General features: G+C 46.7%; 3 protein-coding genes, 1 long non-coding RNA gene, 1 other non-coding gene and 1 pseudogene across 34 annotated transcripts; 3 read left to right on the top strand and 3 right to left on the bottom strand.

Annotated features, from left to right (window-relative positions):
* Nucleotides 1–7,034: 7,034 nt before the first annotated feature.
* Nucleotides 7,035–23,796, top strand: ZMYM3 (zinc finger MYM-type containing 3). Of its 23 annotated transcripts, none has more exons than XM_086389992.1 (25): nucleotides 7,035–7,174; nucleotides 10,289–10,974; nucleotides 11,911–11,954; nucleotides 12,270–12,342; nucleotides 12,775–13,069; nucleotides 13,304–13,481; nucleotides 13,837–14,055; nucleotides 14,346–14,496; nucleotides 14,720–14,835; nucleotides 15,001–15,087; nucleotides 15,215–15,365; nucleotides 15,577–15,749; nucleotides 15,950–16,115; nucleotides 16,799–16,902; nucleotides 16,977–17,142; nucleotides 17,417–17,529; nucleotides 17,673–17,847; nucleotides 18,032–18,178; nucleotides 18,669–18,772; nucleotides 19,248–19,416; nucleotides 19,689–19,840; nucleotides 20,423–20,537; nucleotides 21,073–21,327; nucleotides 22,105–22,222; nucleotides 22,333–23,796. In XM_086389992.1, the coding sequence occupies exons 2-25, from the start codon at nucleotides 10,308–10,310 to the stop codon at nucleotides 22,523–22,525; spliced, it is 4,131 nt and encodes a 1,376-aa protein (XP_086246118.1). In that variant the 5' UTR covers nucleotides 7,035–7,174; nucleotides 10,289–10,307; the 3' UTR covers nucleotides 22,526–23,796. The 23 variants fall into 23 exon arrangements, with proteins under 23 accessions (XP_086246118.1, XP_086246131.1, XP_086246136.1 ...); XM_086390005.1 differs by lacking the exon at nucleotides 7,035–7,174 and adding an exon at nucleotides 8,276–8,493 and having other exon boundaries at nucleotides 12,811–13,069; XM_086389991.1 differs by lacking the exon at nucleotides 7,035–7,174 and adding an exon at nucleotides 8,349–8,493.
* A 1,042-nt stretch (nucleotides 23,797–24,838) lies between these two features.
* On the bottom strand, nucleotides 24,839–25,888 carry LOC147340588 (large ribosomal subunit protein eL33 pseudogene; annotated as a pseudogene).
* Nucleotides 25,889–35,710: 9,822 nt separating this feature from the next.
* GJB1 (gap junction protein beta 1) lies at nucleotides 35,711–42,699 on the bottom strand. 8 transcript variants are annotated; one of them, XM_086389986.1, is made up of 3 exons: nucleotides 42,667–42,699; nucleotides 40,672–40,759; nucleotides 35,711–37,223 (listed from the first exon to the last, which is right to left on the bottom strand). In XM_086389986.1, exon 3 carries the CDS (start codon nucleotides 37,205–37,207, stop codon nucleotides 36,353–36,355), a length of 855 nt encoding a protein of 284 aa, XP_086246112.1. In that variant the 5' UTR covers nucleotides 37,208–37,223; nucleotides 40,672–40,759; nucleotides 42,667–42,699; the 3' UTR covers nucleotides 35,711–36,352. The 8 variants fall into 8 exon arrangements, with proteins under 8 accessions (XP_086246112.1, XP_086246109.1, XP_086246113.1 ...); XM_086389983.1 differs by lacking the exon at nucleotides 40,672–40,759 and adding an exon at nucleotides 38,255–38,804; XM_086389987.1 differs by lacking the exon at nucleotides 40,672–40,759 and adding an exon at nucleotides 38,456–38,804.
* Nucleotides 42,700–43,496: 797 nt separating this feature from the next.
* Nucleotides 43,497–46,907, top strand: LOC147340586 (uncharacterized). The gene is made up of 3 exons (XR_015159892.1): nucleotides 43,497–43,606; nucleotides 45,190–45,279; nucleotides 46,794–46,907. It is a non-coding gene; the product is annotated as an uncharacterized LOC147340586 (long non-coding RNA).
* A 7,460-nt stretch (nucleotides 46,908–54,367) lies between these two features.
* Nucleotides 54,368–54,440, top strand: TRNAC-ACA (transfer RNA cysteine (anticodon ACA)). Its single transcript has one exon. It is a non-coding gene; the product is annotated as a tRNA-Cys (tRNA).
* Nucleotides 54,441–58,207: 3,767 nt separating this feature from the next.
* Nucleotides 58,208–60,745, bottom strand: LOC147340584 (heterogeneous nuclear ribonucleoprotein F-like). The gene has a single exon (XM_086389978.1). The coding sequence runs from the start codon at nucleotides 59,218–59,220 to the stop codon at nucleotides 58,276–58,278; it is 945 nt and encodes a 314-aa protein (XP_086246104.1). The 5' UTR covers nucleotides 59,221–60,745; the 3' UTR covers nucleotides 58,208–58,275.
* Nucleotides 60,746–69,557: the final 8,812 nt, after the last annotated feature.

Here is a 69,557-nt window from a genome sequence, read left to right as displayed (position 1 = left end):
TCCACCTGGAGGAGGTCATGGCAACCCACTCCAGTATTCTTGCCTGGAGAATCCCATGGACAGAGGAGCCAGGCAGGCTACAGTCCCAGTGGGGTTGCCCAGAGTTGGACACACCTGAAGCGACTTAACACGCACACTGAACATAGTAATATAGGGTTTCTCAGTACTAAGGATGATCTGTCCTCCACAAATTACCAACTAGATAAACAGGTAACATCAATTTTTTAAAAAAGGTGGCACTTCCCTGGCAGTCCAGTGGGTAAGATTCCACTTCCAATTCAGGGGCCACGGGTTCCATCCCTGATCAAGAAACTAAGATCCCACATGCCACGTGGTGCAGCCAAAAAGAAAAAAGTGAATGGTCCAGTGTGTAAGACTCTGTCTTTTTTTTATTATTTTAATTGGAGGCTAATTGCTTTACAATATTGTGGTGGTTTTTGCCATACATTGACATGAATCAGCCATGGGTGTACATGTGTTCCCCATCCTGACCCTCCCCATCCCATCCCTCAAGGTCATCCCAGTGCACCAGTCCTGAGCACCCTGTCTCATGCATCGAACCTGGACTGGCCATCTATTTCACATATGGTAATATACATGTTTCAGTGCTATTATCTCAAATCATGCCACCCTCGCCTTCTCCCATAGAGTCCAAAAGTCTGTTCTTTACATCTGTGTCTCTCTTGCTGTCTCGCATATAGGGTCATCATTACCATCTTTCTAAATTCCATATATATGCATTAGTAAACTGTATTGGTGTTTTTCTTTCTGACTTACTTCGCTCTGTATAATAGGCTCCAGTTTCATCCACCTCGTTAGAACTGATTCAAATGAGTTCTTTTTAATAGCTGATTAATATTCCATTGTGTATATGTACCACAGCTTTCTTATCCTTTTGTCTGCCAATGGACATCTAGGTTGCTTCCATGTCCTGGCTATTGTAAACAGTGCTGCGATGAACATTGGGGTACACATGTCTCTTTCAATTCTGGTTTCCTCGGTGTGTATGCCCTGCAGTGGGATTGCTGGGTCGTATGGCAGTTCTATTTCCAGTTTTTTAAGGAATCTCCACACTGTTCTCCATAGTGGCTGTACTAGTTTGCATTCTCACCAACAGTGTAAGAGGGTTCCTTTTTTCAAGAATCAATATAGTGAAATGAGTATACTACCCAAAGCAATCTATAGATTCAATGCAATCCCTATCAAGCTACCAATGGTATTTTTCACAGAACTAGAACAAATAATTTCACAATTTGTATGGAAATACAAAAAACCTTGAATAGCCAAAGCAATCTTGAGAAAGAAGAACAGAACTGGAGGAATCAACCTGCCTGACTTCAGGCTATACTACAAAGCAACAGTCATCAAGAGAGTATGGTACTGGCACAAAGACAGAAATACAGATCAATGGAACAAAGTAGAAAGCCCAGAGATAAATCTACGCACCTATGAACACCTTATCTTTGACAAAGGAGGCAAGAATATACAATGGAGAAAAGACAATCTCTTTAACAAGTGGTGCTGGGAAAACTAGTCAACCACATGTAAAAAAATGAAACTAGAACACTTTCTAACACCATACACAAAAATAAACTCAAAATGGATTAAAGATCTAAACGTAAGACCAGAAACTATAAAACTCCTAGAGGAAAACATAGACAAAACACTCTGACGTAAATCATAGCAGGATCCTCTGTGACCCACCTCCCAGAGTAACGAAAATAAAAGCAAAAATAAACAAATGGGACCTAATTAAACTTAAAAGTTTTTGCACAACAAAGGAAACTATAAGCAATGTGAAGAGGCAGCCTTCAGAATGGGAGAAAATAATAGCAAATGAAGCAACTGACAAAGAATTAATCTCAAAAATATACAAGCAACTCCTGCAGCTCAATTCCAGAAAAATAAGCGACCCAATCAAAAAATGGGCCAAAGAACTAAACAGACATTTCTCCAAAGAAGACACACAGATGGCTAACAAACATATGAAAATATGCTCAACATCACTCATTATCAGAGAAATGAAAATCAAAACCACAATGAGGTACCATTTCAGGCCGGTCAGAATGGCTGAAATCAAAAAGTCTACAAGACTCTGTCTTAAGAACTATAAGTGGATGCCACCTGTATTCAACATTGTACTAGAGGTTCTAGCCAGGATAATTGGCAAGAAAAAGAAATAAAAGGTATACAAAATGGAAAGGGAAAAGTAAAACTTTCTCTACTTGGAGATGACATGATCTTATATACAGAGAATCCTATGGAATCCACTAAAAAATGTTTAGAATAATAAACAAGTTCAGCAGGGTTGCAGGATACAAGATCAATATACAAATGTCAAATATATTTCTATACACTTGCAATGAACAATTTGAAAATGAAAATAAGAAACAATCCTATTTGCAATAATATGAAAAAGAATAAAATGCTTAGGAACAAATTTAACAAAAGAAGTGCAAAACTTATACTTTGAAAGCTACAAAACATTGTTGAAAGAAATTAAAGAAGATCTAAATAAATGGACTTTGATTAATCAGATAACAAGAGTTATCAAGGATGTAGAGAAACTGGAACTCTGCTGGTGAGAATACAAAATAGTTCAGCTACTTTGGAAGATAGTTTGGCAGTTCCTCAAACAATTAAGCATAAAGTTACCATATGATCCAGAAATGGCACTCTACCTGAGAGAACTGAAAACATTTATTCACATAAAAGCTGGTAAAAATGAATGTTTATAGCAGCATTATTAATAATAGCCAAAAGGTACATCAACTGATGAACGGTTAAACAAATATGATATATCCATCCAATGGAATATTATTCAGTCATAAAAAAGTAATGAAGTTCTGATACATGCTACAACATGGATGAATCTTGAAAACATTATGCTAAGTGAAAACAGCCAGTCACAAAAACCAACATATTTATATGATTCCATTTATATGAAATGTTCAGAATAGGGGAGTCTATGGAGAAGAAAAGTAGAATAGTGCTTGGATAAGGCTTTGGGAGATGGAGAGATGGGGGAAGATTGCTAAAGGATACAAGATTTCTTTTTAAAATGATGAAAATATAAAATTGACTGATTATTAATGGTTGTACATATCCCTGAATATACTAAAATCCATTAAGTTGTACACTTTAAATGGCCAAATTGTATAGTATATAAATTCCATCTCAAAAAAGCTCTTATTTAAAAAAAAAGAAGTATAAGTTGCACCCAAAGAAGTAATATTAACCTAAGTTGATTTCTCAAGGGACAGCACCATAGCAGAAAGTCCTGTAGAGATCTTAGGACCCATATAGACCCAAGAGTGTGTGTCTCATAAAGTCAGCTGACCCTCTGTGGAGTAAATTAGGATATGTTGCTTCCCAACCTGGGAGAGATGTTTGGACAGGTCAGAGTGAATGTTAAAGAGTGGAGTGTAGGACTTCCCTGATGGTCCAGTGGTTAAGAATCTGCCTGTCAATACAGGGGACAGGGGTTTGATCCTTCCCATGTCTGGGAAGATACCACATGCTGTGGGGCAATTAAGCCTTCAAGCCCCAGAGCCCATGCTCTGCAACAAGAGAAGTCACTGCAAAGAGAAGCCCACATACCACAACTAGAGAGTGGCCCGCACTTGGGACAACTAGAGAAAGCCTGCTCATAGCAATGAAGAACCAGCACAGCCACATATAAAATAAATAAATTAATTAATATTAAAAAAGAGTGTAGTCAAATTTACATTAAGTCAAACTGCCACCATTGGACTTTCTGATTAGGAGGAATAGGTGCCCTTTTGCTACAATTCTTTCCTTCTTCTTTTTCTAAAATCTTCAAATAATTTTATTTTGTGTTTTTAACATTTCTTAACAATACAAAAAGAATTTTGCTTTCAATAGAATATTTTTTTCTTAATTTTCACTGAAGCAATGTTATTGACTCTGCTTACTTTTTAAAATTGAAGTAAAGTTGATTTACAATTTGTGTTGATTTCTCCTTACAGCAAAGTGATTCAGTTATAGATAAATATACACTCTTTTTTATATTCTTTTCTATGATGGTTTATAACAGGATATTGAATATAGTTCTCTGTGCTATACAGTATGTATGACCTTGTTGTTTATCCTAACTATGTATAATAGTTTGTATCCGCTAACCCCAAAACTCCCACTCCATCCCTTCTCCAGCTCTCTCCCCTTGGCAACCACAAGTCTGTTCTTTATGAGTTTGCTTCTGTTTCATACATAGGTTCATTTGCATCATATTTTAGATTCAACATATAAGTGGTATCACATGGTATTTGCCTTTCTCTAACTTACTTCACTTAGTATGATAATCTTTAGGTCCATCCATGGTGCTACAAAAGGCATTACTTCATTCTTTTTTATGGCTGAGTAGTATTCTTCTGTTTAAAGATGAAGATTCCTTATCTTTGACTGTCTGCCTTTTCTCCCTTCTTGTTTCACTCTTCTTTCTTTCCTTATTAATCTTATATTATAGAAATGTTACTGCAATTTGAATTCACTGAGGCTTCCCCCCTTTCTCCGTAACTCATTTGTCCAGCAATTCATCCAATAAACATACCAGAGACTACGCTAGAGGTTGGAGATAGAGAAGAGTAAGAACTGGCCCCTATTGTTGAGGAGCTCACAGTCTAGCATTTCCCCATTGTCTCCCTAAATGCATATATCCTTTTCTTCATTCCAGGGTACTTTGTGTATGTGTGTGTGTGCACGTGCTTAGTCGCTCAGTCATACCTGACTCTTTGCGACCCCATGGATTGTAGCCCACCAGGCTTCTCTGTCCATGGGATTCTCCAGGCAAGAATACTGGAGTGGGTTGCTATTTCCTTCTTCAGGGGATCTTCCTGACCCAGGAATTGAACTCTCGTTACTTCCCTGGTGGCTCAGACGGTAAAGCATCTGTCTACAATGCAGGAGGCCCAGGTTTGATCCCTGGGTTGGGAAGATCCCCTGGAGAAGGAAATGGCAATCCACTCCAGTACTATTGCCTGGAGAATCCCATGGACAGAGGAGCCTGGTAGGCTACAGTCCATGGGGTCGCAAAGAGTCGGATACGACTGAGCGACTTCACTTTCACTTTCACTCCTGCATTGCAAGCGGATTCTTTGCCATCTGCGCCACCAGGGAAGCCCAAGGGTTCTTTAGAATGGTATAGAACATTACGTAAAAATCCATATGTTTCCAGAGTAGGTTCTAAAGAGTGAACAGCACTCTAATCAAATGGCTGCCAAGTGAAAGCAAAAGTTGCTCAGTCATGTGTGACTCTTTGTGACCCCATGGAATAGTCCATGGAATTCTCCAGGCCAGAATACTGGAGTGGGTAGCTGTTCCCTTCTCCAGGGGATCTTCCCAACCTGGGATGGAACCCAGGTCTCCCAAACTGCAGGCAGATTCTTTACCAGCTGAGCCACCAGGGAAGTATCACCATTTGTTTAATCAAGTTATATGCAGCCTTGCCTGTCATGAAAAAATAATAAAAGTTTGACATCTGGCAGTAGTTAGTTAAGTAAAGCATGGCACATGCAAATGATGGAATAATCTACAGCTATTACAATTATGTTGTAGAACACACTGTACAAGATAATTCCTACTTTGAAAAAATATATATGTGAAAAGAAAACAAAGGACTGGAAGGATATACATCAAAAAGAGTAGTTGTATCTCCAGGTATGATAGGTAGGATAAAAGTGATCATTGCTTTCTTCAAACTTTCTATGCTTTTCAACATTTTTACAGTGAACATTTATATTTTTATAATCAGAAAAGTATATATATAACTAAAATGAAAGAACTCCCATTAAGACAGGGACTGAGTTTTTACCTGTTATGGTGTTTACAGAACGTTAGGACTGCTTTATAAATGGTGAATAACAAGTAATAGAACTCAGTACTATGTCATAACTGTAACAAGGCTGAAATGAGTGTTGAATTGCAGGCCACAATCTTACTCAACACCTGCTCTATTGTCCCCCATCAGCTCATTCTATGTTAGAGCCTTTCATCTGTGGCTAATACATACTCAAACCTATTAAATATGGGCACTCTTCGCTTACTCAAAGAGAAATATATATGCATATATATATATATATATGTATTTTAACAACATGAAGGCTCCAGGGTATGAAGTCCCAAATCATTCATGAAATCAGCTCTGTTTCCCTTATAATACGAACAAGAATCTATTAAACACCTGCTATATGTCAGGCAAGTGTACATCTCACTTAATCTTAGTAGCATTGCTATATGAGATATCATTAAATTCACTCCAGTCATTTTCTTTTTTATATAATTGTATTTATTTATTTTTGGCTGTGCTGGGTCTTCACTGCTGCTCAGGCTTTTCTCCAGTTGTGGCAAGCAGGGGCTACTCTCTAGTTGCAGTGCTCAGGCTTCTCATTCTGGTGGCTTCTCTTGTTGCAGAGCATGGGCTCTATAGCACTCAAGCCTAAGTAGTTGCGGCTCCTGGGCTCTAGAACACAGGCTCAACAGCTGTGGCCCACAGGTTTAGGACTTAGTTGGTCCGCAACAGGTGGGATCATCTTGGATCAGAGATTGAACCCGTGTCTCCTGCATTGGCAGGCAGATTCTCTACCACTGAGCCATCAGGGAACCCCTTTGCAGTAATTTTCTAAGCACATCTATATATAGAATTTTTCTACAAAGTTAGCATCATATTTTAACTCCTTTTGTAAAAAATGTAATATCAGAAGTGTTTTCATGTGTCATTTGTTTTTTTAATAGACTATTTTTAGAGTAGTTCTAGGTTTGCAGCAAAATAGAGCTGAAAGTACAGAGTTCCCATATACTCCCTGCCCTCCCTGCCTCCCAGCTCCACAGCTTCCCTTAACTATCAACATTCCCCAACAGCGTGGTACATCTGTTGCAACTGATGAACCTACACTGAGGCATTTGTTGTTGTTGTTCAGTTCCTAAGTCGTGTCCAACTCTTTGCCACCCCATCAACTGCAGCACACCAGGCTTCCCTGTCCTCTACTATCTTCTAGAGTTTGATCAAGTTCATGTCCATTGAGTCGGTGATGCTATCTAACCACTGATCCTCTGCTACCCATTGGAAAAGACCCTGATGCTGGGAAAGATTAAAGGCAAAAGGAGAAAAGGGCGGCAGAAGATGACACATTAATATCATTCAAAACCCATACTTCAGGTAAGAGTTCACTTTTGTTGTGCATTCTATGACTTCTAACATGTCACAAACATGTATTCACCATTACAGAATCATGCAGAATAGTTTCACTGCCTTAAAAATCCTGTGTATCATTAGTTTTTTCAAAAATGTGTTTAATGATTACATTTATTGTATGAACATAACCAAAGTTGATTTGACCAGTCCCCTATTGTAGATTTAGATGGTTTTCTTATCTCTGTTTTAAAGATGAGAAAAATAAGACCTAGTGACTTGACAAGTGATGTATCCAAAGGCAACTGGCTAAAAAGAAGGCTGAGTTGAGATTAGAGTTCTGGTCTGTCTCCAGAACCCACACACTATACCTCTGAATACACCATCAACCCCCTTTAGATTGTCTCCCCTCAACTTGAAACCAGCACAAGGATCACAACCAGAGCAGCCAAAGATCCAAGCATGTGTTGAGAAGGGCTGGCAATACAAAAGAACAAGGTGGCCCAACTGAGATGGAACAAACTGAAAATGCAAAAAGGAGGTACAGGGACAGAGAAATAAGAAAATGAAAGATGGTTACACAGTATACTGGTTAAGATAAAGAGAAAGCTGGGTTTGGGAAACCTAAACGGGAAAATTCTTGCTTTTATCTCTGTGTATAGGAGAGAGCAAAGATAACCTCAAGGCCATGAGGGGAGCCAGGAAGGATAAGGTTTCTGAGAAAGTGAATGAGGCAAGGCAGGATAAGACTCCCAAGGACTACAAGGCTAGGAGAGGCTTAGTGTGGGAAGGAAGAAAGGCCCAGAGCAAAGAGGCAGGCCAGAGCAGGAACTGGACACCAAACCTAAACATGTGTCGGGACTCCCTTCCAGCCCGAGCCTCTTCTAGTATCTCAGGATACTAAATACTCTCCAACCCTTGGAGGTCGGAGAGGGGAAGTGGAGAGCGGGGATTGTAAAGTGCTCTAACTCTAATGAGGGCTGGGAATGGATCCTGGCACGCATTTTTTTTTTTTTTTTTTTTAAGCCAGTAGGCCTAATGCTAATACCCCCTCCCCCTCCCCTACTTCTCTAGCTTCAACCCCAGCCACACCCACATGCTAAGGACCATCCAGGAGGGGGAGTGTGTGGTGTGTGTGTGTGTGTGTGTGTGGTGTGTGTGTGTGTGTGTGTGTGTGTGGTGTGTGTGTGTGTGCGCGTGCGTGCTCGTGCCTAAGAGAGACAGAGAGACAGAGACAAAAAAGAGACTGGGGGAGAGAGTGCGCGCGGTGGGGGTGGGGGGTGGGGGACAAGGACAGAAAGGAGGGAGAAACAGAGAAAAAGGAGGAAGAAAATCTATCGGCCTCGGTGAGGAAAACTACTGAAGAGATAACTCAGGGGGCTCTTGGGGGAAGACTCAGGGAGAAGATCCCAGAACTTACCCTAAGACCATGGAAGGAGTGGGGGAGTGTCTTTGCAGGACCTGGTTTTGGGGTCACCAGGCAGTAACAGTTACTGCATAGGCGTTGTCATTGAGCCAGAGCCATTTAACCCTCCCTGAGTGGCTGCAGAGCAGGCTTAAGACACCCCACAACTCTGAGTCTCAGAATGGTTAGGAGGGCCCGAGGCTGCAGACAAGAGGAGGAGGAGGGGCACGTGAGGGCTGGGTCCCTGCCTCCCCCCACCCTCCGCTGTCACTCATTACCCCAGCAGTCGCCCAGGGGGCGGGCTCCGGAGAGGTGGGGTTGGGGGGAGGGTAATCTTGGCAGGCGCCTGCTGCATGGCGTAGGTAGGGACTGTTGAGGGGGGCGGACGCTGGGGGGTTGAACACGAGTGGGAAGCGGGGAGAGACACGAGGAGGGGGAGGGGACCGGGAACCATTTGAATGAGAGGAGGGGATCACGGGTAGAGTGGGCTCCAGGAGGTAGGGCGGGCACGGGTGTTGACGAGGGGCCAGACTCTTGAGCCAGGTAAGGGAAGCAGGTGCGTAGATTTGTTTTTTGTGGGTTAGTGTACTTGGCCCTTTGGTGGAAAAGGGGGTGCCTCCTTCCCCAGGGGCGGGCTTCCAAGCTCCGGAGGCTAGCTTTTCCTCAACTAACGGGGCCCCGGGCGGGGGCTCAAGCTCCATCTCCAGTGCCGACGTTCCACTCCGCAATTTCCAGGCGTCCATTGGGCTGGGAGTCTCGCGCCGGGGGCCGGCGCTGTCTCGCGAGCCCCCTCCTTGAGCCAGCCAATGGGGTTGGTTGCTGACGCCGCCCGCCCGCCTGGTGCATAGCGCTGGGCTCCGTGAGCGGCGCTGCCATTTAAAGGGGCCGCGACCCCTGTCCCGGCTGCTAGGGAGGGAGGTGGAGAAGGAGCGCGGGGCCGTCGCTGACTGCAGTTCTAGGCTTGTAGCGGTTACACTAACCCTGCCGCAGGTAGGGGTCGGGCCTGAATAAGCCGAACCGAACCTGCAAGCAGGAGCTCGCAGTAGCCGGGAGGGGGGTCTGAAGAGAGACCGTAGCTCCAAAATGTCTTCCTGTAAATGCCTGCGGTGGGGGGTGGGCAACAGGAGAAGAAGGACCAGGGGAGCAATAGGAAAGGGGGACTGGGCTTGAGGAAGTGGGAGACCCTGAAAGGTAACTGGGGGGAGGGGTTAGGAAAGGCAGTTGGGGGGGGCGAGGAAAGGGCTGAGGGACGACTATGCAACGCGGGGAGGGGGGGTGGGGCCAGACAGGGTGGGTAAAGACTGGGGAACTGGGGGGCTCTTGGAGAGAGGGGAGGGGAGATAGAAACTGAGACCGCGGGGGCGGGAAAGGCTCCTGGTGGCTACGGCCCTGGAAGACTCTAAGGGGGCGTTCAGCCGGAGTTGGGGGGGGAGTGAAAGGTGAAGGGGGAGGGGAACTGGGAGTTGCAATGGGGTGGCGGGGGCTAGGCGGGCGGGTGGAGCGCCTGAAGAGTGGGGGTACAGGGCCAAGGCGGGGAACGCTTCTTCCCACAGGGGGCGCTGTACTGGGGGGGGAGTGGTCATTCGCACTAAAACCTGTGCTAATGTTTGTCGATAGTGGTGGGGGCGGTTCAAGAGAAATCCAAGTGGATGGTGGGGTGTGTCCCAGAGCCTATATAAGAAGGAATTCTGGCGAAGACCACCTCTTCTGCCCTCTTTTCTACCCTTAATCTACAGCCCACATCCAGTCATCCTCATGGATCCCAGTGATTTCCCCAGTCCGTTTGACCCATTGACCCTGCCAGAGAAGCCCTTGGCTGGAGACCTTCCAGTAGACATGGAATTCGGAGAGGATCTACTGGAATCTCAGACTGCCCCAACTCGAGGATGGGCCCCCCCTGGCCCTTCTCCATCCTCGGGAGCCCTGGACCTGCTTGATACCCCTGCTGGCCTGGAGAAAGACCCTGGAGTCCTGGATGGAGCCACTGAGCTGCTGGGGCTGGGGGGGCTACTCTATAAAGCCCCCTCTCCCCCAGAGGTGGACCATGGTCCTGAGGGGACCCTTGCATGGGATGCAAGCGATCAGACCCTAGAGCCTGGACCAGGGGGCAGGACCCCTGAGGTGGTGCCACCTGACCCAGGGGCTGGGGCAAATCCCTCTTCACCTGAGGGGCTACTAGAGCCTTTGGCTCCAGATTCTCCAATAACTCTGCAATCCCCACATATTGAAGAGGAGGAGACCACCTCCATAGCTACAGGGAGAAGGGGCTCCCCTGGGCAGGAGGAGGAGCTTCCCCAAGGGCAACCACAGAGCCCAAATGGCCCCCCCAGCCCTTCAGTGGGAGAGACTCTGGGGGATGGAATCAACAGTTCTCAGACCAAACCTGGGAGCCCTAGCCCCCCTGCACACCCTTCCTTGCCAGGTAGGTTGCCTGATCAGCTGGAAAATCAAGGCTGGGGGATGGTAAGGAGGTGGCTGTGTGGGGAAGAAGTGGGGGTGGAGAGTAGGGATGTGTATGGAGGAGTTAGGGGTTTGGAAAGAAGGAATGGGGATGTGGTGAAGAAGATGAAGGAAAGTAGGGAGGGAGAAGCTCAGTGGCTCTGGAGGAAAAATAGGGGCAAGGTTTCAGGGGGTGGGTTGAGAAGACTGGATTTTGTGGGAGAGAGTCCCTTTTTCTTCTCCCGGTGGGCTTTTGGTTACCAGGGTCCTTCCTTCAGGACTTGGGGAGGACACCAGGCTTCTTGGTTCTAAGATCTTTCTGTTTTGTTCTAGATGAGAGTGGGGTTTCTGGGTTTGATGAATGATGCTAGGTTCTGGAGCCAAGTGCAGAGTGCTTTCAGAGGAATGGTAGACATGCAGGGCCTAGGATTGTGTCTCTGATAGTCAGAAACTTAAGAGGCTTGCATTTCTTCCCAGTTCTACCTAGCACAGTGCCTCTCCCAGGTTGTGACCAGGGTCTTAGGGCTTATATAACCACCTGAGTCCAGGGGAACCTCCCCATACATTATTGCTTCCTTTTCCCCTTGCTACCTTTGGGTGGTTGCATTTGTTTTTGTTGATAAACTATAAATTCTTGAAAGGGATGTTACCTGTATTTCCTTAACTCCCAACCATTGGGATAGAAAGCTGGTGGGAAGGTAGGATTGTTTTTTCATGGAGAATAGCTGCAGCCCGCCCCCCCCCCCTTAGTGCAGAGCTCGAGGTAACCCTGAGAGGGGCCTCAAGAAGCCACAGGCACGCGAGTTTTCCCTTTCAGTTTTGAGTAAGTTCTTCCCCAGGAATGGAGGCGGGGGTTGAGCCAGGGAGGGGGTGGTGAGGGCAGGCTCAAGAATTAGGCTGCTTTCTGCTTCCTTTGCAGGAGATGGCCTGACTGGGAAGGCGAGTGAGAAGCCGCCTGAGAGGGTGAGGGGGGAGGGGATTGGAAGGAGTCTGGTTCCCCCTATAGCTCTGGGAAGGGCAGACCCTTCATTTTCCCTCCCAGATGTTGTTCTGTGGAGAGTGTATGTGAGGAGAGTTAGGAGGAGGGAGGGAGCACTTGTGTCTATTGCTTCTTAAGGAGAAAGTCCAGCCTCCTTTTCTCCCCTCCTCCTAAGGGCTGGGCCCAGGGTCCCTACTCTCTCTCCCCCTCCCATCTCTGTACACCCCCCAAACCCTGTACTAGTGCAGCTGGCCCTTTAGCCTGCCCCTGGTGTCAGCTTTCCTCCCCATGTTTCCAAGGTGCAGAAGAGAAGCGAGCGCGTTAGAAGAGTAGAGCCTCCAAAACCTGAGGTTGTGGATTCCACTGAAAGCAGTGAGTAGGACTTGAAGTGTGACTGGGTGGGATGTAGCCGGCATGGATCTCCCAGCTCCTGTGGTGCTGCACACCATGCAGAATGTGAAGCACCTATCTCTGCCCTGGATTGGCATGGGAACCTGGGGCAGTGGGGGAAATTGAAAACAAGAGCAGTGAGAATGGAGTTTCCTGTTTCAACTCTGCCATCCCTGTCCCCGAATCTTCTCACTTGGATCCCTACCTTCCCCTCCCTAGGACATTACAGAGTAACTAAGGGATGGTGACACCAGTAGCTTGAGATTCCAGTGTAATAGGGGCAGAGTGGAAAGCCAAGAACCATGGGGATTGGGGATCCCAGGATCAGCTGAACTACCTGCAGGTCAGGTGATGGCTGGAGGCCTGGTCCCTTAGCCTTTTCTCCCCACGCACCACCGCCCCCCCCCCACCCAGTTCCAGTGTCAGATGAGGATTCTGATGCCATGGTAGATGATCCCAATGATGAGGACTTCGTGCCATTCCGGCCCCGGCGCTCTCCTCGCATGTCTCTACGCTCGAGTGTGGCACAGAGGGCCGGGCGCTCTTCAGTAGGCACCAAGATGACATGCGCCCACTGCCGGACACCGCTGCAGAAGGGCCAGACGGCCTACCAGCGCAAGGGGCTGCCTCAGCTCTTCTGCTCTTCATCCTGCCTCACCACTTTCTCCAAGAAGCCCTCTGGCAAAAAGACCTGCACCTTCTGCAAGAAGTACGTGAGGGTCTGGGGCTGTGGGGAGAGCAGGGATCAGGCCGGGAGTAAAGGGTGAGACAGATTCTGTTGGCAAGACCCTAGCACCATACGGGATAGAGGCAGTTCACTAATAGGAAGGGTGTCTGAGAATGTTTTTGATTCTGTGGTCATTGATCCCAGAGGAGGAAGGTGGAGGCTCATGAAATGAGGGGGTGGTATCGACTAAATGTACAAGCCTGTCCCCACCTCCAGGGAGATCTGGAACACCAAGGACTCAGTTGTGGCGCAGACCGGTTCGGGAGGTTCCTTCCATGAGTTCTGCACATCCGTCTGTCTCTCCCTGTATGAGGCCCAGCAGCAGCGCCCAATCCCCCAGTCTGGGGATCTTGCTGATGCCACTCGCTGCAGCATATGCCAGAAGACTGGAGAGGTGAGGAAGCTGGATGGGGGCTGACTTTCAGAGCCTGGCCAGCCCTGAGCCGCCCCTGCAATCCTGGGGCTGCAGGGGCCAGGCCCTGTGGATGAGGGATGTGGGGAGGGGGAAGCAGCCATCGTGAGGGAGTGGATTCAAGGCTAGAGCTTCTCCAGGATTGTGTGCAGCTGGCCGTCCTTGCCTCCCAGGACCTCAGCATCAAGTCGACATCCTGATGTGCAGGTTGGGGGGTCCCTGGGCCCGCTGTCTGCTGTAAAGGTGTAGGGTGAGGTGGGGCGGGCCATCCTTGCACCAGGGTGGGTGGTGGTGGCCAGGCCCCAGCTCAGGGTGTGTGTGTGTGTGTGTGTGGCAGGTCCTGCATGAGGTCAGCAATGGCAGCGTGGTGCACCGGCTCTGCAGCAATTCTTGCTTCTCCAAATTCCGGGCCAACAAGGGACTGAAAACCAACTGTTGTGACCAGTGCGGGGCTTACATCTACACCAAGACTGGGAGCCCTGGCCCCGAGCTCCTCTTCCACGAGGGCCAACAAAAGCGGTTCTGCAACACAACCTGCTTGGGGGCATACAAGAAGGTGGGGCCGAGGGAGTAGCGCATTAGAGGGCTGTGGAAGGGGGTGTGGTCCTTGGGTGAGAAATAAAGGTGCCTGACGGGTCGAGGGCTGGGAGAAATAAAACAAATAAAGGGGGTTTCAATTGTATCTGTTATGTTTTATTTTTGAAGCTGGCTGGTGGACACACAGGTGTTTGTTATCTCATCATCTATTCTTTTTTGTATGCCTGAAATATCTCATGTTTTAAAAATTTTAAAAATAAAAGTGAAGGGACAAATCCAGCCTCAGCCTCTCCTTCCCCATCCTCACAGAAAAACACACGGGTGTACCCATGTGTCTGGTGCAAGACCCTGTGTAAGAACTTTGAGATGCTATCCCATGTGGACCGTAATGGCAAGACCAGCTTGTTCTGTTCCCTGTGCTGTACCACTTCTTACAAAGTGAAGCAGGCAGGGCTCACTGGTAGGTGCAAAGCCCTCTTCTCTGAGACCCCTGCTGGCCTTCCTTCTACCTCCCATACTCCTTCTATAGTAACCCCTGCTGCCCAACTTCGGCCCCAACCACACTCTCCCGTGGATTTCCCGTTCCATCTCTGCACTGCCTTACACCTGCTGTGTGTTCTCTCTTTCTCTCTCTCTTTCTCTCCCTCTCCTTCTCTCTCTGTCCTTTTCTCTCTGTGCCCCAGGCCCTCCCCGACCCTGCAGCTTCTGCCGCCGCAGCCTCTCTGACCCCTGTTACTACAACAAGGTTGATCGCACAGTCTACCAATTCTGCAGCCCCAGCTGCTGGACCAAGTTCCAGGTACTCCAGACCCTGGACGAGGGATAATGGGTGTGGCAATAGAGAGGGTATGAGACCTGGGGTAGGTAGGCCTGGGCAGAGCAAAGAGCAAGCCTGACTTCCCCTCCCTCCGCCAGCCCACTGCACACATCTTGGCCCTCCCTTGTTTGTCTTCCTTCCCTCCAGCGCACGAGCCCCGAGGGGGGCATTCACCTGAGCTGTCACTACTGCCACAGCCTCTTCAGTGGCAAGCCTGAGGTCTTGGACTGGCAGGTAAGATCCCCACCCCCACCCATATTTTGCTACATGACCAGACATCTGTCTGAAGGGGTCCTTCTGCTTGGCTCTCGCTGGGTCCAGATGTCGCAGCCCTGTTCCCCCACCCCATGCCCCGTCCCAGGACCAGGTGTTCCAGTTCTGCTGTCGTGATTGCTGTGAGGACTTCAAGCGCCTCCGGGGTGTGGTGTCCCAGTGTGAGCATTGCCGGCAGGAGAAACTCCTGCATGAGAAGCTCCGATTCAGTGGGGTGGAGAAGAGCTTCTGCAGTGAAGGTAAGGAGATGGGGAAGGGCCAGAGAGTCCTGTACCTTGCAGCTGGGAAGAACAGCAGATTAAGTAAGGTAGGCTTGCAGGGTGGTCCATTCTGCTCAGGACACTCTGGAGGCTGTTAAACGTTTCAGGTGCACTGCCTTGAGAAAGTTGGGTCTCATGGCCACATGGAGATCTCATGTCTCTGGACTCTTCTCTGTTGCCCCCTTTCCAGGCTGTGTGCTGCTATACAAACAGGACTTCACTAAGAAGCTGGGATTATGCTGTATCACTTGTACCTATTGCTCCCAGACCTGCCAGCGTGGAGTCACCGAGCAGCTGGATGGCAGCACCTGGGACTTCTGCAGCGAGGACTGTAAGAGCAAGTACCTGCTGTGGTACTGCAAGGTAAGGGGGGCTGCATGTCACAAAGGAAGGAAAGGGCAGCAAGGAGCACGGGCTGTTGTGCCATCATCAGGCTGTGGGTCCATCTCCAGGGAGGAGGTTCCGACTAGCCCAGCTTCCGTAGAGTGGCATGGCTTATCCCAGGGCAAGGGACCCAGCACATTTTAGGGAGGCAGGTCTGACCACCCTGTCAACACCCTCAGGCTGCCCGGTGCCATGCCTGTAAGCGCCAGGGGAAGCTGCTGGAGACCATCCACTGGCGTGGGCAGATCCGTCATTTCTGCAACCAACAGTGTCTGCTGCGCTTCTACAGCCAGCAGAACCAACCCAACCTGGATACCCAGAGTGGGCCTGAGAGCCTCCTGAACAGTGAGTCCTGGGCAGGGGGCACAGTTTGTTAGAACTGGCCTGGACTCCTCTGACCCTGGGCCCAGCCCCTTTCTTCTTCCTCTCCTGCTTTCACCTCATCCCTGGCCAGAGCTCCTGTTTCTGTGTTGTTTTTTAGCTTCTGAACTGTGCAGGTACTAGAGGAGTCTCATTTAAAGGTTCTGAGAGCTTTTAAAAAGGGGTTCTGAGAGTTAGATCCTACTGATTTTCTATAAGGTATATATTGTAAGGAATGGGTACCTGCCCTGGTAGAGTGGGGCATATAGGGGTTGTGGTTCCTTTTCAGAGAGAAGGAAGTGTCAACACAAGCTCAACGTAAACACCTTTAGGGAGAATGAAGACTATTGTCATTTCTAGAATATCACCATGGCACCTCCACACTCCAGGGGTACTAAACTCCTGATGGCCATTTAATGGAAGGTCTCAAATTATGGGTTATTGGGGAAGCAATGTTTTTAATCCTTCTTGGCAGCCGGGAGCAAAGAATCTTTTTGGCCACTATTGCTGGGACCTAGAGAAGATTAGAGCTGGGGTGGAGTGAAGGGAAAATTCTAGACTTACCATTCACATTCGGAGTTCTGTTAACAAAGCCCTCCTGGAGCAGGGGTGAGGAAAACAGAGAGCTAGTGCCTCAGATGAGAGCATTCATTTGTTTTGATCTACAGGTCAGTCTTCTGAGGCAAAGCCCCAGACACCCTCTCAAACCAAAGTGGAGAACAGAAACACCATAAAGACCCTACAGGAAAATGGAAATCTGGGCAAGGTCAAGGCAAGAGCCAAGGGGGAAGATGGTCTCAAAGGGGTTACTGTAGCAGTGGTACTCATGTTCCTTTGTGTTTGCAGATCCCTGTGAAGACCCGACCAGCCCCTGTTGCTTCCACTCCTCCACCACCACCGCCACCACCCCCAGCAGCACCCCGCAAAAACAAAGCTGCTATGTGTAAACCACTGATGCAGAATCGGGGGGTCTCCTGCAAGGTGGAGATGAAGTCCAAAGGGAGTCAGACAGGTGAGCGAGGGTACCAAGGTGCCACAGGCTGTATTTTATGGTCTTAGGCCTCTTTCTATGCCTGGGAGCTGGACAAGGGAGTTTCTTAGATGGCTGAAGTGTCCTGCATATTGTTCTGGAGTCCCAGGGTCATCTGTCAACATTTGTTTCAAGGGCAGCTTTGTGATACTGAGCACATGTTAGAGCTTTTGGGGGTGATGAACAAGTATCAGGTCCTGGGGTGGATGTGACTCATCTGCCAGGGTCTCTGAGAAGACCCCTTTCTTGTCAATAGAAGAGTGGAAGCCACAGGTGATCGTGCTGCCCATCCCAGTGCCCATCTTTGTGCCAGTGCCTATGCATCTGTACTGCCAGAAAGTCCCGGTGCCTTTCTCAATGCCTATCCCGGTGAGTGTTCCTGCCCTTCCTGCTGGGGGCCTCTTTCACTTTTCCAGGCTGGAGGCCACCACCCCCACTCCCTCCCTCTCACTAGCTGTTCATCTCATGTGCTAGTGTGGTTCTTGGCATTTAGTTGGGATTCATGCCTCCAGGTGCCTGTGCCCATGTTCCTGCCCACTACCTTGGAGAGCACAGACAAGATTGTGGAGACCATTGAGGAGCTGAAGGTGAAGATCCCGTCCAACCCCTTGGAGGCCGATATCCTGGCTATGGCAGAGATGATCGCAGAGGCTGAGGAGTTGGACAAGGCCTCATCTGACCTTTGTGGTATGCCATGGGCAGTGGTGGTGAGGGAGACAGGGTGCTGCCAGTCTGTGTCTGCCTAAGGGGGTGGAGAATGGTGATCTTGTTGCCTGGTGGGATGGGGGAACAGTTGGGATCAGCCCCTGAAAGCCTTTGGGGGGCACCAAGGAAGAGCTGCAGAGACTGAGCCAACCTCCCTGCCACCCAGATCTTGTGAGCAACCAGAGTGCAGAGGGACTTCTGGAAGATTGTGACCTGTTTGGGCCAGCTCGGGATGATGTCCTGGCCATGGCCGTCAAGATGGCCAATGTGTTGGATGAGCCTGGACAAGACTTGGAGGCAGACTTCCCCAAGAGTGAGTAGGATTCAGGGTGTGCCCACTGCATATAGTAGCATGTGTACCGTCAGGAAAGAAATGTTGCTTGTGACCCCAAGAATGACCCTGAACAGAAGACTCTCACAGAGAGCAGTGCCAGAGATACCAGGACACTTTTTTTACACTTGAGTCTTGTTTGGTTTTTTTTTTTTTTCCTTTTTGTAGTTGTTATAAAACTAATACAATATTGTAAAGTTTAAAAATAAAATAAAAACACATAACATAAAATTTACCAACTTAACCATGTTTAAGTTTATAATTCAGTAGTGTTAGGAATCTTCCCAATGTTGTGAATTTTATGTGTACATGCCTGTGAGCATGTTCTTTGTGTATAGCTTTGTCCTGTTGACTATAATGAAGATGTCTGGGAGGCTCATCTCGAGTCAAGTGGACAAGTAGTGGGAGTGAGGTGGGAGGACTACAGGGTTGAGGTCTTAAAAAATCGATTTCTTCTTCCTTTCCCCTCTAGATCCTTTGGACATTAACCCCAGTGTGGACTTCCTCTTTGATTGTGGCCTGGTAGGGCCTGAGGACGTGTCTACTGAACAAGACCTTCCCCGAGCCATGAGGAAGGTGAGGACTGGAGCTTCTATATCCACAGAAGAGGGATGGAGGCATGAAGGGCAGTGGGGTGGGTGTGGGGCTTTCATAGCCAAATCAGAAGCCTTAGTTTCCCCTTCCCTAGCCTCCTTTCTCTACCACTGTGTGCATTGTGTTGTGTTATTCACTCAGTCATGTCCAACTCTTTGCAACCCCATGGACTGTAGCCCACCACGCTCCTCTGTCCATAGAATTCTCCAGGCAAGAATACTGGAGTGGGTTGCCATTCCATTCTCCAGGGACTGTTTGCATTAAGGTACAGCCAAACTCTAGTTTCTCCCCAGTTCATCAGAGCTCATCAGAGCTGTTCCTGGGGTCCTGTGCTGTGGAAGCTTGCTGCATTCTTAAATTGGTCCCACCCCGCCCTGGTGGTGAACACTGTCCTGACTTGCTTCCACAGTGCTCCTTGCCTTACCTCTGCTACCCACTCCTTTCTCTTCCTCTCCAGGGTCAAAAGCGGCTGGTGCTTTCAGAGAGCTGTTCCCGGGACTCCATGAGCAGCCAGCCTAGTTGTACTGGACTCAACTATTCCTATGGTGTCAATGCTTGGAAGTGCTGGGTGCAGTCGAAATATGCCAATGGAGAAACTAGCAAGGGTGATGAGCTGCGCTTTGGCCGTAAGTACCCAGGGGAGGAGGGGAAGGGGAGAGGGAGCAGGGCTGTGATTCAGCTGAAGGTGTCCATAGGGCATCCTGTGCAGATGTAGAGGAGTTACAGAATAAGGGGAGATGCCATCTAGGTTTCAAGACTGAAGGCTCTTTGTGTGATTGTTGGGTTTGTTCTGGAGCTGAACGTGACTAAGGGATGAAGGGGTTAATGATGGAGCTAAGGGAAATTCTCCATGTGGAGCTGTCTTAATGCCAGCTACCTCCACTGTGTATCTTTGCAGCCAAACCTATGCGTATCAAGGAGGATATTCTGGCCTGCTCAGCTGCTGAACTCAACTATGGTTTGGCCCAGTTTGTGAGAGAAATCACTCGACCCAACGGTGAACGATATGAACCTGATAGCATCTACTATCTGTGTCTTGGCATCCAACAGGTACCACTGACATGCCGCCTCACTTGTCGTAACTCAGCACAGTAGGCAGGGTCCTACCTGAAATGATTCTGTCCCACTTCCTGTTCCTCACCTCATCTGCTGCCTTGAGCAGGCATCTCCTACTCCAGACAGGACAAGAAATGACAATACTCTACCAAAATCAAAGCTGCATTCCAGGACTATTGACCAAGGAGCAGTATTCATTGCTGTCTGGGTTGCTTTGTTGTCCTCAAACCCATGCTCAGAGGGGACGGATGGGCAGAGCGAGGTCTCCTGAATGGTGGGGTAATGTTTGGTTTCCATGGGGAGAAGTCACACGTGCCTTAGCTGACAAAGGGGTGTGGGCTTGTGAAGAAGCAGCTGTGATACGTCTCTTCCAAACTGTCTTGTCCTCCAACAGGGCCTCAGCACCTGAGAGCTGTAGGTTTACCTGGGGAAAACCACTCTGGATCACTTAATCCAGCAACTGTTTCCCATGGTCTCCTAACTGTCCAGGTCGCCATGCCTGAGGCCGTTGGCATCATTGTCTTTCCTCTAGGGCCCAGAGTCTAGCTGTATGTGTGTCTGTTTTTCTTTTTCCAGTACTTGTTGGAAAATAACCGAATGGTGAACATTTTCACGGACCTTTACTACCTGACTTTTGTTCAAGAACTCAACAAGTCTCTGAGTACCTGGCAGCCCACGCTCCTCCCTAACAGTAAGGGCCAGGGACTTGGCAACCCCTCTGCCCTTTGCTCTATTTTTCCAGTGTACCACTCCGAGCCCTGGACTCTTGGGTCTGCCACTCTTCACAAAAGGGTCTGAGTACAGGAGCGTGTAGTTGGGTGCCTTGGGGTTTAGAGCTAGGGGAATCAGAGCCCCTGTCCTTGAACATGAGGAGGGGATCAAGCCTTAGGTCTGAAGAGCTATCTCTGGGACCAAAAAAGTGACCAGGGTTGAGTGGTAAGTGAAGAAAGAAGGAAGTTGGACTCCTGAAGGTTTACATGAGTGAAACTTCTAATGCAGGTGGAAACTGTGGGGAAAAAATTCCCCCCAAACCCCACCAAAAGCCAACAAACAAATCCAGTCCTCCTGTGCAGTATAGCAAGGTGTCAGGGTTTTACACATGGTGGTCCTTTAGTGACCAAACGAGTCTGGTGTGCTCAGTGCTTGTGAGTGGAATGTGTGGGAGCAAAGGGGATAGGTGTGGGTAGCCAGTCCCTCCTGACAGCCTCTCCCCCTTGCCTTTGCAGATACGGTGTTCTCCCGAGTAGAGGAAGAGCACCTCTGGGAGTGTAAGCAGCTGGGGGTCTACTCGCCCTTTGTCCTTCTCAACACCCTCATGTTTTTCAACACTAAGTTTTTTGGGCTTCAGACAGCCGAGGAACACATGCAGCTCTCCTTCACCAATGTGGTCCGGCAGTCCCGCAAGTGTACCACCCCTCGGGGCACCACCAAGGTGGTGAGCATCCGCTACTATGCTCCTGTCCGCCAGAGGAAAGGGCGAGGTATGATGCTGCCCCCGCCTTTGCTTTTCCTCTCCCTCTGCTTTCCCCTTCCCTGCCCCACCATACCACCAGGTTGGCCCTCTCCATTATCTCTAGCTTCCCTATCCTTCCATTCCTGGTTTCCAGAAAAAAGGAACAACAACCAGTCTTTCAATATGGTGGGAAGTGATTATCACATATAGGAGGTTACCCAGTTGCCTGTTTCCTGCCTTTCCTCATTTCAGGGCAATTTACTTTTTAGGAGGTGTGGTGGACAGGTAGGAAGCTGTTGGGTGTGTTTGGCTGAAGGGGGAGTTGACAAGAGTGAATGACAGGCTTTCTATGGCTCTGCTGCTGGGCATAACTTCCACAGTACCTTGGTTTCTATTCTGGCCCTGGAATCAGTTCCCAAGGTCCCTTTTGGACCTGAGACTCTACCAGGACTAATGTGTGGGGTGCTGGAGCCATCGCTGTTTGTCCCAGAAAGCAGCCCTGATTTTACAGTAGGGTCTGTTTTGTCAGTTTGTCCATGTGACTTCTGAGATCAGCTCTTTAGGAAATCAACTTTGGGAAGATGATAGAGAGTGTTTTAACAGTGAGAACCAGGGCACCCTTCAGAGCAGCACGTTGCAGAATGTTGAGTTGGTGCAGAGAGACTGACCGACTCTTCTGCCTTTATTTCTCCATGAGCCCATTTTGTATCCTGAGGCCTTCAACCTGTGCCCTGGACTGTGCTCTTGGAGATCCATCGTTGAGACTGCACTTTTAATGAGTCCAGGTCATTTGCCTCCTCCACAGACACAGGTCCTGGGAAACGGAAGAGAGATGATGAAGCCCCCATTTTAGAGCAGCGTGAGAACCGCATGAATCCCCTCCGCTGCCCTGTCAAGTTCTATGAATTCTATCTCTCAAAATGGTGAGTTGGCAGGTTCGCAGGAATGGCATTAGCCTGGGGACGCACGGGCTCTACTTCTCCCAGTTACTGACCTCTGTCCACCTGCCCCCCTCCTGCCCCCACCATTGCAGTCCTGAAAGCCTCCGGACGCGCAATGATGTGTTCTACCTGCAACCCGAGCGGTCCTGCATTGCTGAGTCACCTCTCTGGTATTCTGTGATCCCCATGGACCGCAGCATGTTGGAGAGCATGCTCAATCGCATTCTGGCTGTGCGTGAGATTTATGAGGAGCTGGGTCGTCCCGGGGAGGAAGACCTAGACTGAGCCCACATGCTTCCCGTATCCATCTTCCACGACGTCTGTCCCACGGCCACGTCCCACAGGGCGACAGGCCCAGGAACTGATGCTACTCATTCTGAAGGGCTCTGACTGCCCTTTTCTACTCATCCATTCCCTGCCTTCCCTAGGAATCCCTGGCTTTTACCTTCTCCCAAACCACTTGATGACCACAAGGCCCCAGTCCTCTGTACTGAGAGACTGGTCTCCCAGGGATGGGCAAAAACCAGCTAGGCCATTTTCTTCATGTTTCAGAGTAAACTCCTGGGGCCAAACTCTGAGTGAAGTGTTCATAGCTCTGGTGATCCTGTTGGCTTTGGGTTTCCTGACCCATCCCACATAGGTCAAGGCCCTTGTTCCTAGGTTTGGCCGAGGGAAGAACCCAGCTGCCTTCTCAACCTTGTCCCCACTCACTTCTCTACTCTTCCCTGGTCACAAACTAAGGGGTCTTGTATGAAAGATATGAAAGGAACTATGAAAGTGATGAAGAGACCATTTACCTAAAACACAGAGCTTAGGCACTCTTCCCTCCCACAAGATAATTGGTGGTTGGAAGCCCCTCACTACCTTGTTCCTCCTCCCCACCCCAGCAAGCACCAACGCTTGGTGCTGCAATTTAAAAAATCTTCTAAATGCTTTTTTTCCTTCAAAGGCAGAGAATGACTCTTAAGTATGGGGAGAAGACTCCTGTCCCCTTGGTTTATGTGTTTGTCTCTCTGCCATCTTAGGTTGGCATGAGCCATGGTGTCAACATGCTTAGCGGCTTTCTGTAACTGCCTCCCTTTAGTTCAGTGGACAGAGTTCCGAAGGCAAAAACCACCTTCTGACTTGGGTTGGGGCTGGGTTCCCCACTCTTGTTCTTCCCCCATTGTAAGAGCCAGGCCAAGCCTGTGGGGGCCCTGAGTCATGCAGGATGGGATCTGTGGTCAAAGGATAGGTGAAGAATTGTGGGCATGGGTCCTGCCCCCACTGCCTCCATCTTTTCTCTTCCCCATCTTGCCTCTGTAGTTGCAGAAAACTCTTAGCGTCCAGCAAAGGGGGTACCTAGTTCTTTCCCTGTTGGCTTTGCTGTTCCCCAGCCTCCTTTTTGTGTTTTTATAACTGTCACCAGTTTAGCCACTGTTTAAATTGTATATATTGTTCTGAGGCACCTGGCCTGTCCCTTCAGTGAGCCATGCCCACCTTGTGTTGTAGTGAGAAGCTGTTGTCACGACTAACCTTCTGTCTCTGGAATTGTTTCAAATAAAGAGTTAAAATTGTCTTTTGCCTTCTATTGGGGAGGGAGAGCAATGTTTTGAGGGGTGAATGATACAGTGGAGCAATGTTGGACCACTTCAGATCTCTCAAGGTGTAAAGTGAGGTGTCCCACTGCAGGCTGAGAATCATTTTTATCCATCTCACTGAATGAATCCACTAGGAATATGGTCCTTGTTATAACAAGTTTACAAACACTCAAGAGAAAGATTTATGCAGCAGCTATCTATTAAGGACCTACTTACTACGTTTAAGGACCTAGTTTCAGATTATACATTTCAGAGAAGACAGATGAACTAGACTGGGATCCTATCCCCAGCAGGTTCCCAGGCTAGAGCGGGGAGAGAACAGTGAACAGTTAGCTGCGAGACTAGCAGAATGAAATACAATACCTAGTGCTATGGGACGGAGAAGGCAATGGCACCCCACTCCAGTACTCTTGCCTGGAAAATCCCATGGACGGAGGAACCTAGAAGGCTGCAGTCCATGGGGTCGCTGAGGGTTGGACACGACTGAGCAACTTCACTTTCACTTTTCACCTTCATGCATTGGAGAAGGAAATGGCAACTCACTCCAGTGTTCTTGCCTGGAGAATCCCAGGGACTGGGGAGCCTGGTGGGCTGCCGTCTATGGGGTCGCACAGAGCGACTTAGCAGCAGCAGCAGCAGCAGCAGCAGTGCTATGAGAGAGCGAAGAATAAGGAAGTCATTTCAGGTTTACAGGGGGTTGTATGCAAGTTCACTGAGGGAGGTGGCAGTTGACCCGGGTCTCAGTAAGTAGGAGGGGTTGGGGACCAGCACAATCAAAGGCTGTGATTTCCGATGAGGGGGTGAGGGGATCAGATGTGTTGCTTTAGGGAGGAGATCTCCAGGACAATATGGAGGGTCGGGGGGTAGGGTAGATCAGAAGGCCCGGACATCAGTGGAAGGATTGTAGCTAAAATTCTATGAGCTTCAATGGGGACAGAGAAGAAAAAGAGGATGAATTCAAAATGAGTTTCAGACATTTTGAAGGTCAAGTCTGTAGGCTATGGAAGAGAGGAAAGAATCAAACATGAAATCCAGGTTTCTAGCCTTGATGACTGGAAAAGTGAGACATCTTTTTTAAAAAACAGAACAAATCCACACTTTTATTTACTTAATACAGTTTCACACAGATTCTGTGTCCAATGGTCTTAGCATGAAGTTTGCTTCGGAATTCAACACAAGCCCTGCTGCTGTTCCTTAGGACGAATTACATTTCCCCAGATTGCTCTGGTTTTGTTAGGCTTTTCACCAGGAGTTGCTGTGTTATTCTTTGCTTTCAACACGTAAGCACGTCTCTTGCCTACATATAGTTCAATTTCATCTTAAGCATAAAGACTTTCAATTTTATTTTTATTTTTTTAAGACTTTCAATTTTAAAAAGGGCTGTGTGCTCCTTCTGGTTCTGGACACCCTGCTTATAGCAAGCAAAAAAAATGGCCTTGGACCACAGCCTTCCAGATATGTTTGTCCTTTTAGAAGTCTTGTTCTAAGCAGGCCTCCACAGGCTCCTAGATGGCTGAAACAGTGAAAGTGACACTCCTTTAACCAAGTTGGGAAACAGAGGCAGGGTTTTGTTGTTTTGTCTTGGGGGTTGGTTGGTTGGTTTTTTCAGGGGAGTTAGGGTAGGAGGATGTTGTAACAAGTTGAGGTTTTGATCACATTTGGTTTGAGACTCCACTGACACATCCATGTGGTGGGCTGTGGAACATGGCTTAAAAGAAAATACCCAAACTTGAGTTTTAATCATAGTTCGGCCACGAAAACTTGGGCAAGCCTACCTTTTGAGTCTCCTCTAAAAAATGCCCTGACTTGCTCGCAGAATTATTGCAAAGGTCAGATGACAAAACGGGTATGAAAGAGCAATGATGATGCTAGATGCTACTATATATACTAGGCAGTTGGAAATGTGGGTCTGAGGCTTAAAAGAGAGATAAAGTGTCTTACTTTGTTCTAGCTTTATTAAGATGTAATTGACATATAATACTGCATAAGTTTGAGGTGTACAGTGTTGATTTGGTACACTTACATATTGCAAAATTATTACCTCCATTGCATTAGCCAACACCTCCATCCTGTCATTTATTTACCATTTTTTTGTGTATGTGTGGTGAGAAGTTTTAAGATCTCTCATAGTAACTCTTTAGTGTATAATACAGTGTTGTTAACTATAGTCACCATGTTGCACATTAGATCCTCAGAACTTACTCATATTAGAACTGGAAGTATATACCCTTTGACCAACATCTCTCAATTTTCCCCCACACCCTAGCCCCTGCAAACTACCATTTTATTCTCTGCTTCTATGAGTTCAGCTTTTTTGGAGTCCACATACAAGTGATATCACACGGTATTTATCTTTCTCTGTCTGACTCATTTCACTTAGCATAATGCATGAGGTGTCAATTTAGAAGTCATCTGCAAAAGGCTCCTAGCTGAAGCTATGAGAATGGACAAGATCATTCGGGGGAAATAAGAAGAGAAAAGGATAAAAAACGGTACCTTGGAGAATATCTTCAATTAACCAGTGAAAGGAACTGAGAAGGAGAGACCAGACAAATAGGTGGAACCCCAAATCTGCCAGGTGCCAAAGGTAAAACCACCTGATTAAAAGCTATCTTTATACCACAGGCCAGGGTGAAGCCTGTTAATTTGCTTTCTCCTACTCCCATCCTCAGCAGGGCCCAAAGCCATGTAGCTTTCCTACCTCCTTCCCCTACTAGAACAGAGAAGGGTGTGATGTCATTTGCCCAACTAGATTTCTGCCCTGTGCCCAGCCTTGTGCTAATCATAAGTAAGATGAGTAAGAACTTGGAGTCTGTTCTGAGAAGTCCCCAATCTGATAGGACCAAGCTTGGGTCAAGAGTGAGCCAATTAAGGCATTTGGGGTGCAAAGTTTAAGGAGGCACTCCTGGCTGGGGTCATGCAAATATAAGGTTGGCATTTGAGCCACCCTAAGAGTGACTGCCTCCTTAAGGAGGCGTTTTATACCCTAGGTGCCTTGATTGTCTCACCCTGGTCTGACCCTGGGGAAGACTCATACGTCAATAAAATAACCAAGGTAGAAAGTAATTGCTATTCATTCTGTCCCAGGAAATCAAGATGGACCACGGAGGTGACATGGCAGCTGTGTTCTCATGAAGAGTAGATAGTTTATCAGGTAGCGTAGAGGTTCAGGGATCAATGTGCACAAAGGCATGTAGGTAAAAGAGATCTTGGGAGTGTCTTCAGGAAAGGGTGGTTGGGCTGCACAGGAGGTGGAGACTGCACAGGAAAAGGGCTGAGGAGTGATGGGAGGTGTTGCTGGGGGAAAAGGAATCAGGTTGTGAAAGGCCTGCTAAGGTGACCAACCAGTTTTAGCAATGAAAGCCCAGCATCCTGGAAACCCCTTGGTCCAGGCAAACCGAAACAGTCATACCTTCCTCAAAGCAGTGGAAAGTCATCAAAGGATTTTCACAAAGAATTGACAGGGTAGGCTTCATGGTTTTTTGTTTGTTTGTTTTTTAAATTTTCTTGACCTCACCATGGGGTATGTGGGATCTTAGTTACTTGACCAGGGATTGAACCCATGCCCCTTGCATTGAAAACATGGAGTCTTAACCACTGGACCACCAGGGTAGTCTTTGGCATCACGTTTTAAGGTGACTCTAGCATGTCTGGGTGAATGGAGAACTGAGTGCTGAAGAAACCCAGGAGACCAGTTTCAGGGAGCCAGTGGTACAGAAATGGGTATGTCCTTTGCCTAGGGCATCTGGCAGACATGAGTTCTAGATCCGTGGCTCAGCCCTTTCTTTCCTAGAGCTGTTTGGTCTGGCCAAGTTACTATGTGGGCCTGTTTCCTCATCTGTAAATTGGGGACAGTAATTATGCTTACCTCCATGAATGGTGAGGATTAAGGGAGATACGGTTTAGCACAGTGCCCAGCACACAACAAGCACTTAATAAACATTAGCTTTTATTGTCTACATTACCAGTTAGGAGATAATTTCAAGGCCTGAAGGAAGACTGCAACATAATGGGAATGCTGAGGAGGAAAGGAACTTGAGAAAGATTTGGGAAGCCGACTTACAAGACTTTCTTTGTTGGTGAATTGATTATATTCTAGTGTGAATGATTTTTTGTTGTTGTTGTTGGCATTAATCCTCCAAGGAATCTGCTTTTCAAGACCTTTATCTCTAATTGTGGGATGAGGGGCTTTGCCCCTTAAAGGGAAGGTGGAAGGCAAAGAGAAAGTGGTAAAGGAACTGCTGGAAAATGAAGACCGCATTTGAGATTTCTAAGCTTAAGGGAGAGAAATAGTAGGATTTAAAAACTTGTCATGATTCACGGGGTTGAAAGGTAGGGGTTCTAAATAACTCTCTCTCCCCCTCTTGCCTGCACTCCCCAAATTGCCTTGCTTCCTAGAAATGGACAATTTCTGGATCCTGCTCCAAGCAGAGATCTTGGAAGAAGCACAGGGCAGCCTGTTCTTCAGCTTTCATCATTCCTCTCTCCTAACCTTAGGGCCCCCCAAACATACATCTTGTTTTCCAGCAACTTAATTTTTTCATATCATACTGAGCTTCCCCCACAACCCCCCTCTATCATGAAAGCCTTCCTAGGGCAACATAGAGCGGTTACTTTGGGATAGAGGAGATAGCACAGATTTTGGATTAGAATAGACCTAAGTGTTCATTCTAGCTCTGCAGTTTTCAGCCAGACATACTACTCAACCTCTCAAAACCTCTATTTCCTCATCTGCAAGTATGGGTATAGTAATAGCTATGTTACCATTACTGAGATGATACATATAAGTGCTTAATTTATCACCAAATCTGGTCCATACTGGGTGCTCCATGAGCAATCCCCTTTCTTCTTTCCTTTCATCCACCTAAGTTATTTCCCTTTTTCTTTCTTTCTTTTTTGGCTGCACTGCATGGCATGTGGGATCTTAGTTCTCCAACCAGGGACTGAACCCACACCCCCTGCAGTAAAGCACAGAGTCTTAACCACCACCAAGGAAGTCCCACACTTAAGTTATTTGTAAGTCTGGGAATAAAGTTTCAGAATTTATTATGATTGAGACACATTCTTTTCATTAAAACTACATTAAGAATTAAGGCCCTCCCCCCACAACCATCCTTCCACTTATATCCGAATGTGGCCATATGTACCATTACATGTGTGCAAACATAAAGATTTACCTACTTCAGCACACAATTGACAACTAGACAGTCAAGAAAACATGTTAGGTGAGACAAAGAATTTAGCTCAGTGTTTGAAAGAGCTGGTGAATCTTTCAGTTCAGTTCAGTTGTGTTTGACTCTTTGCGACCCCATGGACTGCAGCCTCCCTGGACTGCCAAGCCTCCCTGTCCATCACCAACTCCTGGAGTTTACTCAAACTCATGTCCATTGAGTCAGTGATGCCATCCAACCATCTCATCCTCTGTCGTCCCCTTCTCCTCCCGCCTTCAATCTTTCCCAGCATCAAGGTCTTTTCAAATGAGTCAGCTCTTCACATCGGGTAACCAAAGTATTGGAGTTTCAGCTTCAGCATCAGTCCTTCCAATGAATATTCAGGACTGAATTCCTTTAGGATGGACTGATTGGATCTCCTTGCAGTCGAAGGGACTCTCAAGAGTCTTCTCCAACACCAAAGCATCAATTCTTCGGTGCTCAGCCTTCTTTATAGTCCAACTCTTACATCCATACATGACTACTAGAAAAACCATAGCTTTGACTAGATGGACCTTTGCTGGCAAAGTAATGTCTCTGCTTTTTAATATGCTGTCTAGGTTGGTCATAACTTTTCTTCCAATGAGCAAGGGTCTTTTAATTTCATGGCTGCAGTCACCATCTGCAGTGATTTTGGAGCCCCAGAAAATAAGTCAGCCACTGCTTCCACTGTTTCCCCATCTATTTGCCATGAAGTGATGGGACTGGATGCCATGATCTTAGTTTTCTGAATGTTGAGTTTTAAGCCAACTTGTTCACTCTCTTTTTTCACTTTCATCAAGAGGCTCTTTAGTTCTTCTTTGCTTTCTGCCATAAGGGTGGTGTCATCTGCATATGTGAGGTTATTGATGTTTCTCCTGGCAATCTTGATTCCAGCTTGTGCTTCATCCAGCCCAGCATTTCTCATGATGTACTCTGCATATAAGTTACATAAGCACGGTGACGATATACAGCCTTGACGTACTCCTTTCCCGATTTGAAACCAGTCTGTTGTTCCATGTCCAGTTCTAGCTGTTGCTTCCTGACCTGCAAACAGATTTCTCAAGAGGCAGGTCAGGTGATCTGGTATTCCCATCTCTTTAAGAATTTTCCACAGTTTATTGTGATCCACACAGTCAAAGGCTTTGGCATAGTCAATAAAGCAGAAGTACATGCTTTTCTGGAACTCTCTTGCTCTTTCGATGATCCAACAGATGTTGACAATTTGATCTCTGGTTCCTCTGCCTTTTCTAAATCTAGCTTGAATGTCTGGAAGTTCACGGTTCACACACTGTTGAAGCCTGGCTTGGAGAATTTTGAGCGTTACTTTGCTATCATGTGAGATGAGTGCAATTGTGTGGTAGTTAGAGCATTCTTTGGCATTGCCTTTCTTTGGAATTGGGATGAAAACTGACCTTTTCCAGTCCTGCGGCCACTGCTGAGTTTTCCAAATTTGCTGGCATATTGAGTACAGCACTTTCACAGCATCATCTTTTAAGATTTGAGATAGCTCAACTGGAATTTCATTACCTCCACTAGTTTTGTTCATAGACATGCTTCCTAAGGCCCACTTGACTTCACACTCCAGGATGTCTAGCTCTAGGTGAGTGATCACACCACCGTGGTTATCTGGGTCATGAAGATCTTTTTTTGTATAGTTCTGTGTATTCTTGCCACTTCTTCTTAATATCTTCCGCTTCTGTTAGGTCCCTACCATTTCTCTCCTTTATTGAGCCCATCTTTGCATGAAATGTTCCCTTGGTATCTCTGATTTTCTTGAAGAGATCTCTAGTCTTTCCCATTCTATTTTTTCCCTCTATTTCTTTGCATTGATCACTGAGGAAGGCTTTCTTATCTCTCCTTGCTATTCTTTGGAACTCTGCATTCAAATGGGTATATCTTTTCTTTTCTCCTTTGCCTGTCACTTCTCTTCTTTTCACAGATATTTGTAAGGCCTCCTCAGACAACCATTTTGCCTTTTTGCATTTCTTTTTCTTGGTGAATCTTTGGAGGATGGCAAAGATGGCAGGAGGAAATAAAAACAGACACTTGCATAGAACTTACTATCAACTAGGTACTATTCTAAGTGTCTTTTATGTAATGAGTGCATTTGATCCTCACTGCAGCCCTGTGATAGATGTACTATTATTATCTCTATTTTACAGAAGAGGAAACTGAGGCATGGAGTGGCCAAACAACTTGGCAAAGGTCACTATGCTGTACTGACTTTTCAGAGGGTCTTCAGTTGACATGGAGAACAGTTGTTCACCATCCTGAATAAATTACCCTTTCTCTTTGAAGTCCACTGTCAAATCGCTCTGCCCTTTCTTCCATAGTTCTCCGTCAACCTTAATGCATCAAGTTGTGCAAGGTCTGCCCTGACCTTAATCTCCTCAGTATCTCCAGTCTGCCTACCATGATGAGTACAGAATTGCCTACAAGTCTAGTAGGAGCCTGGGCTTCCTAGGTGGCATAGTGGTAAAGAATCCACCTGCCAATGCAGGAGATATAAGAAACATGGGCTTGATCCCTGGGTCAGGAAGATCCCCTGGAGGAGGGTATGGCCACCTATTCCAGTATTCTTGCCTGGAGAAACCCATGGACAGAGGAGCCTGGTGGGCTATAGTCCTTAAGGTTGCAAAGAGTCGGACACAGCTGAAGCAACTTAGCATGCACCCACACTAGCAGGGACCTAACTTTTAAAAAAGAAGCATACCTACCTGTGATAGTTAAGAGTTCAAACTCCTGTGTAAATTTCTACACATAGCATATGAGACCCTTCATGGCCTGGCCCCTGCCTGAATTGCCAGTCTTATTCCCTATCACACCCTGAGCCCCATCCCAGGCATTCTTTGCTCTAGAACACACTCCACTCTTTCAAGACCCTGAGCCTTTGCACATGCCTATATCCTCTTTCCTACTGCCCTTAATTCAACAGACTAAGCACTTACTGTGTGCTAAGATTATGCAAGTAATTACCACACAGTTTGATAAGAACTCTAATCAACACATACTACTACAACATCCTGCAGGAATTCAGAATGCGGGGAGGACTCCTTCTTTCTGAGGGGTTGGGGGGAGGGTGCAAGGAGAAGAGAGTTGAAGGTTTCATATTAGGAACTGACCTTTGAGCTGAGTCTTCAATGATTAGGAGTCTGCCAGTCAAGGAAGGGGGAGGAAATCTCCAAATGATCTTTGGCTCCTCAGTCTCGCCACACTCAGACATCAAGTCCTGGTGTCAATCCTGCGTCCAAAGGGTCTCTTACATTTGTGTCCTCTTAACTCCTCCTGCCATTGTCCAAGTCCCACAGGCCCTACTTGGGCTATTGCCACAGTCCCATGGCCAGTCATTCTTCCCCTCATTTTTCCAACCACCAATCCACTGTCTCTGCAGCTGCCAGAGTGAGCTCCCACACTGCAAATCTGAAGGTGGCCCTCCCTTACTCAAAACTCAACTATAGAACAGTCTTAATGCCTTATAGTGACATACAAGGCCCATTATTAACAGGTCACAGTTTATCTGTCCTACCTCCCATCTAGCCATTTCCCTCCTCAAATCCTTCATACCAGATTGTTTATCTAACTCTGAAGACAACACCATACCCTTTCAGATATCTGTATGGTTTCTGCCCGCTTTATTCTCCCTCCCTAAGTGCCCCAATCCTTTCCCCACCTGACAGGTTCAGACTGGCCTAGTCCAGGAATCAAAGGGAGCCTAGCTTGGTGGGCTTTTATAGCCCATTCTGTCTCACAGGTCAAGTCTGGCATTTACGTATTGTGGAATCAGTAAATGGAGCAAGCATTCCCCTCTAGCCACCACTGTGTGCACCCAGGCTATCTGATTGGGCATCCGAATCAGTTCATGGTTGCCATGCCAATTCTCTATGGAGACTGCAGCCTGCTTTGAAATCCCAACTCAGCTGGCTGGGGCCTTGACTACTCTCCTAGTTCAACCAGTCCCTTCATCCAGGAGCTGACTCTGTTCCTTTGCCCCCAGCTCCTGGTATCTCAGCACACACAGATGCTCTAAAAAGACCAGAAATGTCTCTAAGAAGTACTAGTACCGTGAGGGAGAATGTCAAGCCTTTTCCACCCTCAGATCACACCCCTTGAATATTTACCCTTGAATGGGTCATGCTCAAAAGAAGTTTGTGACATCTCCTGGACTTTGCTGTTTAGACTGCTGTCCATTCCCTGGGAAAACCCTTCATTGCCAAGTTCCTTCCACTAGCTCCAACCTGGCTGAACCAGCCTCACTCCTTTCTGGCTCATCGAGTTCTAGCATGCCCTAAGGCTGTGGTCTCGGTGCTGATGATACTATTGTCCCTTACTTTTACAGTGTATAACCAGCTTTTGAACATACCTTGTTTGAGTCTCACAAAAGCTCTGTGAAAGAGGTAGAGAGCCTTATATTTCAGATGATGAAGCTGAGACTCAGGATAAGTATGAAGTTGCCAGGGGCTAGAAGTAGGTTTCCTAATTTCATTGCCATCTTCACTACTACAGTTGCTCTACTGGGTGTCTTCAGTGTGGCAAGTACTAAGCCCCACTTGCCTCCTGTATAAGAAACCCTTACATGTTTGTGACATAACCTCAAATAAAAAAGTCAGTCCTAGGGTTAGTCTGCTGTACCCACCTCCCTCTTTGCTATATATATTATGTACACCAGCCCCCCTCAAACTTCCTTTGGTCTGCTCCCACCTTCCCAGGTACTCAGTGGCAAAGAATCCGCCTGCCAGTGCACAAGATGTGGGTTTGATTCCTGGGTCGGGAAGATCCCCTAGAGGAAGAAATGGCAACCCACTCCAGTATTCTTGCCAGGAAAATCCTATGGGTAGAATAGCCTGGCAGGCTACAGTCCATGGGGTCACAAAGAGTCGGACACGACTGAGCAGCTGAGCACACATGCATGCACCTGTTTCACAACACACAAGAGAAAGTGTCCTTTTGTCTGGAACACCCAGCCCAGTAGCTTTATTGTCCCACCACTGCCCCCTGGAGAGGAAAGTCTTGATCTGGAGATGGAACCCCTTTCCAAGGGGAATTCTTAGAATCTGAAGAGAAACTAGATTTCTGAGGTGATAGATTTAACATTTCTCAATGTGGGAAGGGTATGAAGTTCCTTTGTTGAACCAGGATGGAATTTTAAAAACTTTCTTTGGCCTTTTGGACAGAAAGGAGGTGCTGTTGTTTGTTGTGTTGTGTTGTGGAGGGAGGGAGAATGTATTTCAATAAGATAAGAAATCTCCACTCACTGTGAGGGGATGGGACCTCTCCTCTGACAGTAGCTGTCGGTTTACTAAGGAAGGAGATTTCTTGCAGGAAAGAAATGTCTGTCTTTTAAGAGAGGAGGAAACTCTTTTTCAGGATTGCAAAGTGTGTGAGAAAGGAATATTTGTGCACTCCTTTCTTTTCTAAAGGAGAAACCTCCTTGAATGAGGAACCCTCCCAGGCTTTCTGTCTGAAGGAAAAAGACTGTTTCTAGAGAACAATTCTGATAAGATTATGCCTGATTTTCTCTTCCTTTCTGACATACTTCCCACAGGGAGTCAGCATTCTCTGAAAGGGAGTAGCAAATAATTTTTTCTGGTAAGAGGTAGGGAAGCTGAAGGGAGAAACCCACTGTAGGGGAAACTTTTACTCCTAGGGGCCATTGGTGAGGGCAGTGACTCTGCAACAGGGAACCCTCATGAGACTGGGGGAGGCTTTGGGGAATCCATGGAGCCCAGAGTGTCAAAGGAAGCTTAGAAAGGTTCTGGGCCAGCCCTTGTTTGCTCATATGAAAGCTGAAGCTTGCAGAAGGGAATACCTTGCTACTAAGTGACAGAACCAAGACTCGACCCCAGCTTTATCAAGTGCCAGCCTGGGGCTCTTCCCACCACAGCCCCCCAGGGAAAGAGGGGAGATACCTCTTGCTTGGGTGAGTGATGCTGAGGAAACTGCTGCTATGAAATGCTTAACCTGTGTTAGAGACATCTCTGTGGTGAGAGGCATTGATTCCTGAGGGAAGGAAACTGGGGAGAAGGGTAGAATTAGGGCTACCATCTGAGAAAAGGGGTCAGAGTCACTGTGCAATCCAGTGGGTGGCTTGGAGAGCATCCATAGGCAGTGAAGGCTCAGTTTTGAGGGAGGACAGGCCATATTTCCTCCCAGGAGTGCAGGGGACAGGCCTCGCCAAGGTGATGTATGTTACCCTCTCAGACTTGTGAACTTTCTCCATCATTTCCTGTCTTTCCAGAGGGAGTTGTCATTTTAATCTTTTTAAAATCAGAGGAAGGTGCCCAAGGAAACTTTTTGAGGGCATGTAGATGTTTTATAATAGATTGTGGTCATGTTGACAAAACTGCACAAAATTACCCAAACTCAATATATTATCTACATACTTAAAATGGATGAAAAAAATCAGTCAGAGAAAGGGATGAGTGAATTAGAGTCCAATAAAGCTGTTATTTTAAAACGGGGGCAAAAGAACCCAAACCAAACAAAAAACAGGAGAGAATGGCTCTGGGCCTGGTTGTGCCTGGCCTGTGAGGTAGTGGGATATGCGCGGCAGTCCCTCCTTGGTAGCTTCAGCTACTCAAATTGCTCTCTTTCTTTTCCCATTTCTTTCTTGATCAGCAAAAAGCCAAGGCCAGCTCATCCAGGGGGTGGTCAGAGATTGCAGGAGAAAGAACTTCACAAACACACAAGCCACCTCTTCGTTTACTGTAAAATCCTGTTTAATGTGTAACATTTCAGGCAGAGAGGCCTTGGGGACTAGAGGCAAAGGCAACCCTGACCAACCCCCACTCCAGCTTATCTGCCTGCTTCTCCCTCCCTAGCTCCTCCACCCCAGATATGTCCTCCTTTTCCTCAGGGCCAGCAAGCACTGTTCCTCCTTTTCTTTCGTTTGCTACCCTCCCTTCCCCACCCACACGTCCACAGTACCCTCCCTCCACTCCACTTGCCCACATCCCTCCCCACCAATGTGACTCCAGAAATAGGGTATCTGACAGCACGGGGTTAAGATTAGTTTCATAATTGGAGATGTTGTCAGAGCATCCCACCTCTGGTCCCCAGTGGTCCCAGGGAGAGGGAGAGGGAAGAGGAAGGGGTGCAGGCAACGAGAGCTGCCTGCACCCCCGGTAGCCTTGAGTGCTGGCGTGGGTGGCCTCCAGCTCCCCACACCTTCAGGCCCTGAGGCAGAAGGCCCTGGGGAGGAAGGGAAGTAGGGAGGGAAGGAAAGTTTTGATGGAGCAACCCCTAGCAGGCAGAGGCCTGCACACTGGCAGGGGAGAAGGAGGGGCAGGCCTGGGGCAGGACAGGGGTAGGGGGCAGGATGGGAGGTTGCCTGGTCTGTGGCATCAGCAGGCCGAGCAGCGGTCACTCTTCTCAGCCAGCCCAGCCCCGGTGCCGGGGCTGCGGCGCAGTATGTCTTTCAGGGAGCCGTCCTGCTCACTCAGCAGCTTGTTGATCTCATTCTGCTTGTATTCAGGTGAGAGGCGATGGCCGAAGCCCCCTGAGCCCTTGCGGGAGGGTGGATTGGAGCGGCGCTGGGCTCGGCGGGCACAGGCCCGGAAGATGAGGTACACCACCTCGGCCACATTGAGGATGATGCAGATGCCTGAGGCGGCCAGCATGAAGACCGTGAAGATGGTTTTCTCTGTGGGGCGGGACACGAAGCAGTCCACTGTGTTGGGGCAGGGGTAGGCATCACACTTGACCAGCCGCACCATGGCGTAGCCAGGGTAGAGCAGATAAAAGACATACATGAAAGCAGCCTCGAACAACAGCCGGAAGACCACGCTGATCACATAGGTCCACCACAGTGTCCCTGAGATGTGGACCTTGTGCCTCTTCACCTCCTCCAGGTGCAGGGGGTCGCCGTGGCCCTCAAGTCGAAGCATTTTCTTTTCAATGTGCTGCTGGTGTGCCACGTGCATGGCCACGAGGAGAGCTGGGGTGGACACCAAGATGAGCTGCAGAGACCACAGACGCACGTGGGAAATGGGGAAAAAGTGGTCGTAGCAGACACTATTGCAGCCAGGCTGGAGGGTGTTGCAGATGAAGGAAGACTTCTCATCACCCCACACGCTCTCGGCAGCCACCACCAGCACCATGATTCTGAAGATGAAGATGACAGAGAGCCATACTCGGCCAATGGCAGTAGAATGCCGATTCACGCCGCTGAGCAAGGTGTACAAACCCGTCCAATTCATCCTGCCTCATTCACACCTGCAAAACATGAGCCACAGAACAAGCTGTCAGAAAGCTGGGGTGGAAAGCCAGGCTCCATAACACTGCCTGACACTTCCCCCCAACCCTTCCAAGAGCCAGTGACAAGAAAGGAAGAAGGAGAGTCATAGCTTTTCTCACCACTCCCTCTCCCTTGCCAGCCTCTCCTTCTCTTTCTTTTCCTCCTCACTCATTCACTTGATGACTTGACCTCCCTGAGCCCCATCTCTCTTCTCCACCTTCATCCAACATTCTCTCCTCTCCTGCCCTTCCTTGCCAGGCCCATCTTGTTCTGCCATCAGCCATCCTCTTTAGCTTCCCCTCCCCCAGCTCCTTAAGTTTGGACCTGGGCTAAACCCAACAAAGCCCCGTTACCTTGGGGAGCGCCTATCCCTGAGGCCACCCAGACAGGTTCCCTATGGTCTCATGTCTATGCAGGGGGAGTGGTCCCTGGGTTCGCGCCTGCGTCCCAATTCATCACCGCCCGGTGCTGGGGAGTCATATGCTGCTTTATACCCAGTGTCTGCACAATGGGACCTTTGTGGGGCTCTGAACAACGCCCTTTAGAATTCAGATCAAACGCCCTGACTTCCGCCCACCCTACACACAGAGCACTTGTGTCCCAGCGCCGGACACCCAGCCTGCACCCACCTGTTCTGTGCCCGCCCGGTCCATCGCCGCACCCACCCCATAGCCCCACCAGAAGAATGGCCACAGCGGGGGGGAAGACGGAACAAGGACAGGTGCATGTAAGATGGGACCCAGGGGAACCAGAAGCCTCTGGCCTAAGGCACTCTCCCATGACTCTACTAGAAACTTAGATTCAGCAGGATTTTTTCTGGCTTAAATCCCCTCCAGGATATGGGTGAGCCTGAGGTTAGGAAAAGGAGCTCACTTTTATCAAGCTAGGAACTGTGCTAAGTATTTTCCCATATATTCTTTCTTTTGACCCACTTAGCAAGCCTCTAAGGACTACTACCCCAGTCTTTCCAGCTGAGGAAACTGAAGCCCAGATAAGTTAAGTAACTCACTTAAGGTCACACAGCTGAAGTGTCTGAGTAGGATGAAACACAAAAGTGTCTGAAGCAGAAGTCTAAGCTCTTTGCATGGTACAGTCTTTGTGCTTTTGCAGATGGTGTTCCCCGAAGTGTAGGCTAGCTGTTAATGATGACAACAACAGCAACAGAAGCAAGGCTACCCATAAAAACACAAGAAGCAAGGAAGCTGCTAACCTGTGAGTGCAGTCCGATCCCAAAGTCATGGAGCAAAGCCTGACCATCTCTTCTTGAGCCCGTACAGAGGATGGCCAAGTGAGGACAAGCCAGAAGGAAAAGGCAAGTTAACCAAGCAAACAGAAGAAGGTTAGAAGATGGAAAAGATAAGAGCCACCTAGCTTCAGGTTTTTTTTTTTTTTTTTTTTAATCTACTATGACTTTGGGGTAAGTTACCAAACCTTTGAGTCTGTGTGCACATCTATAAATGAGGTTCATACCCAGTGTTATTGTGAGGTTCAATGAAGCAACCTGTAAAAGTTCTTAGCTCAGCTCCAATTTCATGGTTGGTGATCAAGGGAAGTAAAACCTTATCAAGAAGAGAAAACAATGTGGTTTGGGGGGGAACTAAGTGGTTTGCCAAACCCAATATCCCTCTTTATTTCTTCCCAATGCTGCTGTTGACCTATAGAGTCTGTCTGAAATAGAACAGACCATTCTGTTGCTGCCCTGCCCGCGGGTCAAGTATATATTGTAACTCCTGGTTTCCTGAGCTTGCCAGTTGCTCTAGGGAAGAAATTCCCCTCTGTCTCTTAGGCAAGGGGAGGTGGCTTCCTTCTACATCCCACCTTGTCTGCCATTACAAGATCATGCTGCAAGCCAGGAACTAGCTGTGAGAACATAAGGCCTGAACTTTGTGGCAAGTTCTGGGTGGTCCTCGCTGTTGTAGGGGGAAGGGGGAGGGTATTAGTAGCTAGAAAAATTTGTTGTTATTTAGTCATAAAGTCATGGCAGACTCTTTTGTGACCCCATGGACTATAGCCAGCCATGGGTTGGGTTTTTCTGTCCATGGGTTTTTCCAGGCAAGAATACTGGAGCAGGTTGCCATTTTCTTCTCAGGGGATCGTCCCAACCTACAAATCGAACCCAGGTCTCTTGCATCTCCTGCATTGGCAGACGGATTCTTTACCACTGAGCCACCAGAGAAGCCCAAGAAAAGTTGGGGGAGCGGAATGAAAGAAACTAAGGGGTAAAGGGATAGTCTGCACAAGGTTTCTTCATGCAGCTTAAAAAAAAAAAAAAAAAGCCTCAGTCAGTTCATGCTGTGGGCCTAAACCAGTGCGGGAAAAGCAGGAACACAGGTGCCCTTTCTCCCAACCCTGGGATTCTGAAGGCAGAGCCGGTACAGGAGGTACAATGGAAAGAAATGCTTCATCCAATGAGACCTGTTAGAGTCAAAATAGGTGGTGGAGGAGCATATTGTTAAGAATAACCATTTCCCAAGCCCCTGCTCTCTGCCAGGCCCTTGCACACCATCTCCTGTAGACCTCAAAAGAACCCTGAGAGGTAGGTGTTATTTGCAACCCTCATGTCACAGATGAGGAAACTGAGGTAGACAAAGGTGAAGGGACTTATCTCAGTGTCACAAGGTTCATGTGGTGAGTACATGCCAGAGCTGGGAGTTTTGAGCCAGATCAAGCTGACTCCCTGGTGGCTCAGTGGTAAAGTCTGCCTGCAGTGCAAGAGATGCAGGAGGCGCAGGTTTGATCCCTGGGTCGGGAAGATCCCCTGGAGAAGGGAACGGCAACCCACTCTAGAATTCTTGCCTGGAGAATCCCATGGGCAGAGGAGCCTGGCAGGTTACAAAGAGTCAGACACGACTTAGCGACTAACACACATGCACACACACACACACGCACACACAGAGACACAAGCTGACTCCAGAGCCCATGTTTTTTCCCAGAAGCTTTGCTGCCTCAGATACAATTATAATTTTTCTTTCTGTGAGTGCTTTTAAGAAACAGAGAGATTGAAGATTGGTCTGACTTTTATTCTCCTCTAGCCCTTCTCTTCTTTCCTATAACTGACAACTCTTCTCCTCTCCTCCCTTCCCAGGGCTTTCAGTTGCCTCCAGATTTGTTCTGTTTCCCCCTCCTTACCTTTCTCTGGCTGCTTCCTCAAACCCCAAAGCGAACTTCAGCTGTTCTCTTCTCTCTGTCGTTTAGGGATGCCTCACAGACAGCCTGGCCACCCCTGAGTTTCTAGGTTCTTTTAGCTCTCCACCTCCCATCTTCTTGAGCCCTCTGGGACATAGCCAGAAGCTCCCTTTAGAGCACCTAAGGACCCTTGTGTGAGCACTGAGATCTCAATTTTTGCTCTCCGTTTAGAAAGAGCTGATCCCTATGTCAACATCAGTACCTCAAGGGTTTCATTTCAAAAACATTCATGGGAGTTACCTGATTTTGAAATCCAAACTGTTTTTGTGACTTTGGGTTAAAGTCCAGGTGTTGATATGCTCTGTGTTGCTCCAGGCATGTTTGGCTCCTGTGTTTAATTAGACAAGATTTCTCTGACCCTGTCTGGCTCTGCCCTTGTCCTCAGATCCAGATTTGCCCAAGCACTCAAGCACAGGTCAAAATCAGGAGATTGTCCTTAGTCCCTCCAACTAATATTATACCCACTTCTCAGACAGAGAAGGTGAGGCTCAGAGAAATTAAACAACTTACCTCAATGACAACTGCACTTCTGCTAAATGGTAGAGTCAAATTTCAAATTTGTTTTCCTCTGACCTCAAAGTCTTTGTACCTTGGCAGCCTTTCATCCTTTAAGGACACTGCATTCTGAGATCAATTAGATCTCAGAACTCAAAAACTGTTCTCCGCATTCCTTTCCACATGTGCCTGCATGCGTGTGTATGCGTGTACACACACACATTCAAGTCTATCTCTTTCTGCTCCTACCTCTTTCCTGTCCCTCCTTCCAACTATGGGAAATCCTTGTATCTTTTTGGTTTGGGAAAGAGGGGCCTGGCTTGGCTAAATGGGGTTACACTCAGCCTCAGACTCCATACTCCCTCCCCCATTTCACAGGCAGCCTCTGGCAAGAAAGGACAGGGGACGTTTTTTCAGATTTTCTTCTGAGTTTCCAGCTGCCTTCATCAATTTGGTGTGGCTAAGACCAAACCCCTCCATCCCTCTCCCTCTTCACCCGCTTCTCTTCCCTGCCTCCAGCCTGTGGTTCCACAGCACCTCAGTCACTGCACTGTTCCCTCCACACTGTCATATGTATCCTGTGGACAGGCTTGGGTCAGGGCCCGTCTAGCTCATTCCAGTTTTCTCCTTCTCTCACTCTGCCATGATCTTTCCACATGGTAATATCAGCTCCCTTTCTCACTGTTGGGACTACACCCTTTTACTCCTCCATCAACTCTCTGACTTCCTGTTGCTCTCTACTTGGGCTTATTATAGCAGCCACCACTTAGGGAATACCTATTCTGTGCTAGGAGTAGTCTGTTCCTTAACTCTTATCCTCACAACAAACCTGTGAGCTGTGAGTTATTGTCTTCAGTTCACAGATGAAGCAATGGAGACTCAAAGAAGCTGAGTAATTTATCACACAGCTGGTAAGCCAGTGCTGGAACTCAGATTAAGGCTCATGTTGGCCCCTCATCAAAGCCTGGGTCCCTTCCCCATTGCTCTGCTGCATCCACCTCTATACTTCTCTCCATTCAAACCCATCTTGTCGCTATTCTCCTCTCATCTCATTTTCTAAGTCCGTGCATTCTGCCGTGCCATTCCCAACAGATGGAACAACTTTCAAACAACTAGGGGGCTACCCATCCTTTAGATCTCCCAGTCATCAGTTACTCCAAGCTCAGCTTGAGTCTCCCTGCCTCCCTCAAGAAAATGGAAATGCATGCTCCCAAACCTTGGCCTGGCTGGCTGGTCCTCTGTGCCTACCGAGTGTGCTGTATTCATCCGCCCGCAGCCCCTATGTTGGTTGCACGCCTGGTTAGCCTTCTAATCAGGGAAGGAAAACAGCACCTGGCAGTGCCCAGCGGCCCCCACTGAACCCTAACCCTGTGTGGCAGGAAATGTCTTAAAGATATAAACTTAGCCACCCTGAGCCTGGGGGCCCCCTCCAATCTTTCTGGGGATTTGACCCTTTGGGGATGAGGGTGATTCTTGCCTGGGCAAAAAAGAGTGAGAGCAGAAGCAACACTGAGCCTGGGAAAAGGATGAGATGGGGGCTACAGAGAAAGACTAAGCAAGCCTGGCACCCGGGTAGGAGGTGCCTCAGTCCAGCTCAGAGGGAAACACAGAAGGTATCTAAGTGGCTGAATGCTGAGCCCAGGAGAAGGCAAGACCCAAACCTCTCCCCAACCCCCACTTCTTCCCTCCTGGGCCACACCAGCCCCTGGGCCCACGTCCCTCAGCCCGCAGCTTCCTCACCTGGCTGCTGCTGCCCTTTCCCAGGGAATGTCTGCAGGCGTGTCTGCACTATGTCACTAGGTACTGTCAGCCCAGTCCAGGGGAGGGACAAAGAGCCCAGGGCTGGAGCCAGATATGGCCCACAGCCCAAGAGGAACCAGACAAACATTAACCAGCTCTACCTCCTCCCTCATACAATCATTAAATAAGATTGATCCCCTGAACTCCCGGTGACTTTGGAGAGACAAATCACATAGCCTGAAGTTACTGCCCCATCCCAGAGGAAGAGAGGCATCTTTGTCACCCATGTATGCATGTTCAGCCCAATCTGGGAGACGGAACTGGACCTGGGCCTCAGCCTTCAGCCTTCCCCCACCCACCGGCCACAGGTAGATCCGGTGTGTGGACGAGCTACAGAGAGGGCTCCTGCACTGGGTGCCATCCCTTCCAGCTCCCAACCTTGAAAATGCTGACTATGGGGAGAGAAAAAACAGCCATGGGCAATGGCTACTGGCCCCTTGAGGCCAAAGTGAGAGACAGCAGGGCTTCCCCCACATGGCAGTACCAGGGTTCTCTTGGGCTCTCTGCTTATTACCCATGCCCTAAGTGGCTAAGGATGGACCAGAGTGTTTCCAGTCCCATCCCACAACCCCCAAACCTCTTCCAAATTGCCTTCTACCCTCGGGGCCAAGGCAGTTGAGCCACAAAATGTACCGTGTGCAGCAACAGATCTTGGCAATCATTAAGGTAAACAGAGAATGTCAACCATTAACTGAGAGAGAAGTCCAGTCTAAAGGACAGTTTACCTGAAGACCCTGCTAATTCTGTGGCCCGGATGGCAGTGAAGAAATAACTGAAGTCAGCTTCACTGGTTCCCTGCCTTCTCTTCACTCCAGCCCGAGCTCACTGCCAGGAAGAGAGCCAGAACCCCGGCTTCCCTTGGCCATACCCGGGCATATAGGTACATTAATTGATAAATCTTTACTGGACACCTGTTGAGTACCCAGTACTGGTTACATGCCAGGGGCAGATGGCAAAAGAGGGGAAAACATTCTAGCTGTTCTTAAGGAATTTATCAACTTCCTGAGGAAATGAGACGAAGACTCAAAAGTTGCCAGGAAAATGTCGGTGCATGTTCAGTTATGTGGTTCTAACTTAGACTGCTGAGGGAGTTGGAAGAAGGGGAAGTGAAGTGAGAGTCGCTCAGTCATGTCAGACTCCTTGCGACCCCATGTACTATACAGTCTATGGAGTTCTCCAGGCCAGAATACTGGAGTGGGTAGCCTTTCCCTTCTCCAGGGGATCTTCCCAACCCAGGAATCAAACCCAGGTCTCCCGCATTGCAGGAAGATTCTTTACCAGCTGAGCCACAAGGGGAAGATGAAGATAAATTGAGATAATCAGGGAAGGCTTCCTGGAGGAGGTAAAGCTTGAGTGGAAAAGTGAAGGATGGGTGGGAATTGGAAAGGGGAAGGGTAGGGCTAGCTTTCCAGGGAAGAGGAACACTGAGTAAAGGTACAAAGGTAGGAATGAGTGGGACATGACTGGGAGACAGAAAGGAGGCAAGACTGTGTTGGGTGGCTGTGGACAATACCAGCAGGTATTGTAAAGGGCTCAGAGCAGGAAAGATATTCAAAGTCAGGTCGGGAATTCCTTCAGTGAGTGTCTGGTAAACTTATAAGGCAAAACTAAGCTTGACACCATGGGGGTAGGCTGAGTGCCATTCTTTGGCACTTGGCAGTTCATGCTGAGCATTCAGGTTGGAGTGGATAACAAGGACTAGCATTTCTGGAGTACTTAATGGGTGAAAGGCAGTGTTCAAAGTGTTTTGCAAGTATTACTTGGATGCTCAAAATAGCTCTCTGCAGAAGGTGTTATTAATATTCCCATGTTACAGGGGAATTAAGGCATACAGAAATTAAGTGACGTGAGTGAGGTCACTCAACCAGCAAGTGACAAAGCAAGATTTGAACCCAGATAGTCTTGTGCCAGAGGTTGTTTAACCACAACATCAGAGTTGATGAGCTCTACAGGTTCCATGGAGAATCTGAGTGAGAACTGGTCCTTAACTCTAGAAGGTTCAAAACTAGCTGGAGAGATAAGATATATGCCCAAGTACCTACAACAAGGGATTATGTCCTGAATGACCTGTGTAGATACAAGGGGCCAGAAGGCATTCAGATGTAGGATTAAAAGGTACTTATTATTGGAAGAGACAGAGTTGGATGTAGATCATAAAGGAGATGGAGAGGCCAGCCATTCCAGGTGACAGGAAGCTGTGAGATGTGTTTAGGGAACGGTGGGCAGACCTGTTTGACCAGAAGAGAAAGCTCCTATAACAGAGCTCCTAGGAAGGGAAAATACAGGTCAATATCAGTGTGTACTCATTGTTTCTTAGAGTTCTGGCAGGGTTTCTCTAGGTGCTTATAGTTTTAGGCTACAGGAAGTCTTTTTGAGTAGCTTGTAGTGGTATAAAAAATACTGTTGCTAGAATTGACTTGTCCTCTGCCTGTTTATTGCTGCTTGAACACATCTTCTGGAAAGGGGACAGAAGAGAGAGCATGGGAGGGGAGGAAAATGGAGAGGAGAGGAGGAAAACTACTACAGCAAGCAGTGCAAATCCATTGGCTCCTGGTAAGCAGCTAAAATCAGCGTCTGCCTTGAATCCTAAGCAGCCTTTCTTCTCACAATGGACGTCTGGGGGGAATATTAAAAAAAATTATTTTTTACATCAGCCTGTTTACTTCCTCAAATTCACTCAGGAAGATCTTTATTAGATCTCAAAACATACAAGATAAGAGGTCTTAAACATAAGCCTGCTGTCTCCAGGATGGCTCAGATATTAGCCCAAACAAGGCCTTTCCTGTTCTGTCCCACCCAGGACCAGGACAGTTGCTGGAAGAAATTGATCACTTTATTTCAGAGCACATTTCTCCAGCAACATCGTCAGAGTTCAGAGGTTCTAAACTCATCAACAGAATCAGAAAGCCAGTGGGAGCTCTGCTCATTACATCCCGGAACAGCGCCAGCTGCCTCAGCCCAGCGAACTTAAGGCTTCCCTGGATGGTCTGCAGCAGCGCTGCCTCGCATGTGGAGTCCATCATCGAGCCTGTCCCTGGGCCTCATTACCAAATAAAATGTGGCATTTTCTATGGCTTTGATCAATGAGACAGCACTGCTGTATGGCTCAGAAATCAAAGGAGACAGCTTCCCATATAAATGTTGCTTAAGACACACAGGCCAAAAAGATCTTCCCAAATGGGTCCATAGGATTAAGGAAGTGGCTAACCCTGAAAATCTGCAGAACATTTCAAAAGTTCCCACCCCAGCTCAGGCTGTGGAAGGTTATGCAAACTGTTTCCAGTAAGGGCTGCTAGGGAAAGATGGAAGTTGTCCTGTATTAATAATTGCTCTTGGTTGTTACAAATCCTTTTTATTTATTTATTTTTAAATTACCTATTTATTTATTTGGCTGCACCAGGTCTTAGTTGCAGCATGCAGGATCTTTGATCTTCATTGACGCCTAAGGGATTTTTGGTTGTGACATGTGAACTCTTAATTGTGGCATGCAGGATCTAGTTTCCTGAGCAGGGATCAAACCTGAGCCCCCTGCATTGGGAGTGTGGAGTCTTAGTCACTGGACCACCAGAGAAGTCCCCACAGATCCTTTTTAAAAGATGTAATTGTATGAATGAGTTTGTGCCTCAGGAATTCATATTCTTAGAAGAGATCAAAAAGGGAGAGTTATCAGTATTTTTCCAAGGGGATTTCTGAAGAACTGACGCAGATAGTGCACCAATTCACTTGACGTTAAGCATATACCCTTTGCTCTCAGGACAGTTTGGAGCAGGGAACAAAGCAAAATTGCTTCAGCTGTCCTGCTCAAAAAACCTAAAAGTGTGAAATATCCTTAAACCAGCCCCATATTGTCAGGATGGTGCACTCATTCTACCAACAGTAAAGCCTAAAGGTGAGGTGGTGCTTCTTGGAGCTTATAGATTTCCTGGGAGTAAGAGCATTAAGCAGCACCGTATCTACTCCCTGCAGTTTGAAATTCTTTTTGCCCCTGCCTCCCTCATTTTTGTATTTTATTAAGACCCTGGACTTCCCTGATGGTCCAGTGGTCAAGAATCTGCCTTCTAACGCAGGGGGCACCAGTTTGATCCCTGGTCCCAGAAGATCCCAAATGCCACAGAGCAACTAAGCCCGTGAGCCACAACTCCTGAGCCAACACTGGAACTGCTGAAGCCCATGCACCTAGAGCCTGTGCTCTGCAACAAGAGAAGTCATCACAATGAGAAGCCAGGTGCACATGGCAACAATAGCCCTCCTGCTCGCTGCAACTAGAGAAAGCCTGTGTGTAGGCCCACCACAGCCAAAAAATAAAAGAATAAATCTTTTTTTAAGAGACTCAAACTCCTGGGGTTTAGGAATGGTCCTGTATTTCACTGATGTCTGATCACTGCACCAACGGAGAGTATGCTTGCGAAAGACCCCAGGAAATTCCACATCATTTCAGGTAGCCAAGTGAAACAAGCATAATGAGAAACTGGAACTGTTGGGCTCCTATCTTAATGTTACAGCTTGATGTCCATTTCCTGATTTTTCTGCTTTGGGGTACAAGGCACTGTAAGACCCAGGGAGCAGAGCAGGGGAAGAAAACTCCCAGGTTGCATCCAATCCCAAGGGTAGAAGTAGTGTGATAGGGTTGAGGAATCAGAGAGCAGTCCAGGTTGTAGCCAAAAAAAAAAAAAAAATGGAGCCAAGTGTCAAGTATGAAGGGTGAAGCAAAAAGCACACAGAAGAATTTAGCTTGTTCTGTTAATTGCCCAACCTGATGAGCTAACACCCTGCCCATTAAGCTGTTAATAATTTAGTACTTTCCAGTTTCCTTTCTTTATATACACACCTATCACTGAACTCATATTGTATATAAAGGGAACTTCTTTTTCATAGGATCTGTTTCCAGGACTTCCAATTAGAAACGTATTGGTTCATCACCCACCCCCTCAAACTGATAATCTAAATAAAACATGTAAATCAGACCCTAAATAGAAGCCCTGAGGCTCATCCTTTCTGTCTAATCTTTGGACTCCTCTGCCCTTCCCACTGTCAACCAAGTTTACCAACCATAACACCACAAATGCCTTATTGAGAATCCCCTTGTCTCAGCAATCAGCCACTCTGCCCCTGTTATTTCTTTGAACCACTCAGCACTGCTAGGTCAATACCTAGGGGAGTGTCAGGCTGTTGATGACATCCTGAAAGCAAAGGCTTCTGCTAACAAGTATTGTTCATAGGAGGGATGAAAGGCTATCTAGGTAGGAAACCCAGACATTTTTCTCCCTATTTTACCTGCCCCAACTGACTCTGTTGACAGTTAAAGGGCTGATTCCTAGGCCCATTCAGATCCCTGAAATCATGAATTTTGACTGCTTTTTTATTCCATTTTGGTTCATTTGGTTGCTTTTTCCTCCTATAAAACACAAGGATGATTGAGCTACTTCACTGTTTCCTAGGAAATGGGTGTTCAGTGGCATTGGATTTGCCAGCATGAGGGCACTTTTCAGAGTGTCAAGCAGTTATTGATTGCTGAATCTGTGTTAGTGCTTTAATAAACATAAACTGCTCTTTCTCACTGTTGACATTTCACCTCACAGTGTTGGGGATGGGTTGAGCCGTAGCATGCACTGAGGTTTGGCATTATTCCTAGCGAACAACATCGTCTATGAAACTGAGCTCCACACCTTGATAAAGAAGCCCTGACTGTTATCACATGAGTCACTAGAACTTCCACAATGATTTCATACTTATCACAGGCTTTTGGGAAGGGCTCTTTCCCAAGTATTAACCCACACTCTAAATTGTGTAGCCACATATGTAACACTGGAGTGTTTCACTCAGTTCCAATGATGCTAAGTTTGTCTCTGAGCCCAGAAGAGCAATTTCTGATGCTGATTTCCTGATGGCTCCTGCTTCCAATTCCATACTATGCTGTACCCCTTATACTGAAAATCTGAGTATCAGAAAACCATCATAACTTACCTCTCTTCAGGATGCTCAAAGCCACCACACATAGTGTAAGAATCTTAAACTGAATGGTATCTGAGACTGGGCTTCTACCCTATCTGTTTTCCTTCTTAACCACATTTTTTGATATGTCTATACTTGCCATCTATACTTCTTTATCTGGTATTCACTTTTCAGTTTCACTCCAATCCAGCTTCTGCACCTGCTCCCTACTCCATTGAAATAGTTTTCACCAAGGTCACTTTGTTACTAAATCCATTGGACATTCCTCAGAACTAGTCTTACTGACTCTGAGATGTTGGATTCACTTGACCACTCCCACCTTCTCTAAACTTTCTTCTTTGATTTTTCCATATATAAATATATAGCCTCATCCTGTGGCATGTGGGGTCTTAGTTCCCCAACCAGGGATTAAACCCGTGCTTCCTGTATTGGGAGTGCAGAGTTTAAACCACTGGACTTCCAGGGATGTCCTTCCCTTTTATATTAATCTTTATGTTTGCTGTTACACAAGCAATGTATGTTCCTTATGGAAAACTGGAAAATACCAAAACAATTCATAGGATAATAATAAAAATAATCTGTAGCATCACCATCCAGAGATAAGCATTACTACAAGGTGTGAAACCTTACAGTCATTTTTCAATGAAAATATATACTTATACTTTTATAAAATTGTCATCATATACTACATATTATTTTTATTGAGATATAACATTTTATTAACTCTAGGTGTACAGCATAATGATTCAATATGTGTATACATTGTGGAACGATCACTACAGTCACTCTAGTTAACATCCATCACCACAGAATTTTTTTCTTGTGATGAGAATTTTTAAGATCTACTCTTAACAACTTTCAAATATACAATACAGTATTATTTCTACATTTACCATGCTGCTCATTACATCCCCATGACTTATTCATTTTGTAACTGCAAATGCATACCCTTTGATTCCCTTCACACTTTTGCCCACCTTCCACCCCCCACCTCTGGCAATCATCAATCTGTTCTCAGCAATGCATACTGTTCTATATCCTCTTTCACTTGCTATTATATCATGTTTAAAGATATCGCTTGCCTTTTGGAAATGAAGTTATGATAAACCTAAACAGCTTATTAAAAAGCAGAGACATTACTTTGCCAACAAAGGTCCATCTAGTCAAAGCTGTGGTTTTTCCAGTAGTCATGTATGGATGTGAGATTTGGGCCATAAAGGCGGCTGGGTGCTGAAGAACTGATGCTTTTGAATTGTGGTGTTGGAGAAGACTCTTGAGAGTCCCTTGGACTGTAGGGAGATCAAACGAGTCAATCCTAAATCAATCCTGAATATTCATTGGAAGGACTGATGTTGAAGCTGAAGCTCCAAAACTTTGGCCACCTGATGAGAAGAGCCAACTCATTGGAAAAGACCCTGATGCTGGGAAAGATTGAAGGCAAAAGGAGAAAGGGACGACAGAGGATGAGATGGTTGGGTGGCATCACTGACTCAATGGACATGAATTTGAGCAAGCTCTGGGAGATGGTGAAGGACAAGGGAGCCTGGTGTGTTGTAGCCCATGGGGTCACAAAGAGTTGAACACGACTTAACTACTGAACAACAACAAAGATGTCTCTAAATATTTTTCTAAAGTGTATTTTTTAATGGCTACAGAATCTTTTTTGAATTTTCTTACACTTTTCTCTTCAGGTCTCTCTCTTGTCTAACTGATTGCTCCATGCTTTTCTTTTACTCTGTCCCTTAAATGTTGATGTTCCTCAGAGTTCTAGTCCCTCTGTTCCTGTCACTTTTCAGGCTCTCCCTGAGTAGGCTCATCTAACCCATGGCTTCAACTACAGATAGATTCAAATCTGTATTTTCAGGCCAGACCTCACTCCTGGTCTCCAAATATGTATATGATGTTCATCTCATCTCTTCTGCCCCCAAATCTGCTGCCCCTCCAGTGTTCCCTCATCCCATTGAATGGTCTCATATCCACCCAATAGCTCAAGCCAGGAATCTACGGACTCAGCACTAGCTTCCTCCCCTTGCTTAGCCTCCTTTAACTCTGTATTTGATAAATAACTGAACCCTGTAGGTTTTGCTTCCTCATATCTTTCAGGTCCTTTTCTTTCTTTCTATTCCACTTCCACTGCCCTGGTATAGACTACAATAATTTTACAATTGGGTTAGTAAAACAGTTTCCTGTCTCCCTTCCTCCATTCCTGGCCTCTTCCAATCCATTCTCCAAATTTTCCTTAGAGTGGCCTTTCTAAAATATATATCTGATCATACCCCTCCCCTGCTTCAAATTCTCCATTGGTTCCTCATTGCTTTTAGGATAAAATCTGCCTATAATACCTCTTCCTCATTTCTTTGCCAACTCTCCATTCCTTGAAACTCAGCTCACATAGTCTGCTCTTCACATACAAAGGCTGAGGAGTGGAGAGAGGTAGCCAGTGGCCTTTTATGCTAAATTCAGGAGTTAAGGTTTTGTTCCATCCACTTTCTCTCTCCCTTAGTTTCTCCTCTGTACTGTATATCTCTGCGATAGCACTTATCGGAGTCCACCATATTGTCTGGTTAGTTATGTGTCTTCTCTATTAGGATAACACTTTAAAAAAGTATTTGACTGTACTGGGTCTTAGTTGTGGGATATAGTTGCGGGATATAGACATGTGGGATATAGTTCCTAACCAGGCATCCAGTCCATGCCCCCTGTACTGGGAGTGTGGAGTTTTAACCACTGGTCCACCAGGGAATTTCTTAGAATAACAATTTTTTTAAGGGCACATTCCATTCAAATCTGCATCAGTACCCATGTACCTTACATGTAGTAGGTGTTTAGAAAAATTTTGATGAATGATAATTGATAACGATGGAGGTGGCCAACAAAGAAATGAACTTGAGGTTTTCAACCTGTCCTTAAACTGTCAACATGAGAATGCAGGAAATTCCCGAGATTCAGTGGTTAGGACTCTGTATTCTCACTGCTGAGGGCCTGAGTTCAATCTCTGGTCTGGGAACTAAGATCCCACAAGCCACAAGGTCTGGCCAAAATGAGAATGCAAGTCATCTTTTATCTTGCCATTACTCTAGAAATAGGATGATCTGCACAGAGGCCTTAGCTGAAAGCTGTGTCCAATGCTACTGAGAGACCATTAAGAACCTACTTGGCCTGCCTTACCCCTCACAATTACCCACTCTTCCAAGGGAAGTGATCCAGGGAGCTTGATCAAGAATCCTTTTCCATACTACACAGCCATAAAAAAGAATGAAATAATGCCATTTTCAACAACATGGCTGCAACTAGAGATTATCATACTAAGTGTGGAAAATTCTTCAAGAAATGGGAATACCAGGCCACCTGACCTACCTCCTGAGAAATCTGTCTGCAGGTCAGGAAGCAACAGTTAGAAATGGACATGGAACAACAGACTGGTTTCAAATCGGGAAAGGAGTATGTCAAGGCTGTATATTGTCACCCTGCTTATTTAACTTATATGCAGAGTACATCATGAGAAACGCTGGGCTGGAAGAAGCACAAGCTGGAGTCAAGATTGCCAGGAGAAATACCAATAACCTCACATATGCAGATGACACCACCCTTATGGCAGAAAGCGAAGAAGAACTAAAGAGCCTCTTGATGAAAGTGAAAGAGGAGAATGAAAAAGTTGGCTTAAAACTCAACATTCAGAAAACTAAGATCATGGCATCTGGTCCCATCACTTCATGACAAATAGATGGGGAAACAGTGGAAACAGTGACAGACTTTATTTTGGGGGGTTCCAAAATCACTGCAGATGGTGATTGCAGCCATGAAATTAAAAGACCCTTGCTCCTTGGAAGTAAAACTATGACCAACCTAGACAGTGTATTAAAAAGCAGAGACATTACTTTGCCAACAAAGGTCCATCTAGTCAAAGCTATGGTTTTTCCAGTAGTCATGTATGGATGTGAGAGCTGGACTATAAAGCAAGCTGAGCACTGAAGAAAGGATGCTTTTGAACTGTGGTGTTGGAGAAGACTCTTCAGAGTCCCTTGGACTGCAAGGAGATCCAATCAGTCCATCCTAAAGGAAATCAGTCCTGAATATTCATTGGAAGACTGATATTGAAGCTGAAACTCCAATATTTTGGCCACCTGATGCGAAGAACTGACTCATTTGAAAAGACCCTGATGGTGGGAAAGATTGAAGGCAGGAGGAGAAGGGGATGACAGAGGATGAGATGGTTGGATGGCATCATGGACTCAATGGACATGAGTTTGGATGAACTCCGGGAGTTGGTGGTGGACAGGGAGGCCTGGTGTGCTGCGGTTCATGGAGTCACAAAGAGTCGGACACGACTGAGAGACTGAACTGAACTGAAATCAAAAAGAGAAAGATAAATACCATATGATATTACATATGTGTGGGATCTGAAATATGACACAAACAATCATATGTATGAGACAGAAACAGAATCACGGATGTAGAGAACAGACTGGTGGTTGCCAAGGCAGAGGGGACTGGGGGAGGGATGGAGTGAGAGACTGGGGTTAGCAGATGTAGTTTTTATATACAGAATGGATAAACAACAAGGTCCTACTCTACAGCACAGAGAACTATATTCAATATCCTATGATAAACCTTAATGGAAAATAATATAAAAAGAATATATATATATCTGAATCACTTTGCTGTACAATAGTAATTAGCACAACATTATACATCAACTATACTTCAATTGACAGAAAGAATCCTTTTCCAGGGAAAGATTAACTCATGGATCATGGGAACCTCCCTATGCAAATGGCTCCAAAGACATTCTACTTCTACCTTCTCCCCTCTTTAGCACCAGTCACTGCTCTCTCTAGCTATTTGTAAACCAGCTGGCAAGGAACAATGGACCTGCATTGATCTCAGCTTATTTTAAAGAATGTGTGGTTAAGAATTTTATCTGAGTTGTCTCACCTCTCCTACCTTATCACACTCAAGCAAACTGTCAGGTTGAACCAAGGCTTCCTGAAGCACTTTGTTGAAGATCGGCCAGTAGGGTTTCCCAGATTTTTCTTCTCTCAACATGTCACTCCATGTTCAGCAACAGGAGTTGGTCTTGCTGAATTACTAATGAGGGGATGTCTCAAGACTTGGCTCCACAGTTTTCCTCTCCTTTCCTTTCCTTTCAATAAATATCTGTTAAGTACCTATTGTGTGCCAAGAACTCTCTTGGGTCCATGGAGGATGCAAAGATGAATGAGACAAGTCTCATTAGTAGGTTAAATAATCAGCTTGAATATAAGGTAAGTGAAATAAGTGTTAAACCGAAGTATAAGCAATATGTTGTGGGAACACAGGTGAAAAAAAGGGAGACAGGAACTCACTAAACACTCAGCTATGTTGTCAATTCCTGTAACATACGTTATCATAAAGATTAATTCTGACTGGGAGAATCTGAAAAGTATTCATGCACTAGGACATTTAATTGGGCCCTGAAAAATGAATAAGAATTTGACAGGAAGAAAATCAAAGACATTCAAAGTTGAGAGAACACTATGTAAAAAGGCAGCAGGGCATGAAAGTGCATGAGTTGTTCAAAGAACACAGAGTTTTGGGCACGGCTGGGTCATGAAGTATAATAAGGGTAGTATGGGTAATGAAGCATGGAAAGGTGGGCTGGCAGCACATTTTGGAGGAGTTTTGATACCTAGCTTGGACATCTGAGACTTCCCTGGTGGCTCAGATGGTAAAAGCGTCTGCCTACAATGCAGGAGACCCAGGTTCGATCCCTGGGTTGGGAAGATCCCCTAGAGAAGGAAATGGCAACCCACTCCAGTACTATTGCCTGGAAAATCCCATGGACAGAGGAGCCTGGTAGGCTATAGTCCATGGGATCACAAAGAGTCGGACACGACTGAGCGACTTCACTTTCGGACATTTGAATTTTATATAGTAGGCGAGGAGGAACCACCAAAAACTTTCCAATGAGGGGAATGACAAGATGGAAATGAAGCTTTAGGGAGATTAACTTGGCAGGATGAACTGGGGATGGGGTAAAGGAAAGGTTGCAAGAGTAGGTAGAAGGCTGTGTCAATAATCCAGGCACAAAGTTATAAATATTCAGTCTTGGGAAGTGGCAGTGGTGACAGGTCCAATACGACAGCAAGAGGCAACATGGTGCAGGACAAAGCACATTGACTTGGAGCTCCAGTAGTCCTGGGTTCCAGTCCTGACTCATATTTACAGGCTGTGGGGATTTACCTTTCAGGGATTCAGATTTCTTTTCTGAAAAAGGTGAAGCTTTGGGAAATAATTATCTTTAAGTTCTCTTCTAGCTCTAATGGCCTCTGGTTCAAAATAAGTCACTTGTCCAATATCACAGAACCATTATTTGGTCCCAGGCAGTCTTGTCCCTACAGGCAGTGTGCTTAACTCCTGCACTACATGGACATTTATATAGGACCAATTGACCAGATTTGATAAGGAATTAGCTGACTAGGAGAATGAAGGCAGCATTGATATGGTAATGGAGTCAGAGGGAAGCTAGCATTGTAGGGAAAGATGATATTTCAGACATGCTAAGTATGAGGTATTGGTGGAACATCTGACTAACTATTGAAAGGGTGGGATAGCAGCTCTGGAGAGAGGCAAGGATGGGAGATTTCAAGCTGGCAATCAAAAAACCTAAAAGCAATCCTAGAAACTGTGCAAAAAGATGAGTTTTTAGAAAGAGAAAGTGAGTATAGGAGGGCAAAGAGCAAAGAACTGTGGGAAGTGAGAAAAGGGTGGAAATAAAGACAAGGAAGGAACAATTGACTGTGAACCTTGAACAAGCTACTTCCATTTCCTAGCTCTTTTGTCTCCTCATTTGTAAAATGAAGGAGTTGGCACAAGTAAGCGATAAGGCTGAGACGTTCTATGCATAATCAGAGAAGACAGAAGAGAACAGAATGCCATGGAAACTGAAGAAGAGAGTTTCTAAAAGAAGGTTTGAAGAGGTCACTTGCATCTAATGGTGCAGAGGTGTCAGGAATTAAGGATTTAGATGAAGCCACTGCATTTAGCAGTTTAAAACGATCCTCTCAAAGGTAAGACTTCTCTCTCTCACACACACCACTACTTTTCTGTACACTTTCTCCTACCACTTCTAAGCGCAAATATTCTGCAAAGTTCCGTTCTCTGCCCTTCACAGCAGTGCAACCACTCTCCAAAGTAATAAGGTATATCAAAAATCTCTGGTCCATATTTTCTTTTTGCACTTCAGTTCACATTTCTAATTGCCTATTGGGCACTTCCATCAGTGACTGCAATTTAGCTGGCAGTAAAAATAATAGTATTAAACATAATCACTAACATTTATTGAGTACTTAATCTTGTTTTGTCCTATACAGTAGGCATTATCCCTATTATGCAGATGAGGAAACTGAGGTTCAGAAATATTAAATAATGTGTCTGTGCTTGCTCAGTCATGTATGATTCTTTGCGACCCTATGGACTGTAGCCCATGAGGCTCCTCTGTCCATGGGATTCTCCAGGCAAGAATACTGGAGTGGGTTGCCATGCCCTTCTCCAGGGGCTCTTCCTGACTCAGGGATCAAACCCGCGTCTCTTGAACCTCCCGCATGGGCAGGAGGATTCTTTACCACTAGCGCCACCTGGGAAGCCCAATGTTTCTAAGAGCACGCAAATGGAATGTTGCAGAACCAGAATTCTTCCTGATTCCAGAACTCAAGAGATTAATAATTTCACTATGATCAATCACCAAGTCATCATCTTTATTTCCTAAATTAGCTCAAATGCCTTGCTTTGCTGTTTGTTTCATTCTCCTCCAACATTTTGCCACCCTCTTAGAATAGGCGCTCATCCTCGTTTACTCAGAAAGTTATGGAAGTCTCTCAGTGTCTCTTCCCACTTGCAGTTGGACTCTTTCAATTCTGGACATGTGACTGATCTAGTTTAAAATAACTCTGGAAGCTTCCCATTATCTCTGTTAAAGTCCAAACTCACTAACATGCCCTTTATCTGCACTGAGCCACAAGTCATCCCCAAACATGGCAGAGACATTTCTGTCTACAAGCTCTTGCCTTTGTATCCCTCTACTTAGAACGCCCTCTCCACCCTCCACCAGGAGAATTTTCACTCATCTTTCAAATCCCAGCTCTAAAGTCATTTCCTCTGTCAGGATTTCTTAGATTCCCAACCCCTTCCGATAGAAATTATTCTTCCCTCATCTAAGCCCCTAGACCTCTTTGTCTGTCTCCTATTGTGTTATCGGCACCTTGGGGACAGTGACCTCACCTTGATCTTCTTCATATCCCCAAGAGCCAAGGCACCCCATAATATGTTCTCCGGAGTTGGAAGAAATTGTAATACTCACCTTCTGTATATTTGTTATTTAACACATGGTAACTGGTATTGTGGGCTTCCTTGGTGGCTCAGCGGTAAATAATGTGCCTGCAATGCAGGAGACCTGCGTTTGATCCTTGGGTCAGGAAGATCCCTTGGAGGAGGGCATGGCAGCCCACTCTAGTATTCTTGCCTGGAGAATCCCATGGATAGAGGAGCCTGGTGGGCCACAGTCCATAGGGTCACAAAGAGTCAGACATGACTGAAACAACTAAGCACAGACACGACTGAAGCGAGACTGAAGTGACTTAGCACACACACAACTAGTGTTGCTATTGTGAAAAGAACTACCCAGATTCCGATTTTCAGAAAAAATAGTTAACAATGACATCTTCACATCATAGTTCAGTCTCTGCATTCTGGTCTCTGCCCCAACCATCAGCTTTCATTATGCTGATAAGTGGTTTCCATATTAGAAAAGCTGCAGACATACTTCAGAGGGAACTTGTCAGTAGTGTGTGATGCTAAGAACAAATCTCATTTCTAGAAAATTATTCTTTCTTTGGTTTCCATTATATCATGCTCATGATTTTTGTCTGCACTGTCCTCCTTGGGCTCCTCTGTAGATGTTCCCCAGAGGTCTAGCCTCGGTGTCTTCTTTTGTGTGTCTGTGTGTGTGTGAAAAAGTCTCTTTAAGAAAAAAGTTCAGTTAACAAAAAAATTTAACAAGTTTCACTTAGCAAAATACACCTGAAAGGAAATCACAGTACAAAGAAAGTTGTTAGTCAAGGCCTCACCAATTCCTACAGTATTAGTGATGTGTCTCAATTTTCAAAACAAATTTTTAAAAAGCTTAAACTTAACCTAAGAAATTTTAAATGAAAGTAAACTAGAATGAACAAACATGAGAAATGTCCTCTTTGAATTAAGGACCTAGCACCTTGAGTTTTCCAAAAAAGCACGCCTCCCCAATGTGTACACGATGATGCGGTGTAAAAGATCCACATTTAACGTACTTAAAACTACTTTAACTCAGATAACATCACTCCAGAAGTACACTACCAAAATGTTAATCAAGAAAAGCTGAAAATGGTTTTAGTTTATTCAATATCTCATGCTAGAAGAAAGTTTGCATGAAAAAACACTTAAGAGGTAATTTTTTAATCCAGATTTCACAAACTCATGGTGCAAAATGGGTCCCCTAGCTTGCTCTAGAGTAGTAACTGTTTTTCACTGCTTGTTGGCTGCCTGTGAAAACTTGACTGAAATAACTCAAAAGCTACTACAAAACTAGTCATATCTACCCATGCTGTTCTGAGCACCATAGCCAGCCCCATAACGGCCACTTACAGACTGGCTCTCAAGACCACTGTAAGTGGACTGGGTTGACACTCCCATGTCTTGCATCATCTGGCTGCTATATGACCCGTTGCTGGCCCCTGTTGTGGAATTCAAGAAAAGTTCTATGTATCTATGTTGCATGTTTGCCCTGTTTTTGGACATGGCCACCATGGCTTCTTCATGAGTGGCAAACTCAACATCAGCTTCACTGGTCACTCTTCCATCAGGGCCAATCTCAATGTGGACTCTCACAGGGTTGAGCAGGGAGAAGTTGTAAATGTCATTCTTTGTGGCTTTGTAAGGCAGCCCTCTCATATGGACGCAGTGTCCAGTGGTGCTCTGGACAGTGAACTCACCATCTCTATACCTGTGGTCGTATATCTCAAACAGACAGTAACTGAGGTCTCTCCCAAACAGGTCGGTGGTGAAGCCATAGCCATCACCGAGGCTGCTGTACTCCTCATGACCCCCATAGCCTGCACTGTAGGCACCAGACCTCATCCTCTCCAGGCCTGCCTGCTTGATGATGCCAGTATACCTCCTGGCTGTGCCAGGGCGGTCATAGGGCCCTGGCAGCTGCACTGACATGAACTTCAGTGGGGGATCCAAGTATGACCTAACTCCCTCCTGACTGCTGTTGAACACCTCAATATACCTGTGCCCTATTCTCTTCTTGAAGAGATCTCTAGTCTTTCCCATTCTGTTGTTTTCCTCTGTTTCTTTGCATTGATCGCTGAGGAAGGCTTTCTTATCTCTCTTTGCTATTCTTTGGAACTCTGCATTCAGACGCTTATATCTTTCCTTTTCTCCTTTGCTTTTGGCTTCTCTTCTTTTCACAGGTATTTGTAAGGCCTCCCCAGACAGCCATTTTGCTTTTTTGCATTTCTTTTCCATGGGGATGGTCTTGATCCCTGTCTCCTGTACAATGTCACGAACTTCCGTCCATAGTTCATTGGGCACTCTATCTATCTATCAGGTCTAGTCCCTTAAATCTATTTCTCACTGCCACTGTATAATCATAAGGGATTTGATTTAGGTCATACCTGAATGGTCTAGTGGTTTTCCCTACTTTCTTCAATTAAGTCTGAATTTGGCAATCAGGAGTTCACGATCTGAGCCACAGTCAGCTCCCAGTCTTGTTTTTGCTGACTGTATAGAGCTTCTCCATTTTTGGCTGCAAAGAATATAATCAATCTGATTTTGGTGTTGACCATCTGGTGATGTCCATGTGTAGAGTCTTATCTTGTGTTGTTCGAAGAGAGTGTTTGCTATGACCAGTGCGTTCTCTTGGCAAAACTCTATTAGCCTTTGCCCTGCCTCAGTCTTTACTCCAAGGCCAAATTTGCCTGTTACTCCAGGTGTTTCCTGACTTCCTACTTTTGCATTCCAGTCCCCTATACTGAAAAGGACATCTCTTGGGGTGTTAATTCTAAAAGGTCTTGTAGGTCTTCATAGAACTGTTCAACTTCAGCTTCTTCAGCGTTCCTGGCTGGGGCATAGACTTGGATTACTGTGCTACTGAATGGTTTGCCTTGGAAACGAACAGAGATCATTCTGTCGTTTTTGAGATTGCATCCAAGTACTGCATTTCAGACTCTTTTGTTGACCATGATGGCTACTCCATTTCTTCTAAGGGATTCCTGCCCACAGTAGTAGATATAATGGTCATCTGAGTTAAATTCACCCATTCCAGTTCATTTTAGTTTGCTGATTGATGTTCACTCTTGCCATCTCCTGTTTGACCACTTCCAATTTGCCTTGATTCATGGACCTAACATTCCAGGTTCCTCTGCAATATTGCTCTTTACAGCAATGGACCTTGCTTCTATCACCAGTCACATCCACAACTGGGTATTGTTTTTGCTTTGGCTCCAATCCTTCATTCTTTCTGGAGTTATTTCTCCACTGATCTCCAGTAGCATATTGGGCACCTACTGACCTGGGGAGTTCCTCTTTCAGTATCCTATCATTTTGCCTTTTCATACTGTTCATGGGGTTCTCAAGGCAAGAATACTGAAGTGGTTTGCCATTCCCTTCTCCAGTGGACAACATTCTGTCAGACTTCTCCACCATGACCCGCCTGTCTTGGGTGGTCCCACACAGCATGGCTTAGTTTCTTTGAGTTAGACAAGGCTGTGGTCTGTGTGATAAGCTTGACTAGTTTTCTGTGATTATGGTTTCAGTGTGTCTGCCCTCAGATGCCCTCTCGCAACACCTACGGTCTTACTTGTGTTTCCTTACTTTGGACATGGGGTATCTCTTCACGGCTGCTCCAGCAAAGTGCAGCTGCTGCTCCTTACCTTGCAAGAGGTGTATCTCTTCACCACCACCCCTCCTGACCTTGAACGTGGAGTAGCTCCTCTCGGGCCTCCTGCACCTGCCCAGCCACCGCTCCTTGGACGTGGAGTTGCTCCTCTCCGTCGCCGCCCGTGGCCTCCGGCGGTGGGTAGCTCCTCTTGGCTGCCGCCTTTGGCCTCGGGCGGGGAGTAGCTCCTTGCGGACACTGCCCCTGACCTCGACGTGGGCTAGCTCTTCTCGGCTGCAACTGCGCCGTCGCAGACTGGCACTTGGCCGCCGCCCCTGACCTCAGATGTGAGGTAGCTCCTCCTGGACGCCGCCCCTGACCTCGGATGTGGGGTAGCTCTTCCTGGATGCCGCCCCTGACCTCCACGTGGGCTAGCTCCTCCCAGACGCCCCCCCTGACCTCCACGTGGGCTAGCTCCTCTTGGCCGTTCCTGCACCATTGCAATCTGGCACTTTCGGCCACTGCCCCTGACCTCGGTCATGGGGTAGCTCCTCTCAGCTGCTCCTGCCTATGGCCGACTGGCACTCTCGGCTGTCGCCCCTGACCTCGCGCATGGGGTAACTCCTTGCGGCCACCGCCCCGACCTCGGACATTAGGTAGCCCCTCCCGGCCGCGACCTCAGGCGTGGGTAGCTTCTCCCGGCCACCACCCTTGACCACGAACGTGGGGTAGCTCCTCACGGCCACTCCTACACCGCTGAAACCTGGCACTCTCGGCCGCTGCCCCTGAACTCAGGCGTGGGGTAACTCCTCCAAGATGCCGCCCCTGGCCTTGGGCGGGGGGTAGCTCCTCCCGGCCGCCGCCCCCAACCTCGGGCGTGGGGTAATTCCTCGCAGCCGCTGCCCCTGACCTCCACATGGGCTAGCTCCTCCCAGACACCGCCCCTGACCTCGACGTGGACTAGCTCCTCCCAGACGCCGCCCCTGACCTTCACGTGGGCTAGCTCCTCTCTGCTGCCGCCCCTGGCCTTGGGCAGGGGGTAGCTCCTCCCGGACGCCGCCCCTGACCTCCAAGTGGGCTAGCTCCGCCTGGACGCTGCCCATGACCTTCACGTGGGCTAGCTCCTCTTGGCTTCTCCTGCACCGTCGCAACCTGGCACTCTCGGCCACTGCCCCTGACCTCGGACGTGGGGTAGCTCCTTTCGGCTGCTCCTGCCTGTCACAGACTGGCACTCTCGGCCGTCACCCTTGACCTCGGGCATGGGGTAACTCCTTGCGGCCACCGCTCCTGACCTCGGACGTTGGGTAGCTCCTCCCGGCCACCACCGCTGACCTCGACATGGGGTAGCTCCTCCCGGACGCCGCCCCTGACCACGGACGTGGAGTAGCTCCTCCTGGCCACTCCTATGCCGTCGAAACCTGGCACTCTGGGCCGCTGCCCCTGACCTCAGGTGTGCGGTAACCCCTCCCAGACGCCGCCCCTGGCCTTGGGCGGCGGGTAGCTCCTCCCGGCCACCGCCCCCAGTCTCGGGGCGGTGGGGTAGCTCCTCTCGGCTGCTGCCCCTGGCCTGGGACATGGGGTAGCTCCTCTTGGCCGCTCCTGCGACATCACAGCCTGGTGCTCTTGGCCCCCGCCCTGGACCTCCGACGTGGGGTAGCTCCTCCCGGCCACTGCCCCTGGCCTCGGACGTGGGGTAGCTCCTCTCAGCCACTCCTGCGATGTCGCAGCCTGGCGCTCTCAGCTGCCGCCCTGGACCTCCAATGTGGGGTAGCTCCTCTCGGCTGCCGCCCCTGGCCTCGGACGTTGGGTAGTCATCCCGGCCGCCATCCCTGGCCTCGGATGTGGGGTAGCTCCTCCCAGCTGCCGCCCTTGGCCTCGGGTGGGGGGTAGCTCCTCTCGGCCACCGCCCCTGACCTTGGGTGTGGAGTAACTCCTCGCGGCTGCCACCCCTGGCCTAGGGCAGAGGGTCGCTCCTCCTGGCTGCTGCCCTGACCTCAGGCATGGGGTAGCTCCTCCCAGCCACAGCCGCTGACCTAGGGCATGGGGTTAGCTCCTCTTGGCTGCTGCCCCTGACCTCGGACGTGGGAACATTTCATGCAAAGATGGGCTCGATAAAGGACAGAAATGGTACAGACCAAAGAGAAGCAGAAGATATTAAGAAGAGGTGACAAGAATACACAGAAGAACTGTACAAAAAAGATCCTCACGACCAAGATAATCACGATGGTTTGATCACTCACCTAGAGCCAGACATCCTGGAATGTGAAGTCAGGTGGGCCTTAGAAAACATCACTACGAACAAAGCTAGTAGAGGTGATGAAATTCGAGTTGAGCTAGTTCAAATCCTGAAAGATGATGCTGTGAAAGTGCTGCACTCAATATGCCAGCAAATTTGGAAAACTCAGCAGTGGCCACAGGACTGGAAAAGGTCAATTTCATTCCAATCCCAAAGAAAGGCAATGCCAAAGAATGCTCAAACTACCGCACAATTGCACTCATCTCACACGCTAGTAAAGTAATGCTCAAAATTCTCCAAGCCAGGCTTTAGCAGTACGTGAACCATGAACTTCCAGATGTTCAAGCTGGTTTTAGAAAAGGCAGAGGAACCAGAGATCAAATTGCCAACATCTGTTGGGTCATCGAAAAAGCAAGAGAGTTCCAGAAAAACATCTGTTTCTGCTTTATTGACTATGCCAAAGCCTTTGACTGTGTGGATCACAATATACTGTGGAAAATTCTTCAAGAGATGGGAATACCAGACCACCTGACCTGCCTGTTGAGAAACCTGTATGCAGGTCAGGAAGCAACAGTTAGAACTGAACATGGAACAACAGACTGGTTCCAAATAGGAAAAGGAGTACGTCAAGACTGTATATTGTCACCCTGCTTATGTAACTTATATGCAGAGTACATCATGAGAAACGCTGGGCTGGAAGAAGCACAAGGTGGAATCAAGATTGCCGGGAGAAATATCAATAACCTCAGATATGCAGATGACACCACCCTTATGGCAGAAAGTGAAGAGGAAAGTGGAGAGTGAAAAAGTTGGCTTAAAGCTCAACATTCAGAAAATGAAGATCATGGCATCTGGTCCCATCACTTCGTGGGAGATAAATGGCGAAACAGTGGAAACAGTGTCAGACTTTATTTTGGGGGGCTCCAAAATCACTGCAGATGGTGATTGCAGCCATGAAATTAAAAGACGCTTACTCCTTGGAAGGAAAGTCATGATCAACCTAGTAGCATATTCAAAAGCAGAGACATTACTTTGCCAACAAAGGTCCGTCTAGTCAAGGCTATGGTTTTTTCAGTGATCATGTATGGATGTGAGAATTGGACTGTGAAGAAAGCTGAGTGCTGAAGAATTGATGCTTTTGAACTGTGGTGTTGGAGAAGAGTCTTGAGAGTCCCTTGGACTGCAAGGAGATCCAGCCAGTCCATTTTAAAGGAGATCAGTCCTGGTTGTTCTTTGGAAGGAATGATGCTAAAGCTGAAACTTCAGTACTTTGGCCACCTCATGAGAAGAGTTGACTTATTGGCAAAGACTCTGATGCTGGGAGGGATTGGGAGCAGGAGGAGAAGGGGACGACAGAGGATGAGATGGCTGGATGGTATCACCGACTCGATGGACGTGAGTTTGAGTGAACTGGAGTTGGTGATGGACAGGGAGGCCTGGTGTGCTGCAATTCATTGGTCGCAAAGAGTCAGACATGACTGAGCGACTGAACTGAACTGAAATGATTCTCTTCTTATTCTTCCCTAGAGCCTTCTCTGCTAACTCCTGTGAAGCAAACTGCACAAAGGCTTCCCCTGTAGTCTTGCCCTCAGGGTCCACAGGCAGTGTGATCCTGTTTGGCATGATTTCCAACCCTGAGAAGAACTGAATGATGTCCTCCTTGTGCATCCAAACGGGAGTCCTCGAAGTCTAACGAAACCATCACTGGAAGAGTCACCACTGTTTGGACCACTGTGCTTCAACACCAATTCCATCTCGGTTCTGTGGGACTTGAACACTTCAATGTACCAATGTCCCATGCTTACCCTGTCTTTTTTAAGGGCCATTTTTACATCATCTGATTGAAGTTCAAGAAAAAGTTGATTGAACAAAAAGTTCAACAAAAGTTGATTGAAGTTCAACTTCTGATTGAAGTTCGCCACTCTGCCTGCCTTCTGTACTGTAGATAAAATGAACACATGTGACCCCATCACGGATCATGCAGTTGGAGAGGAAATTCTGCACATCCTTAACAGAGCAGGACCAGGGCAGGCCATGGAGCTTGACCAGAAAGCCTTCATCTCTCTCAGGGCCTAACATCATGGACACTTGACAGAACAGACGTCAAACAAGCTTGGGTGCAGCTTTGTGTGGCTGAAAAGAAAACAAAAACTTAAAGAACAGCGGGGGATGCCTTCAGCCAAAGACTCCAGGTAGGTAACAAATTGTTCTGCCTCTCCAACAAGACACAGTGCAGTCCCACGTCCTCCTCAGTGTCTTCTTACTCCAAGACTCTTGCTGAGTGATTTACTTGACTTTCTTGCTTTCAAGTACCATCTGTTTGTTGATGACTCCTAGAGCTCTATTTCAGGTTTTGATGGTTCCTTCCCACCTCCACCCCTCCAGCTCATTCCAGCCATTCCTAGTGTGAACATCCATTTCTTTGCAAACTCCCATACTCCCCTCCTGGAATCTGTGCAAGGTCAGTAGATGAATATATCTTCATATATAGTTTACCTTAGGATTGGTGTTGTATATTCTATGTATTGGGGCAAATGCATAATGACATATACCCACCATTATAGTATCATACAGAGTAGTTTCAGTGCCATTAAAATCCTCTGTACTCTGCCTATTCATCTTTCACCCAACCCCAGTCCCTGGCAAGCACTAATTTTTTTACTGTCTCCAAAGTTTTGTCTTTTCCAGGATGTTTTATATTTAAATTATAAGTATATAGCCCTTTCCAGCTGGCTTCTTTGACTTGCGTGTGAGTACATACATACAGTCAGTTGTGTCCCACTCTGTGACCCTGTGGACTGTAGCCCACCAGGCCCTTCAGTCCATGGGATTTTCCCAGCAAGAATACTGGGATGGGTTGCCATTTCCTCCTCCAGGGGATCTTCCTAACCCAGGGATCTGCATTACAGGCAGATTTTTTTTTACTACTGAGCTAGCGGGGAAGCCCTATGCATTTAAGGTTCTTCCATGTCTTTTTATGGTTTGATCACGCATCCTTTTTTAGCAATGAATAATATTCTATTGTTTAAATATACACTTATTTATCCATTCATCTAATGAAGGACATCTTGGTTGCTTCCAAGTTGCACCAATTATGAATAAAGCTGTAATGAACATCTCATTGCAAGTTTTTGAGTAGACTTAATTTTTCAACTCTTTTGGATAGATACCAAGGAGTTCAATTGCTGGGTCATACAGTAAGAGTATGTTTAGTTTTGTAAGAAACCACCAGACTGTCTTCCAAAGTGTTTTCCATTTTGCATGTTCACCAGCAATGAATGAGAGTTCCTGTTGTTTCATATCCTCACCAGCATTTGGTACTGTTAGTGTTCAGCTTTGGGGCATTCTAACAAGTGTGTAGTGGTATCTCATTGTTTTAATTTGCATTTCCCTGATGGTATACATGTAGAGTATATTTTTGTGTGCTTATTTGGCATTTGGTTATCTTCTTTGATAAGCTGTTTGTTAAGGTCTTTGGCCCATTTTTAAATTGGGTTGTTTCCTCACCATTGAGTTTTAAGAGGTTTTCTTTCTTTGCATATTTTGAATAACAGTCCTTTATCAGATGTGTCTTTGGCAAATATTTTCTCTTAGTCTGTAGCTTGTATTCTCATTCTCTTGACATTATTTCACAGAGTAGAAGTTTTTCATTTTAATCGTAAGCTTGTCAGTTCTTTCTTTCATGGATTGTGCCTTTGGTATTATAAAAAGTCATTGCTGGGCTTCCCTGGTGGCTCAGTGGTAAAGAATCCACCTGCTAATGCAGGAGGCATGGGTTTGATCCCTAGTCTGGGAGGATCCCACATGCCTTGGAGCAACTAAACTGGTGTGCCACAACTACTGAGCCTGTGATCTAGAGTCTGGGAACCAAAACTACTGAGCCCACGTGCTGCAGCTACTGAAGCCTGAGTGCCCCACAGCCCATGCTCCACAACAAGCAAAGCCACCGTAATGAGAAGCCTGTGCACTGAAACAAAGAGTAGACCCCACTCCTTGCAACTCGAGAAAAGCCCACACTGCAATGAAGACTCAGCACAGGAAAAACCATAGCCTTGACTAGATGAACCTTTGTTGGCAAAGTAATGTCTCTGCTTTTGAAGATGCTATCTAGGTTAGTCATAACTTTCCTTCCAAGGAGTAAGCGTCTTTTAATTTCATGGCTGCAGTCACCATCTGTAGTGATTTTGGAGCCCAGAAAAATAAAGTCTGACACTGTTTCCACTGTTTCCCCATCTATTTCCCATGAAGTGATGGGACCGGATGCCATGATCTTCGTTTTCTGAATGTTGAGCTTTAAGCCAACTTTTTCACTCTCACTTTCATCAAGAAGCTTTTTAGTTCCTCATATTCAAAAGCAGAGACGTTACTTTGCCAACAAAGGTCCGTCTGGTCAAGGCTATGGTTTTTCCAGTGGTCATGTATGGATGTGAGAGTTGGACTGTGAAGAAGGCTGAGCGCCGAAGAATCGATGCTTTTGAACTGAGGTGTTGGAGAAGACTCTTGAGAGTCCCTTGGACTGCAAGGAGATCCAACCAGTCCATTCTAAAGGAGATCAGTCCTGGGTGTTCATTGGAAGGACTGATGCTGAAGCTGAAACTCCAGTACTTTGGCCACCTCATGCGAAGAGTTGACTCATTGGAAAAGACCCTGATGCTGGGAGGGACTGGGGGCAGGAGGAGAAGGGGACGACAGAGGATGAGATGGCTGGATGGCATCACCGACTCAATGGATATGAGTTTGGGTGAACTCCGGGAGTTGGTGATGGACAGGGAGACCTGGCGTGCTGCGATTCATGGGGTCGCAAAGAGTCGGACACGACTGAGCAACTGGACTGAACTGAACTGAAGGTGGAAATTTAGATTATTGACTTTAGATCTTTCTTTTTTTTAATATAAGGATTCAATGCTATAAATTTCCCTCTAAGCACTGTTTTTGCTGCATTCCACACATTTTGATAAGTTGTGTAATCATTTTCATTTAGCTCCAAATATCTTAAAATTTGTCTTGAGATTTCTTCTTTGACCTTTGCGTTATTTAGCAGTGTTTTGTTTAATCTCCATGTATTTCGGGATTTTCCAGTTATCTTTCTGTTATTGATTTCTATTTTAATTCCCCTGTTGCCTGAAAGCAGACATCATATGATCTTTATTCTTTTGAATTTGTGATGGCCCAGAATTTGGCCTATGTGAATTTCCATATGAGCTTGAGAAAAATGTGTATTTTACTGTTGTTGGACAAAGTAATCTATGTATGTCAGTTACATCCAGTTGATTAATAATGCTATTGAATTCAACTATGTCCTTCCTTATTTTCTGCCCATTGGATCTGTCCATTTCTTAATACAGGAGTGTTGAAGTCTCCAATTATAATAGTGGATTCATCTATTTCTCCTTGAAGTTTTATCAGATTTTCCCTCACTTAATGATAAAGAAGAATTTTACAAGACATAGGAGAGATTGGGTTCAACTCTGAATACAATAAAGACAAGTGGGATTTTATAGCCAATAACCAGAGTGAAAGGGTCAGTGGATGGAAAATTACTAAGAGGACATGTCAAGGATGAGGGATTCTTGCTAAACTGACCTAACAGTCTTACTAATGGCAGGCCAAGGACTTACACAACTGAAGTGTGGGATGAAGAACTTGATCATATATCAAAGATGGGAGGATGACTTAGCAGAATTCTTTGCCAAGGGACTTCCTTGGTGGTCCGGTGCTTAAGAATTTGCCTTCCAGTGCAGGGGACATGGGCTCAATCTTTGGTCAAGGAACTAAGATCTCACATGCCATGGGGCAACTAAGCCCATGCATCACAACAAAGGTCTGTCTAGTCAAGGCTATGGTTTTTCCAGTGGTCATGTATGGATGTGAGAGTTGGACTATAAAGAAAACCGAGCAACGAAGAATTGATGCTTTTGAACTGTGGTGTTGGAGAAGACTCTTGAGAGTCCCTTGGACTGCAAGGAGATCCAACCAGTCCATCCTAAAAGAAATCAGTCCTGAATATTCATTGGAAGGACCAATGCTGAAGCTGAAACTCCAATACTTTGGCCACATGATGTGAAGAGCTGAGTCATTGGAAAAGACCCTGATGATGGGAAAGATTGAGGGCAGAAGGAGAAGGGGACGACAGAGGATGAGATGGTTGGATGGCATCACCGACTCAATGGACGTGAGTTTGGGTAAACTCTGGGAGTTGGTGATGGACAGGGAGGCCTGGCGTGCTGCAGTTCGTGGGGTCACAAAGAATTGGACACTACTGAGCGACTGAACTGAACTGAACTGAACCACAACTAGAGAGCCTGTGTGCTGCAACCAGAGAAGCCCGCATACCACAATGAAGAGCTTGTACCCTGCAGGAAAGACCCAGTGCAACCAAAAAAAAAAATTATTTGCCAAGACTGAACTGGACAGACCAAAGAAAAGATATTATTCTTTTCTCTTAACAATTTAAGTCCATTTCTCATCTGGTCACCTTTTGTTTATTAGATGCCAGTTGAACCATATATTAAGACTAAGAAGTAGAGGATATTTGCTGGATGATATGAGCCATTGGGCATTTAATGAGGGGAATTTCTGTGGAAAGAAAATAACTACAAAGCTTAGTGGTTGGAGCAGATTATAAACCCAGTTTCTGAGTCCAGAAAGTAGCCAGTCAAGAAGATGTCTATATACTGGGCTCAAAGAAGATTTCCTTACCCTAGTGGAATGAGGACACCATTGGCAATCTGATGGGTTTTCTAGCTTGAA

The sequence above is a fragment of the Bos grunniens genome, chromosome X (assembly GCF_055505025.1).
Source record: "Bos grunniens cultivar Pamir isolate PY7600 chromosome X, Bosgru_T2T1.0, whole genome shotgun sequence".
In the NCBI taxonomy this organism is placed as follows: Eukaryota; Metazoa; Chordata; class Mammalia; order Artiodactyla; family Bovidae; genus Bos; species Bos grunniens.
The sequence above is the reverse complement of the archived record's forward strand: the minus strand, read 5'-3'. Positions and strand labels throughout refer to the sequence as shown.

What these genes read in the sequence shown, in the direction of transcription:
- ZMYM3 (XM_086389992.1), top strand. Translation starts at nt 10,308, where the DNA reads ATGGATCCCAGTGATTTCCCCAGTCCGTTTGACCCATTGACCCTGCCA. An exon ending in GAAGCAGGCAGGGCTCACTG is followed by an intron (nt 14,497 to 14,719) that starts GTAGGTGCAAAG and finishes TCTGTGCCCCAG; the next exon opens with GCCCTCCCCGACCCTGCAGC. An exon ending in GGCCTCATCTGACCTTTGTG is followed by an intron (nt 17,848 to 18,031) that starts GTATGCCATGGG and finishes CCTGCCACCCAG; the next exon opens with ATCTTGTGAGCAACCAGAGT.
- GJB1 (XM_086389986.1), bottom strand. Translation starts at nt 37,207, where the DNA reads ATGAATTGGACGGGTTTGTACACCTTGCTCAGCGGCGTGAATCGGCAT.
- LOC147340584 (XM_086389978.1), bottom strand. Translation starts at nt 59,220, where the DNA reads ATGGAAAAGAAATGCAAAAAAGCAAAATGGCTGTCTGGGGAGGCCTTA.